Genomic DNA, 72089 nt, shown 5'->3' on the forward strand with positions numbered 1-72089 from the left:
AGAAGAATCTTCAGCCTGCTCGCTTGTTGCCTTGGCGACAGATAGTCTGGTCTGGCGCTTGGAGGAGGCAATAGAGATTGAGATATGGAGCTTGGCAGAACGAGATATGTCGACAATAAGATAGACAGAGACATCCTTTTCTATAGAATAGACTATAGAAATAGAATGGACATACCCATTCAAGTCAACATCATTCAACAGTCAACATCCTCATCATGTTTTCCTCACTCTTTCCTCCTGCCGTAATGATGTGGTTAGTGCTTTCCCAGAATCCTTGGGATGTCCATACACTAAACCCTAACCCTGACCTTAACCCCTACCCTTACCTTACCTAAACCGTTTTCAATTTGGGTGACATTTGGACACAAGGAATAAGAGGGGGTGTTGTCATCAGGGATCACGTGGTTCTTCTATCTACTGCACGTTTACAATTCTGTTTCACATCTCTTCTCTACTCAGACTGTCTTTAGATGTAACTCTAAAACCTCACAGTTCAAAACAGACTGCGAAAGCCATGTCTTAAATAACCCTACACTACAGTCAAATGAGAACGATCTCCAAAGCAATGTCTTAAATAACCCTACACTACAGTCAAATGAGAAAGATCTCCAAAGCAACCTGCCGCAAAAACAATCCAAAATCACAATAATACAAGAGACAACTGTGACATTATTAATAACAATATTATTAACAAAAAACAACATTAACAATTTGATATAATAAGCAAAAAAGCAACAGTAATTCGTTGGATATAAAAAGAACCTTTGTAAAATTGATTGTCGTTCATCCAAAGATTAAGTGTTAAAAACATCCAAGGCATCGACAGTGAGGAGAAACTTCCACATGATGACTATAAAACAAGTGATCAGGGTAGGGATCCAACTGAGAACAGCACTTGAAACTAAGATGAAACCAGTTCGGTGAACTGAGGACCGACGCATCTGTGCAAGCTTTTGACAGCCTTGAGTGAGTGAAAAAGTCCCAAACAGGAAAAATGTAGAAACTCGCACAACAATGTGTGTTCTGTTCTCTAAACGGTTCCTTCCTTCACATATAGGTAAGCCTCCACACAGGCAGTGTTACGAGAGACGGAAGAAGTGAGACATCCCACTTTTTCTGGTTCATGTACAGTCAATGAACGAAGCGGATCAGACCCAGCTACTAATGCATTGGTGCCTATGGGAGAGCCACCCCCTTAAGCAGACTGGAACTGACCATTTTTTTCAATGGTAAACTGCCTGAGTAGGAAATCTTCATTTATCCACCATCTTTGGTGTTACCACCACATCAGTCTATCTGGGCTTTTCATGACCTGGAAGTCCTTTCAACTTCAATATTGCATGGTCCCAATCACTCATATGGTGTCCTTCTATTCATAATAACATATCAAACTGAGGATCAGAGAGTAGAGAAAGCAGTGGCCAAGCCAGGTTGCATTGTGGTTCATGTAGTCTTGCATTGCCAGGCATCACAAACTATTCTAGTTTTTAAAGGCTGGGTTGAGGGCGTGGCTATATAGTTCCCACCTGATGAGTCTGTGTGCTGTGTTGTGATTGGCTGAAAGTGCTGACAGGAAGAGGAAGAAGCCAGGGGTGGATGGCAGACAGGAGAAAGAAAAGTATTGGTGTTAGAGAGAGAGATGGCATGGCTTTCTTTCCTACCCTACTGTGTGCCTGAGAGAGAGTTAACCCCTGAACACTTCACAAGCAGGTTAAAGGGAAGAGGGAGAAAACACGTGAGAGAACTTGTCCCTGAAAGTGTCAAGATAGGAGATCCTGTTCCATGAAACAATAAAAAAAGCAGTTTGTTTATAAAGACAGTTTTTTCCCAGAGAGAAACGCTGCTAAAGCAGGCGTAACAAGAGGGAGTAACAAGAGGGAGTAACAAGAGGGCGTAACTAGAGGGCGTAACAAGAGGGCGTAACAAGAGGGAGTAACAAGAGGGCGTAACTAGAGGGCGTAACAAGAGGGCGTAACAAGAGGGAGTAACAAGAGGGCGTAAAAGGGGGGCGTAACAAGAGGGCGTAAAAGGGGGGCGTAACAAGAGGGCGTAACTAGAGGGCGTAACAAGAGGGCGTAACAAGAGGGCGTAACAAGAGGGCGTAACTAGAGGGCGTAAAAGGGGGGCGTAACAAGAGGGCGTAACAAGAGGGCGTAAAATGTCCCTTGAGTGTTAGGAGCCGTAGCTGAACACTCGAGGGCGCTAGGGTTCTGAGGCCTCAGAGTTCTGCTCTGTTCTGTTTGTTACCGCTCACCCTGACCGTGGAGAGGGCTGTCTGTCTGTCTGTCTGTCTAAGCCAGATAGATTGAGCGTACACTTGCCATAATGGCAAAGACAGGTGGGGTGGGCTCGTTTTCTATCTCTATGGTCTTAGTGCCAGTCCTCATCTTCCTCTTCATCATCATCTTCCTCAGACGAGTCATCGTTTGTGCTGTCTCCTCCGGCTGTGTTCCCCTCCCGTTCCCCGTCCTGCCGGGCGGCCAGTAACGCTGCAGCCTCTGCTGCCGCCTGGGCCGCTGCCCTCTCCTCCGCCTCCTTCTGCCTCAGCGCTGCGGCCTTCTTCTCCTGCTCCGCGTGACTCTTCATGTGGGCACTGCGGCTCTTCACCTTGTAGAAGATCCTAAGGGGTGAAGGAGGAGGAGGAGGTTAGAGAGAAGACTGGGTTGGCTTCATTGTAAGCTTTCGTATCTGTGGACAAGCACTGTATGGTGTTGGTTTATTGTTTGGTGTAGAAAAATAGGGTCCGTACTTCAATTCGAGGAGTGTAGACATTGTCTTTACATAATCACTGTACTGTGTGTGAACCTTGGATCTGAAGGAAGGAGAACTGATGAAGTCCAGATGCCAGAAACATTTGTCCACGTGTAAATGAAATATCAGTTTTCCTCACTTCATAATCTAGGTTCACAAACCATACAGTGCTTGTGCAGAAGAGAAGGTCTGCTCTCGTGGTTTTTCTACGGTGAATCTAGAATTGTATGAAGTGCAACACCATGATAAGGCAGAATACTGCAGAGTAGTCTACAGTATATGGGCCAATGAGGACCCGGATAATGGGCGTGTTGATAATTAGTACACAGTTAGTCGCTGGGCAGAGCTGCATAGACTGGGGGCATGGCATGCCATATCACTGCTGTGTTTCAGTTGCTAGGAGACAGTTGATAATAACAGGACTGCGGTTGCTAAGGGTGAGCTCTTCTATCAAAATTGTCCAACTTTGCTTTATTCCTTCCTGCTCAAACAACCACCAAGGAGCACTTCTCACTATGTTATACACGCGCATGCACACACACAAACGCACTCACCCACACACACAATGTACTCGGAGCGCTTCTCACTATGTTACACACGCATGCACACACACAAACGCACTCACCCACACACACAATGTACTCGGAGTGCTTCTCACTATGTTATACACGCGCATGCACACACACAAACGCACTCACCCACACACACAATGTACTCGGAGTGCTTCTCACTATGTTATACACGCGCATGCACACACAGAAACGCACTCACCCACGCACACAAAGTGCTCGGAGTGCTTCTCAAATCAGTGTTTTTGCAACCAACAACATCTCCAAGATTTCAACATATCCCAACCAACCAGTAGAAGGCAGTTATCCTGCAGATGTTGTCGATATCTCAGTACCCTTTGATCAAGGTTTCTTCTCCAATTTACAATACACATCACTACTACTAGTCCATACGATTCACTCTCAGAGTAAACAACTTCTACTTGCAAAACAGCAGGTTGGTATTTTTGGCATGAATCTTGCCCTGGAGGCAGCTCTGCAGAGTGGTCACTAGCTGGCACAGACACAATGTCATAAAATCTGATTTTAAACCTAACATTTACCCTAAACTTAACCACACTGCTAACCCTAATGCCTAACCCTAACATTAAATTTAGACCAAAAAGCTATTTTTGTCATGATTTTATTTTTTATATATATATCCAATTTGGACTTTGCAGCTGGCCCAACAAGCAGAAATCGCTCAGTTCTGCCTCAAGGGCAAAATTAATGGTAATAAACATCAACCTGCTGCAAAATATAGACAGATGTTTTACACTTTGCAATTAATTAATTGGAATAGCTTTATCCAAATCAATCAATCAATTGGAATAGCTTTATCCAAATCAATCAATCAATTGGAATAGCTTTATCCAAATCAATCAATCAATTGGAATAGCTTTATCCAAATCAATCAATCAATTGGAATAGCTTTATCCAAATCAATCAATCAATTGGAATAGCTTTATCCAAATCAATCAATCAATTGGAATAGCTTTATCCAAATCAATCAATTAATTGGAATAGCTTTATCCAAATCAATCAATCAATTGGAATAGCTTTATCCAAATCAATCAATCAATTGGAATAGCTTTATCCAAATCAATCAATCAATTGGAATAGCTTTATCCAAATCAATCAATTAATTGGAATAGCTTTATCCAAATCAATCAATTAATTGGAATAGCGTTATCCAAATCAATCAATTAATTGGAATAGCGTTATCCAAATCAATCAATTAATTGGAATAGCTTTATCCAAATCAATCAATCAATTGGAATAGCTTTATCCAAATCAATCAATCAATTGGAATAGCTTTATCCAAATCAATCAATCAATTGGAATAGCTTTATCCAAATCAATCAATCAATTGGAATAGCTTTATCCAAATCAATCAATCAATTGGAATAGCTTTATCCAAATCAATCAATCAATTGGAATAGCTTTATCCAAATCAATCAATTAATTGGAATAGCTTTATCCAAATCAATCAATTAATTGGAATAGCTTTATCCAAATCAATCAATTCATTGGAATAGCTTTATCCAAATCAATCAATTAATTGGAATAGCTTTATCCAAATCAATCAATTAATTGGAATAGCTTTATCCAAATCAATCAATTCATTGGAATAGCTTTATCCAAATCAATCAATTAATTGGAATAGCTTTATCCAAATCAATCAATTAATTGGAATAGCTTTATCCAAATCAATCAATTCATTGTTGTTTCTTTGTTGTTTCTTTTATATGCAAGTACCTTTAACCAGAAACCAACTGAGCTTCCAAATACCTTTAACCAGAAACCAACTGAGCCTCCAAATACCTTTAACCAGAAACCAACTGAGCTTCCATGTACCTTTAACCAGAAACCAACTGAGCTTCCAAATACAGTACCTTTAACCAGAAACCAACTGAGCTTCCAAATACAGTACCTTTAACCAGAAACCAACTGAGCTTCCATGTACCTTTAACCAGAAACCAACTGAGCTTCCAAATACAGTACCTTTAACCAGAAACCAACTGAGCTTCCAAATACAGTACCTTTAACCAGAAACCAACTGAGCTTCCATGTACCTTTAACCAGAAACCAACTGAGCTTCCAAATACAGTACCTTTAACCAGAAACCAACTGAGCTTCCAAATACCTTTAACCAGAAACCAACTGAGCTTCCAAATACAGTACCTTTAACCAGAAACCAACTGAGCTTCCAAATACAGTACTTATAACCAGAAACCAACTGAGCTTCCAAATACAGTACCTTTAACCAGAAACCAACTGAGCTTCCAAATACAGTACCTTTAACCAGAAACCAACTGAGCTTCCAAATACAGTACCTTTAACCAGAAACCAACTGAGCTTCCAAATACAGCACCTTTAACCAGAAACCAACAGAGCTTCCAAATACAGTACCTTTAACCAGAAACCAACTGAGCTTCCAAATACAGTACCTTTAACCAGAAAGCAACTGAGCTTCCATGTACCTTTAACCAGAAATGAACTGAGCCTCCAAATACCTTTAACCAGAAACCAACTGAGCTTCCAAATACAGTACCTTTAATCAGAAACCAACTGAGCTTCCAAATACAGTACCTTTAACCAGAAACCAACTGAGCTTCCATGTACCTTTAGCCATAGAACCACATAGAGAGTTGGGCCATCTTTGACAGTTGATGGCACCATGTTGCTCTGCCTATAGCCATCTAAGACCTTCTATTCTAAGACATGTCTCAGACACTTACCTGCCACACTTCTTGCAGGGGAACTCTCCCTCTGGTCCGGCGGGGCCCTTGGTCCCTGATATGGTCCCGGTCTTGGGAGGCGGCCGTGGTTTCGAGGGGGCGCTGGGAGAGGGCTGAGGGGGGTGACTGACCCGGGAAGACATCTGGTCTCTCCTCACATCCTCCTGTGTCTTCAGCACCAGGACTGCTCCAGCCTGCACACACATTTACATACTTAATTTGCAACATTATTTAAGCATTCAAAAGATCATAGATCAGGCATGCATACAAAAAACACCTTCTCCTCCACATTGCCAAGCTGCGCATGACAGCTGATCACTGTCAGAGTAGATCTTGTCAACTGCTTTGCACACACACACCTCTGGTCAGCACACACACTCACACACCTCCCAGCTAGAGCCAAACTAACCTGAACATTGCGTACCTGGTTAGTACAAAATACACTCAATATAATCAATATAAGGCTTGTTTTTGACACATTTTTACATCAGACCATACAAAACATAACAAAGCTCAAGAGGCCACCTTTTAAAACCATAGCTTTCTGCCAGGTCACCCAACTAACTGCAGAAAATGGGGAATGGAGTCAGTTTTATGAGTCATCGTTTGCTGACAGAGTGAAATTACGCAACATGGGGAGAGAGGAAGCCAGCCAAGTCAGCTGTTCAGTGTTTAGCCACTAGAGAGCAACACACTTAACAACGCTGCAGCTTGGTTTCCCTATCCACTATCCTACTGTGAACTCAGGTAAGGCAAGTTCAAAAGTGCAAATGTTGTTTACTGCATGGGGGCATCAGTGTTGATTACACAAGAATAAACATAACACATACAGCCATGAAAATGCTCATTCATCTTCTAGTCAGCGTCTCCTCCGTTCCAACACACAGACACACACACTGTCCCCCTGAGTCTCCCACTCACGTTCTCTGTGGCCTGTAACGTCTGTGTCACCCTGCTTGGACTGGAGCCCCGGTGCTTCCTGTCAACTGACCCCTCCCAATTCCTGTTGTCTTCCTCTTCCTTCTGAAATTCTAATCTCTGAGAGCTCTGAGAGAGAGAGAGAGAGAGAGAGAGAGAGAGAAGGAGAAAGATAAGCAATGTTCCCTCGGGACTGCCGTGCAGAAGAAATATCAGACCGCACAGAGAAGCACGATATTGAACTTTACTGAACTTTCTAGAGTTTTCCCCGTCAGTTAACACTATAAATGTTTCCCTTTACTGTTGCAATTGTGATAGAATCAACACAATATTAGCCACTTTCAATGGAACATACCGAAACAAAACAAACCATGCAAAAGATTTTGTTGTAGGCAGAATGCATCGGAGTCGGATTCTATTGACAGGCACAAGTCAGGCCTGTACTCTACACAGACCGGTGTGCCATAACCAATCAGAGCTGCAGTAGGCCTATATGCAAATAGACCATTGCCATATATGGATCTGTGCCATTCACTTTGATCTGGACTGTGTTTACAGCATGAGCGGTCATCAGTAGATGTGCTTGTTTTGAGATCAAAGAGAGAGCTACATGTAGCAACATGTGCACATTTGTTCATCTGTTCATATCCTTTGCTAGTTAGTGAATTATTAGCCCGGTTATAGATCATTTGTAGTCAGCAATGGGGGAGTGATTGCTTCCTGCAAGAGCACAAAATGTGTACATTTCTACCCATCTTAGAAAAGTGAGCCAGTTCAGTTATAGTTTTTTGTGTGTCTTAAAGGGGCAGTGTTGCATTCTTGAGACAGGCTTGAATAAGCTAAGTAGCCAATAGGCAGAGGGTAGTATAATAAGTCTGATTCTCTGTAATAATGGTGTGGGAATAATAATGCATTTTATTTTGTAAAGTGGTTTCTGGTATCAAACAACGCAACAACATTTTCAGTCACCTCCTTATCTGAAGGACAAGTGGATAAACAGGTTCATGTCAAGCCCTGCATGTTTCTTTCAAAAGTCATATGGAATGTAGGCCTACATTGACACCACACATTGGCTGCTAATGTAGGCTAAATGATAGAACAGCCATGTTTCCATGTTAAAATGTTATGGCATTCATTTTCTCCATTGTTTTTGATGGTAGGCCACATTGGTAGGCCAACATTATGATAAAATATCCACAGTAGCCCACATGGCCACGTTTAAAACGGGTACAGCCTCAGTGTTCACATTAAACACGCGCCGGAAGTTGTACAGAATTTTCAAGTTTGCACTCAGCAGACCTACATTTTTTGGGAGGGAACATTGAAGACAATAATTATTGTACAAAGATTGCTTATGTAGTGTTGTATCTGTTGGTAAAGGGATGGATTGTTTATAGAATCTGTAAATGCTTATGTAGTGCTTGTGAATGTGTTATAACATCCTTTTGTAGGTAGTCAATCAACTCACCTTGTGGTCCAGCTCCTCCTCAGTGTTCCTGCTCTCAGGTGGGTCCATGTCTCCGTAGATTAGAGCTCCGTTCCGACCCGTCTTCACCTGCCTCTTATAGCTGTAGTAGAACTCCACACACTGAGCCACCGTCTTAGTGCTTACCTGAACCACCAGACACACACACATCAACAGACACTTCATATCTACGCCTAGTACATGTTTTAGCATACTGTACTGTGTTTTCCTGCTTATAGAGTCTCAAAACTCTATTTGAGTGGTCCACCATGTGGCTTTTAAATCTCTATTTTGTATTGTCAACTAATGTATCTGTAACGTCTGCTTCCAACTCACACTCTCAAACACATAGATCCCCTGAATGCAGCTCACCCTCCAGATCCCAATCACCTGAATTCTGATCACCTGTTCACACACCTGTATGTCATTATCACACACTATTTAGTTCAGTTCTTTGCACTCCATCACTGTGAGGTATTGTTTGTTTTGTGACACGTCTTTCGGAGCTCTGTTTTTCCAGTGATTTACTCCTGCTGTGTATGATAGTTTTTGCCTGGCTTACTAGCAAATCCTTTTGCCTATTCCCTGCCTGTACTTCAGCCTATTGGGTTTCCTGTTATCAACCTTTTTCCTGATCTCCCAGACGGCGATACTAGCCTTTTCCCTGCCTTTTCCCTGCCTTCTACTCAGGCCCAGAAGATAGGATATGCATATAATTGGTAGATTTAGATAGAAAACAGTCTAAAGTTTCCAAAACTGCTAAAAATAGTGTCTGTGAGTATAACAGAACTGATTTGGCAGGTGAACACCTGAGAAAAATCCATTTAGGAAGTAGTAGTTTGTTGTAGTTTTCTATTCAATGCCATTACAGTATCCATTGACTTAGGACTCAAATGTCAACAGTCTTTAGAAATTGTTTCAGGCTTGTATTCTGAAAAACGAGGGTGTAATGGCAGTCTGAATGAGTGGACCCTGCCGTGTCACAGAGATTTTTCATGCACGCGACCGAGAGAGTGTTTCTTGTTTACCTTTTATATTGACAACGTTATTGTCCGGTTGAAATATTATCGATTATTTAGGCTAAAAACAACCTGAGGATTGAATATAAACATCGTTTGACATGTTTCTATGAACTTTACGGATACAATTAGGATTTTTTTTGCCTGCCTGTTGTGACTGCATTTGAGCCTGTGGATTACTGAAGAAAATGCGCAAACAAAACGGAGATTTTTGGATATAAAGAGAGACTTTAACGAACAAAAGGAACATTTATTAAATAAATGAATGCCTTCTGAGTGCAACCATATGAAGATCATCAAAGGTAAGTGATTAATTTTATCTCTATTTCTGACTTGTGTAACTCTTCTACTTGGCTGGTTACTGTTTGTAATGATTTGTCTGCTGGGCGATGTTCTCGTAAGGTATGCTTTCGCCGTAAAGCAAATCTGACACCGTGGTTGGATTCACAAGAAGTTCATCTTTAAACCTATGTAAAATAGTTGTATATTTTCTGAATTTTTATAATGAGTATTTCTGTATTTGAATTTGGCGCTCTGCAATCTCACTGGATGTTGGCCAGGTGGGATGCTAGCGTCCCACATACCCTAGAGAGGATTTATTAAGTAACCTTTCATCATATTACAGTAATCACGTAGGAATTCTGAATGGGAAAATATTTATCAAAACCCTCAGTTGACTTGTGTATTCTCATTGTCACTCTTGCAGCCCATACCATCACACCTCCTCCTCCATGCTTCACGGTGGGAACCACACATGCGGAGATCATCCGTTCACATACTCTGCGTCTCACAAAGACACGATGGTTGGAACCAAAAAGGACAGATTTCCACTGGTTTAATGTCCATTTCTTGTGTTTCTTGGTTCAAGCAAGTCTCTTCTTCTTATTGGTGTCCTTTAGTAGTGGTTTCTTTGCAGCAATTCGATCATGAAGGCCTGATTCATGCAGTCTCCTCTGAACAGTTGATGTTGAGATGTGTCTGTTACTTGAACTCTGTGAAGCATTTATTTGGGCTGCAATTTCTGAGGCTGGTAACTCTAACGAACGTATCCTCTGCAGCAGAGGTAACTCTGGATCTTGCCATAATATGGACTTGGTCTTTTACCAAATAGGGCTGTCTTCTGTATACCAACCCTACCTTGTCACAACACAACTGATTGGCTCAAACAAATTCAATTAACTTTCAACAAGGCACACCTGTTAATTGAAATGCATTCCAGGTGACTACCTCATGAAGATGGTTGAGAGAATGCCAAAAGTGTGCAAAGCTGTCATCAAGGCAAACGGTAGCAACTTTGAAGAATCTCAAATATAAAATATTGTAATGAAATAGCAGGGAGCAGGTCTCGAACCCTCGACCTTCGAGCCCGAGGTCCGGCGCGCTATCGACTGTGCCGTAAAAGCATGCTCATGTGGAGTCGATTTCCGGGCTTATAAACCCAGGGTCGTTACAATATATTTAGATTTTTTTAACACTTTTTGGTTACTACATGATTCTATATCTGTTATTTCATCGTTGTAAATGTCTTCACTATTATTCTACAGTGTAGAAAATATAAAAACTAAAAACACTAGAATGAGTAGGTGTGTACAAACGTTTGACTGGTACTGTACATGGACTGGTACATACCAGTTTCTGGACCATGAAGAAGTCTTTCTTATAGGCAGCGATCCCTTTGTTAAAGCAACTTCTCTCTACTGGGGTCCAGCTGTCTGACCCTGAGAGAGAGCGAGAATGAGAGAAAACGAGAGAGAAAGAAAGAGAGAAAGAAAGAGAATAAACAGACAAAAGAGTGGTGGGGAATTAGACGGACAGACATTGACTGGTGACTGTGACTGTCTGCTTCTGTATGCACAGGGTGGACACACACACACTGGTTGGACAAACAATGGTTCTCTGTCCTCTGCTTGGGATTAACCAAACGCCACAAACCCAATACCCCCCTCCACCCTCTCCTCTCCCACTCTACCTCTCACTCCGCTCCCATCACCCCCAGCGACACTCTCAATCCTCCACAGTTTCCCTTCCACAGCCAATCCCCCCCTCTCTCCACGGACCCACACCCCTCCACCCACTCCATCAGCTGCCATTGTTAAAGGCTGAGGGGGGCTCTGGAGCTCATCCCTGTTACTAGAGGGGAGGAGAAAAGGACTCATACAAGTATTCAGACAGCACAGGCATGCCTGCAGGAATGCACTTTGACATAACCCAGTGAAGTTTGATTATTCTAATTTCGTAAAAGTACCCACAGAGATTTCTGCACCGAGGCTTGTCTGCAGGAAGAGTAGACAACCCACAGAGAGTTCTGCACCGAGGCTTGTCTGCAGGAAGAGTAGACTACCCACAGAGTGACTTAGAAACAAAGTAAGATCCAGAGGAGAGAGCGGCGCAGTAACCATAGACATAATACTGTACAGATATAAAGTCTTATATGTAGGGTTGTAGAACTTCTGTAACTTTTCAAAAAAGTCCCAGGTTTTCCTGAAATCATAGTTAGAGGTTTAGGGATTTTCTGCTTTTCCCTCCTGATTCCTGGAATTTTACAACCAGGATTTCTGGAAAACCTGGGACTTTCAGAAAAGTGATCAGTATTTTGCAACCCTAGTTCTCTGTCTTGACCAACCGGAGTAGTGGTAGTATCCTAGACGGTGGTTCTTTGGGAAGATGGGGTTTTTCAATAGCAGGAGGGCCAACGCTTCCTGAAAACCAAAAACAACAAATCAAATTAACTCTGAAGAGTAATACATGACAAATGTCCTGTTTGTTTCTTTTTTACAACAGCTTATGGGTCTCCGAGCAATACTTCAAATCCAGGTTTACTTGGCTGGAGCACACACAGGACACTGAGTTCTATTGGATATTGAGAGGCTGATCTTGTCCCTAATAATGAGGGGATGAACTGGGAGATATACTGTAAGAGAGCAACATGCCTCCTGCTGCTGAGACAGAGAGGGAGAGAGCACTTCACACACTGACAGCCACTCTCTGTCTCCTTGACAACAACATGGCCAAATGATGCAAGCTGAAGCCACTAGTATAGGCCATCTTCCTCTATCTTTCTCTTTATCTCACCCCCTCTAGCTCACTGTCTCTCTCTCTATATCTCTCTCATTGAACACATTGCTGTATTTCTGCCCAAGGCCCCATACATGTCCTTTACTCCAGTGTGTCAGCATGTGTGTGTCTACTGTATCAGTGTAAGTGTTTTCTACATTGGGAAGATGGAGCACTGAGCATATCTGATAACAAAACAACACATAGATTCAAGGAGAAGATGGCTACTAGCAGGAATAGTGAACTCACTTGCCACTGTGCTGCACCACATCTGTTACATGTTATATACACAGTAGTTAACTTTGCTGAGTGACAAAACTAACAATTCCTCCACCCCTAATACCTTTACCATACCATACACCCTAATACCCTTTACCATACCATACACCCTAATACCTTTACCATACCATACACCCTAATACCTTTACCATACCATACACCCTAATACCCTTTACCATATCATACACCCTAATACCTTTACCATACACCCTAATACCCTTTACCATATCATACACCCCAATACCCTTTACCATATCATACACCCTAATACCTTTACCATATTGTCATGACGTTGCCCTCTTTGGGTACAGCAAGCCCCATCCCCCTCTCTCTGCCTCCTACACACAGGCTGCTGTGGTCAGAGAGAGGTCGTAAATTCCAGGAGGAGATGATCTCCTCATGGCCACAGTATAGAGACAGAGTGAATTTTCATAGAGAACAAAGGAATTTCTTCCACCTCACAGAACTTGAGGTCCGAACAACGTTTACGTTCCGGAGAAGGTATAAAAGATCGGTTAAGAATCCAGCTACGAACTGGTCCGTTTGTTACAATTTGGTGAGGCTCATGGGAGACGGTGCCACATTACCATAATTATGTTTATATTAATAGCCTCAGATATGAGGTTTACATCTAATTGTTGTATAAGATGAATGAGTGAGGATGATACTGTTTGTACAATTGTGTAATGTGATTTTGGACAGTTTAATGAAGGAAACTCCAACTCCCTTTGGAGTTAAACTAAATCAGAGGACCGCCCATGAGCCCAGTTAGGGTCGGGCATCCTGGCACAGGCCATTTTCTGCAACTCCCGAATAAAACCCCAACTTTGAGAAGTTCTCAACAGACCATGTTTTCTCTCAATCACGAGAGGACAAAGGTTGCAGCCCAGCTTACCTCGATAACAAGAGGGCCAAGGTTTGAGACCAAATGGCTGAATCTTTTAACCATCCCACGTGGTTAAACTCTTAGACTATCGATACCGACAGAATAAGAACAAGTCATTGATATTAATTACTAGTCTGCAGCTAGGAATCAGACCCCGACCACACTGAGCGTAAATATATATATTGATTGCAATTGTTCCCGAATGAGTGAGCGTTTAGCATTTCAATTGTTATAATTATCAACTGTGTGTTGTCTTATCTCAGTCGATCCCCACTTCCCTTTTGTACACCAAGCCGCCATGCCAGTTTAGCCCACTAGGGAAACTCGTTATAATTTCCTTGTAACTATCAACTGTTTGTTTATGCATTTCTGGGAATTACTTAGTTAGTAAATAAATGATATAAGACAATTGATGTATGGATGACTCATAGTGAAGACTGGGTTCGTGCAGATAACCAACCATTTTTGACGTTTGGAATGAGACTAACGTGAGGTAAAGTAAATAATTAATTAATTCGAAGACAAATTGATCAGATATAAAATATCTGAAAAATTATAACTTTGTAATCTGAATATTTTCCTTGGTGCCCCGACTTCCTAGTTAATTACAGTTACATGATTAATCAGTTTAATCGCGTAATACTAATTACAGAGAATCTTTGATAAAAACTAAGTCTTCATTTAATGATAAAGACACGACAATACCATACACCATAATACCCTTACCATACACCCTAATACCTTTACCATACACTGTAAAACCCTTACCATACACCATAATACCTTACCATACCATACACCGTAATACCTTTACCATACCATACACCCTAATACCTTTACCATATCATACACCCTTACCAAAACATACACCCTAATACCCTTACCAAACCATACACACTAATACCCTTACGATACCATGCACCCCAATACCATATCATACACCCTAATACCATATCATACACCCTAATACCTTTACCATACCATACACCCTTACCAAACCATACACCTTAATACCCCTACCAAACCATACACCCTAATATCCTTACGATACCATGCACCCCAATACCATATCATACACCCTAATACCATATCATACACCCTAATACCATATCATACACCCTAATACCTTTACCATACACCCTTACCAAACCATACACCTTAATACCCCTACCAAACCATACACCCTGATACCCTTACGATACGATGCACCCTAATACTATATCATACACCCTAATACCTTTACCATACCATACACCCTTACCAAACCATACACCTTAATACCCCTACCAAACCATACACCCTAATACCCTTACGATACCATGCACCCTAATACCCTTACCAAACCATACACCCCAATAGCCTTACGATACCATGCACCCTAATACCATATCATACACCCTAATACCTTTAGCATACCATACACCCTTACCAAACCATACACCTTAATACCCCTACCAAACCATACACCCTAATACCCTTACGATACCATGCACCCTAATACCCTTACCAAACCATACACCCCAATAGCCTTACGATGCCATGCACCCTAATACCTTATAATACACCCTAATACCCTTACCAAACCATACACCCTAATACCCTTACCATAGCATACACCCTAATACTCTTACCATAGCATACACCCTAATACTCTTACCAAACCATACACCCTAATACCCTTACCATACCATACACCCTAATACTCTTACCAAACCATACACCCTAATACCTCACCATACTATTATATTTATTTTTATTTCACCTTTATTTAACCAGGTAGGTTTATTTGTAGGTGTATTTGAACAATTAGAGACAGAATAACAACAACAAAATCCAGAAAAACACATGTCAAAAATGTTATAAATTGATTTGCATTTTAATGAGGGAAATAAGTATTTGAGCCCCTCTGCAAAACATTACTTAGTACTTGGTGGCAAAACCCTTGTTGGCAATCAGAGGTCAGATGTTTCTTGTAGTTGGCCACCAGGTTTGCACACATCTCAGGAGGGATTTTCAGTCCCACTCCTCTTTGCAGATCTTCTCCAAGTCATTAAGGTTTCGAGGCTGACGTTTGGCAACTCGAACCTTCAGCTCCCTCCACAGATTTTCTATGGGATTTGAGTTGATGCCAAAGAGCTCAATTTTGGTCTCATCTGACCACAACACTTTCACCCAGTTGTCCTCTGATTCATTCAGATGTTCATTGGCAAACTTCAGACTGGCCTGTATATGTGCTTTCTTGAGCAGGGGGAACTTGCAGGCGCTGCAGGATTACAGTCCTTCACGGCCTAGTGTGTTACCAATTGTTTTCTTGGTGACTATGGTCCCAGCTGCCTTGAGATCATTGACAAGATCCTCCCATGGAGTTCTGGGCTGATTCCTCACCGTTCTCATGATCATTTCAACTCCACGAGGTGAGATCTTGCATGGAGCCCCAGGCCGAGGGAGATTGCCAGTTCTTTTGTGTTTCTTCCATTTGCAATAATCGCACCAACTGTTGTCACCTTCTCACCAAGCTGCTTGGCGATGGTCTTGTAGCCCATTCCAGCCTTGTGTAGGTACAATCTTGTCCCTGACATCCTTGGAGAGCTCTTTGGTCTTGGCCATGGTGGAGAGTTTGGAATCTGATTGATTGATTGCTTCTGTGGACAGGTATCTTTTATACAGGTAACAAACTGAGATTAGGAGCTCTCCCTTTAAGAGTGTGCTCCTAATCTCAGCTCGTTACCTGTATAAAAGACACCTGGGAGCCAGAAATCTTTCTGATTGAGAGGGGGTCAAATACTTATATCCCTCACTGTCTCTCACTGTTCAAATAAACCTACCATTAAAAAATAGACTGGTCATTTCTTTGTCAGTGGGCAAACGGGATCAAATACTTTTTTCCCTCACTATAAATAATTTCAAATTCCTTATTAATCATTATAAATTCCTATTAAGCAAACCAGATGGCACCATTTTCTTGTTTTTGGAATTTACGGATAGCCAGGGGCACACTCTAACATTCAGACATTATTTACCAACTAAGCCTGTGTGTTTAGTGAGGCCACCAGATCAGAGGCAGTAGGGACGACCAGGGATGTTCTGTTGAAACGTGCGTGAATTGGACCATTTTCCTGTCCTGCTAGGCATTCTTAATGTAACGAGTACTTTTGGGTGTCAAGGTAAATGTATGGAGTAAAAAGATAAATATTTTCTTCAAGAATGTAGTGAACTAAAAGTAGTCAAAAATCTAAATAGTAAAGTACTGTCACGTTCTGACCTTAGTTCTTTTGTTATGTCTTTGTTTTAGTATGGTCAGGGTGTGAGTTGGGTGGGTTGTCTATGTTTTAGTATGGTCAGGGTGTGAGTTGGGTGGGTTGTCTATGTTTTAGTATGGTCAGGGTGTGAGTTGGGTGGGTTGTCTATGTTTTAGTATGGTCAGGGTGTGAGTTGGGTGGGTTGTCTATGTTTTAGTATGGTCAGGGTGTGAGTTGGGTGGGTTGTCTATATTTTAGTATGGTCAGGGTGTGAGTTGGGTGGGTTGTCTTTGTTTTAGTATGGTCAGGGTGTGAATTGGGTGGGTTGTCTATGTTTTAGTATGGTCAGGGTGTGAGTTGGGTGGGTTGTCTATGTTTTAGTATGGTCAGGGTGTGAGTTGGGTGGGTTGTCTATGTTTTAGTATGGTCAGGGTGTGAGTTGGGTGGGTTGTCTATGTTTTAGTATGGTCAGGGTGTGAGTTGGGTGGGTTGTCTATGTTTTAGTATGGTCAGGGTGTGAGTTGGGTGGGTTGTCTATGTTTTAGTATGGTCAGGGTGTGAGTTGGGTGGGTTGTCTTTGTTTTAGTATGGTCAGGGTGTGAGTTGGGTGGGTTGTCTATGTTTTAGTATGGTCAGGGTGTGAGTTGGGTGGGTTGTCTATGTTTTAGTATGGTCAGGGTGTGAGTTAGGTGGGTTGTCTATGTTTTAGTATGGTCAGGGTGTGAGTTGGGTGGGTTGTCTATGTTTTAGTATGGTCAGGGTGTGAGTTGGGTGGGTTGTCTATGTTTTAGTATGGTCAGGGTGTGAGTTGGGTGGGTTGTCTATGTTTTAGTATGGTCAGGGTGTGAGTTGGGTGGGTTGTCATTGTTTTAGTATGGTCAGGGCGTGACCCATACATACGGGTTTTTGTTATTTCACATTGTTATTTTGTATTTTTCTGTGTTCTATTAAAAGTAACACGTACCACGCTGAGCATTGGTCCTCCGACCCTTCCTACTACTCCTCCTCAGAGGAGGAAGAAGACCGTTACAAGTAACCCCAAAAATGACTTAAGTAGTACTTTAAATTATTTGTACTTATGTACTTTACACCACTGCATACACCCTAATAGCCTTACCATACCATACCATACACCCTAATAGCCTTACCATACCATACCATACACCCTAATACCCTTATCATACCATACCCTACACCCTAATACCCTTACTATACCATACACCCTAATACCCTTATCATACCATACCCTACACCCTAATACCCTTACCATATCATACACCCTAATACCCTTACTATACCATACACCCTAATACCCTTACTATACCATACACCCTAATACCCTTATCATACCATACACCCTAATACCCTTATCATACCATACCATACACCCTAATACCCTTATCATACCATACCATACACCCTAATACCCTTATCATACCATACCATACACCCTAATACCCTTACCATACCATACCATACACCCTGATACCCTTACCATAGCATACTATACAACCTAATACCCTTACCATAGCATACCATACACCCTAATACCTGTACCATAGCATACCATACACCCTAAAACCCTTACCATACCACACACCCTTATAGCATTACCATAGCATACACCCTAATATCCTTACCATAGCATACCATACACCCTAATACCCTTACAATAGCATACCATACACCCTTATAGCATTACCATAGCATACACCCTAATACCCTAACCATAGCATCCCATACACCCTAATACCCTTACAATAGCACACTATACACCCTAATACCCTTACAATAGCACACTATACACCCTAATACCTTTACCATACCATACACCCTAATAGCATTACCATATCATACACCCTAATACCCTTACCATACCATACACCCTTATAGCATGACCATAGCATACACCCGAATACCCTTACCATAGCATACACCCTAATACGCTTACCATAGCATACACCCTAATACCCTTACCATACCATACACCCTAATACCCTTACCATAGCATACACCATTTGTGTTTGCTGGTGGTAGAGAGTGCTGTGCTAAATGGCTCAAATTAAAACATAAAAAATTGAATGCATTGTGTATGCATTCGGTGGTGGTATAGCAAGAAATGCTGGTGTGGATATTGGAACACAGCCGGGGTCCAGTTAAATCCCACCCACCAAAGCCAAGATTGTACTCTGTTCAGTACACGCAAGATGGAAGAAAACCCTCACAAAGGTACAATCTGTCAACACCTAAACACTCTTTTTCATTTTCAGTTTCAAACCATTTTGCTACAATGTGTTCTAATGAATGCGTCCCAGCTCTCACCCCTCCCTGTCATCCCTCTTCAGTCATCATGACCCATCATGCATTGCTCACCATGATGTCACCCTTGCACTCGTACAGGCAGTGCAGAGCCAGCTCCTGATTGGTCCCTCCGCCATGCAGAGCGCTTGAGCACGCCAGGTTCATGAGGTCATCCACTGAAGAGAGAGGGGGTGGGGGGAAGGGGGAGAGAGAGGGGGGAGGGAGAGAGAGAAAGAAAGAGAGGTTGTGATTGAGATACTGTAGCATGATCAGCAAATGTTTTCCACTGGGTTCTTCAAATCACTACTGAATGCTTGATTTTCTGACTAATTTCTATTGGATAATACCAACCTGGTTAATGACAGTATTATTGGTGGGACAGTTAGCTGATACTTTTGTTAGTGTATTACCTCTCTCCTGGTCTTCAGGTTTAGCCTCCAGGTTGTGGAGAGGAGCCCAGACCAGCTCAGCCTTGGGATGGTCTTGTTGGGCCGCTGAACGCTGCCTCAGCTCTGGTACCTCTGCCTGGTACCTCACACCGATGTTTATACGCCTGAGATGACAGAATGTATAGCCAGTGGTCAGTTGGAGAGACGGGAGACACTTTCAGAAATGCGCATGCTATGCAGTCTCTCTGTCCTGCTATAGCATAGCCTCCATTATTACAATTCTAGATCATATTGTTGTGATTGACAGGGAAGCTTTCATAACTTAGGTACATTTTTTATTTAAAGAAAAATCATGTGAATAAGTGTTCTTATCCAGACATGTAGTTAACTAGTGGAATGTTTACATATCTCATATTACTCATCTCATATGTATATACTGTATACTGTATCCATCACTATCTATTCTTTACTATCTATTGCATCTTAGCAACTCTGTCGCTGCTCATCCATATATTTTATACTTATATATTCTCATCCCATTCCTTTACTAGATTGTGTGTATTAGGTTTTGTTGTGAAATTAGATATTACCTGTTAGATACTGCTGCACTGTCGGATTTAGAAGCACAAACATTTCGCTGGACTCACAATAACATCTGCTAACCAGGTGTATGTGACCAATAACATTTGATTTGAATTGATTTGGTCGGCTGGTTTACAGAAATAAGCCACAGCTAATAATTTAAAAAACTGCTGCACTGAAGCAACCGGACGGTGATAAAGTGGTCGATCAGGTTACCCCCAGGATACCCCTCCAATGATGGCTAACGGCAGCTTTGAAAACAGCCTGGAACGCAGACACTATTCAGCCTTCTCCCTCCCTGTGTACTAATTGCACCTGGCTGCAGCCTGCTAGCTCAGTTCAGGTCTCCTCCCAGAATGAGCTAGCTGGAGTGTGTTCAGCAGGGCACAACGTTGTAGAACGTTCAGATAAAAATATATTAGGCCTCTGTGGTAAAACAAACAAGCATCTGTGGATGTAGAATAAAGAATCACTTCAGCTCTATTCATTTGATTTCTATCAGCAACGTTCACAAAGTTTGCCTCCTAAACTGACCCTGCTGTAAGCTGATCTGGCTCACGACTACATGGACTTTTCCAATAAGAAACAATCGTGTTTGTTTCCCCGCTGCAAAACATTTTGTTACATTGTACACTAATCAACAGGCCCCTGCTGTAAGCTGATCTAGCTCAGGGGTTTGAGGGGGGGGGGTGTTTAAGGAGGAAGAAGAGGAAGCAGAGGAGGCTGGTTGCTCTAGACTCAGCTGAAAGACCTGATTTATCACCACTGGAGGTTACCCCTGCCTGGCCCGCCCGGCCGGCCTGATTACTAGCCAGCTGCTACCAGTCAGAGAGAGGAAGAAAGGGAAGACAATCCACAATGCACCCTGTTTTTCTCTCACCAAGCAATCGCCACTCCCCCACCTCCCACACACACACACACACACACTCCTCTGTCTTTGTGAATAAAATCAGGACCGTGATACAGGCTAACTGGGTCAGATCCAAAGCACCCAATCTATCCTTTCATAGCTAACACAAAAACAGTCCTCCTCTACTGCAGCACATATCAATAGACTCAGCACCATCACTGAGAAAGACACACAGTGTACCATTTGACTAGTTGTTTGGCCTTGGATGAATATCTTCTCTGACTCTAACTTTGATTTAAAAGTACTTTGATTTAAGAGTACTTTGATTTAAAAGTACTTTAGCCTCTCATGCTCGAATCTTAAACTTGAGATCCATACACGTAACTGATAATGGGATGAAAGAAGTATGGAGGGTGTTGTGTGTTCGTGTGTGTGTGTGTGTGTGTGTGTGTCTGTGTGCGTGTGTGTGTGTGTGCGTGTGTGTGTGTGTACTCACGGTTCTATGCTGACTGGAGTGGCCTCACCGATCGTTGAGAGCAGAGGTGGGGTTATGTCAACGCTGTCTGAAAAACACAACACCAAAAAAATTGTCCGTTAAATGTACTATTCTTATCTCTTTTTACAACAGAAAATATTTAGTACAGCAGATTTTGAGGAAGTGAGCTTACTTCATGCGTATTACTCAAGAAATGTTTATATGAGGGAATAAAGTTATGGTCCAACTCACACAGCTACAGTTCATTCTGATGACAGCTTGTTCAAATCCTAATGGCCAGTTTCACGTTCCCAGATTAAGTTAAGCCCTGGACTAAAAAGCATGCTCAATAGATAATCTTAGCTTTATCTGGATCTGGGGAAACCAGTGCAAAGGCATCTGCAAACCCCAGTAGCACTCCGGTAGGCTATGTTTGAACTACAACCCCCAGAAGCACCCAGCTAGGTAGAGTATGTTTGGACTACAACCCCAGTAGGACACAGGTTGAGCAGGTTTGGACTAAAACCCCCAAAAGAAACAGGTTGAGCAGGTTTGGACTAAAACCCCCAAAAGAAACAGGTTAAGTAGGTTTGGACTACAACCCACAGAAGAAACAGGTTAAGTAGGTTTGGACTAAAACCCCCAAAAGAAACAGGTTAAGTAGGTTTGGACTACAACCCCCAAAAGAAACAGGTTAAGTAGGTTTGGACTACAACCCCCAGAAGAAACAGGTTAAGTAGGTTTGGACTACAACCCCCAGAAGAAACAGGTTAAGTAGGTTTGGACTACAACCCCCAGAAGAAACAGGTTAAGTAGGTTTGGACTACAACCCCCAGAAGAAACAGGTTAAGTAGGTTTGGACTACAACCCCCAGAAGAAACAGGTTAAGTAGGTTTGGACTACAACCCCCAGAAGAAACAGGTTAAGTATGTTTGGACTACAACCCCCAGAAGCACAGGGGGTTGAGTAGGTTTGGACTACAACCCCAGTAGGCCCCAGATAGTGGTACTCACTGGATCGCAGCAGGCTGCGTGTGGCTGATTTGGGCGTGATGGGTGGAGGCAGACCCTGGGTGGAGGCAGACCCTGGCTGGAGGCAGACCCTGGCTGGAGGCAGACCCTGGCTGGATGCAGCAGATGAGAGGAAGGTAGAAAAGTAGAGACCTGATCCCTCTCTCACCGGGCTGAGGATGGGCGGGGGGGTGTAGGGCGGCATGGTCAGGGGGTTGTCTATTAGCCGGACAGGGGAGCGGAGGTGGCTCTGGTAGGGAGTGATGCAGGAGTAGACAGGAGGGGCGATGAAGGTGCCAGGCTTGGGAGGCGGGATGAAGAGGGGTTCGGGCCGGGGACGGCGTTTGGGCTTCTTGCCGTCGTTGTCGTTCCCTGCCTCCATTCCACCGTTCTAAAGAAGGAGGTAGAACATCAGTACAAACACAGAAATACATGACTGCTACTGTCCACCCTGTTCTCCTGTCCACCCTGTTCTCCTGTTCACCCTGTTCTCCTGTCCACCCTGTTCTCCTGTCCACCCTGTTCTCCTGTTCACCCTGTTCTCCTGTCCACCCTGTTCTCCTGTTCACCCTGTTCTCCTGTTCACCCTGTTCTCCTGTTCACCCTGTTCTCCTGTTCACCCTGTCCACCCTGTTCTCCTGTCAACCATGTTCTCCTGTCCACCCTGTTCTCCTGTCCACCCTGTTCACCCTGTTCTCCTGTCCACCCTGTTCTCCTGTCAACCATGTTCTCCTGTCCACCCTGTTCTCCTGTTCACCCTGTTCTCCTGTCCACCCTGTCCACCCTGTTCTCCTGTCAACCCTGTTCTCCTGTCCACCCTGTTCTCCTGTCCACCATGTTCTCCTGTTCACCCTGTTCTCCTGTCCACCCTGTTCTCCTGTCCACCCTGTTCTCCTGTCTACCATGTTCTCCTGTCCACCCTGTTCTCCTGTCCACCATGTTCTCCTGTTCACCCTGTTCTCCTGTCCACCCTGTTCTCCTGTCCACCCTGTTCTCCTGTCTACCATGTTCTCCTGTCCACCCTGTTCTCCTGTCCACCCTGTCTCCCTGTCCACCATGTCTCCCTGTCCACCATGTCTCCCTGTCCACCATGTCTCCCTGTCCACCATGTCTCCCTGTCCACTATGTCTCCCTGTCCACCATGTCTCCCTGTCCACCATGTCTCCCTGTCCACTATGTCTCCCTGTCCACCATGTCTCCCTGTCCACTATGTCTCCCTGTCCACCATGTCTCCATGTCCACCCTGTCCACTATGTCTCCCTGTCCACTCTGTTTCCCTGTCCATTCTGTTTCCCTGTCCACCCTGTTCTCCTGTCCACCATGTCCACACTGTCCACCATGTCTCCATGTCTCCCTGTCCACCATGTCTCCCTGTCCACCATGTCTCCATGTCCACCATGTCTCCATGTCCACCCTGTCCACTATGTCTCCCTGTCCACCCTGTTTCCCTGTCCACCCTGTCCATTCTGTTTCCCTGTCCACCCTGTCCACCATGTCTCCCTGTCCACCCTGTTTCCCTGTCCATTCTGTTTCCCTGTCCACCATGTCTCCCTGTCCACCATGTCTCCCTGTCCACCCTGTCCATTCTGTTTCCCTGTCCACCCTGTCCACCATGTCTCCCTGTCCACCCTGTTTCCCTGTCCATTCTGTTTCCCTGTCCACCATGTCTCCCTGTCCACCATGTCTCCCTGTCCACCCTGTCCATTCTGTTTCCCTGTCCACCATGTCTCCCTGTCCACCATGTCTCCCTGTCCACCATGTCTCCATGTCCACCCTGTCCACCATGTCTCCCTGTCCACCATGTCTCCCTGTCCATCATGTCCACCCTGTCCACCATGTCTCCCTGTCCACCATGTCTCCATGTCCACCATGTCCACCCTGTCCACTATGTCTCCCTGTCCACCATGTCTCCCTGTCCACCATGTCTCCATGTCCACCATGTCTCCCTGTCCACTATGTCTCCCTGTCCACCATGTCTCCCTGTCCACCATGTCTCCCTGTCCACCATGTCTCCCTGTCCACTATGTCTCCCTGTCCACCATGTCTCCCTGTCCACTATGTCTCCCTGTCCACCATGTCTCCATGTCCACCCTGTCCACTATGTCTCCCTGTCCACTCTGTTTCCCTGTCCATTCTGTTTCCCTGTCCACCCTGTTCTCCTGTCCACCATGTCCACACTGTCCACCATGTCTCCCTGTCCACCATGTCTCCCTGTCCACCATGTCTCCCTGTCTCCATGTCCACCATGTCTCCATGTCCACCCTGTCCACTATGTCTCCCTGTCCACCCTGTTTCCCTGTCCACCCTGTCCATTCTGTTTCCCTGTCCACCCTGTCCACCATGTCTCCCTGTCCACCCTGTTTCCCTGTCCATTCTGTTTCCCTGTCCACCATGTCTCCCTGTCCACCATGTCTCCCTGTCCACCCTGTCCATTCTGTTTCCCTGTCCACCATGTCTCCCTGTCCACCATGTCTCCCTGTCCACCATGTCTCCATGTCCACCCTGTCCACCATGTCTCCCTGTCCACCATGTCTCCCTGTCCACCATGTCTCCCTGTCCATCATGTCCACCCTGTCCACCATGTCTCCCTGTCCACCATGTCTCCATGTCCACCATGTCTCCCTGTCCACCATGTCTCCCTGTCCACCATGTCTCCCTGTCCATCATGTCCACCCTGTCCACCATGTCTCCCTGTCCACCATGTCTCCATGTCCACCATGTCCACCCTGTCCACTATGTCTCCCTGTCCACCATGTCCACCATGTCTCCCTGTCCACCATGTCTCCATGTCCACCATGTCTCCCTGTCCACTATGTCTCCCTGTCCACCATGTCTCCATGTCCACCATGTCTCCCTGTCCACTATGTCTCCCTGTCCACCATGTCCACCATGTCTCCATGTCCACCATGTCTCCCTGTCCACTATGTCTCCCTGTCCACCATGTCTCCATGTCCACCATGTCTCCCTGTCCACCATGTCTCCCTGTCCACCCTGTCCACCATGTCTCCCTGTCCACCATGTCCACCATGTCTCCCTGTCCACCATGTCTCCCTGTCCACCATGTCTCCATGTCCACCATGTCTCCCTGTCCACCATGTCTCCATGTCCACCCTGTCCACTATGTCTCCCTGTCCACCATGTCTCCATGTCCACCCTGTTCACTATGTCTCCATGTCCACCATGTCCACCCTGTCCACTATGTCTCCATGTCCACCCTGTCCACCATGTCTTCCTGTCCACCATGTCTCCCTGCCCACCATGTCTTCCTGTCCACCATGTCTCCCTGCCCACCATGTCTCCCTGTCCACCATGTCTCCCTGCCCACCATGTCTCCTTGTCCACCATGTCCACCCTGTCCACTATGTCTCTCTGTCCACCCTGTTTCCCTGTCCACCAGGTCTCCCTGTCTACTCTGTCCCCCTGTCCACACCCCTATACACCAGTTAGTATGAAGCACTGTTTACAGCATGCAGTGACTTGTTCATCTGGTCAGACACTAGAGAGGATACATTCTACATCAGGGGTCTCCAGCAGGTCGATCGCAGCCCAGAGATGAGTGGCTCGCCAAACAATTCTCAAAGTACATGCAATTTTCACGTGTTCTATCGCAAACTGTCATAAACAAATCTCACAAGTAACAGACATTGCAAGCTCCCAGCTACTATCTAATCAAAGCAACATTGACATTATCCCACCCCTGGTTAGCCACTATTGGATTAAAAAGCCAAACCTAACACAATATCTGGCAATTCATTTCCAGCAATATTGCCCGTCTGTCTGTCTGGCACGTGTGTTTGTCTGTCACTGTGTGTAGCCAGTTGATGTGATACCCGTCTTGTGTGTTGACAGAAATACTTTACCCAAAACCTGCTCAATTAAATGTTAACTGTATATTAGGCTTACCTGGCAGAAGTATACTATGAGAAAGTATATCATTTGTATATATTATTTGCAAACTTTGCCACGAAATGAGCAGAAGCAGTACAGAACAATCACTAGACCGGCACATAAAAACGTCACTTTCCTCACCAGGGGAATTAAAGGAGAAATGTGGAAATGTGTTCATTTTCTATTTTGTACATTATCCCCATACACATAACATGTCCAGTACACCACCACCCTGGTTATTGTACAGTACAGTACAGTAGTAGGCTATACCTCCGTCTATAGTGTGGATAGCCACTGCTAATCTCCTTGACCTGATCTGGAGCAGCAGGGAGGGAAGGGGAGGGGCAGGGTTGGAATGAGGGCAGAGGGGAGAGAGAGACATGGGTGCTAGAGTATGGTGGCAGGATATGTAGGATTGTAATAGATTATATGGAAACAGAGATATGAACCAAGCCTCTACTTATGGTACTTGAGGAGACGTTAGTAAGGTGTGTGTGTGTGTGTGGGGGCACTAGCACCTACCTGTCCTGAGCTCTCTGACAGAGAGTTCCTGAGAGATCGCCTGCGGGTGACAATGACAGAGGGTTTGCCATCCATACTGGTCACGTCCTGGAGGGTGAAGGGTCTCTGTGGCCAGCCTGTCCCCAGGGTAGAGTGCTCCCCATCTGGGGAGGATGAGGACGAGGACGGGTCTGGCCTTCGTACGGGGACTGACACAGGGATGACCAGGGGCATCATGCTCTCATCACGGGGCCGCTTGGCACTGTGGCCCCCTGAATCCTTGTCCATGGTCCCTCGCCCTGGCGCTGGTCTCTGGGGGCTCCAGGGCCTGTGGTGCTGTGCCTGACGACGAGACAGACAGATACACACATCATCAAATACCTGACTGGAGAGGCTACCTGAACAGGCTTCCTTTACAGATCAAATGAGCAAACAAACAACTTACGACTTCATGTGTTGTCGTACTGAAGTGAACCTATATTATAATACGACCAGGAAGGAAAAACTAGCATTATGCTGTGAATTGACTTTCAATTCCCTAAACAAACATCATACAATTAAGTGAAGATGTAGAGTATTTCATCAGCTGAAGCCCATAGGAGTGAGTGTGGCAAGACACCTATAGGAGTGAGTGAGTGAGTGAGTGTGGCAGACACCTATAGGAGTCAGTGAGTGAGTGTGGCAGACACCTATAGGAGTCAGTGAGTGAATGTGGCAGACACCTATAGGAGTGAGTGAGTGAATGTGGCAGACACCTATAGGAGTGAGTGAGTGCAGCAGACACCTATAGGAGTGAGTGAGTGCAGCAGACACCTATAGGAGTGAGTGAGTGCAGCAGACACCTATAGGAGTGAGTGAGTGCAGCAGACACCTATAGGAGTGAGTGAGTGTTGCAGACACCTATAGGAGTGAGTGAGTGTCGCAGACACCTATAGGAGTGAGTGAGTGTCGCAGACACCTATAGGAGTGAGTGAGTGAATGTGGCAGACACCTATAGGAGTGAGTGAGGCAGACACCTATAGGAGTGAGTGAATGAGGCAGACACCTATAGGAGTGAGTGAATGAGGCAGACACCTATAGGAGTGAGTGAGTGAGGCAGACACCTATAGGAGTGAGTGAGTGCAGCAGACACCTATAGGAGTGAGTGAGTGCAGCAGACACCTATAGGAGTGAGTGAGGCAGACACCTATAGGAGTGAGTGAGTCCAGCAGACACCTATAGGAGTGAGTGAGTCCAGCAGACACCTATAGGAGTGAGTGAGTGCAGCAGACACCTATAGGAGTGAGTGAGTGTTGCAGACACCTATAGGAGTGAGTGAGTGAATGTGGCAGACACCTATAGGAGTGAGTGAGTGCAGCAGACACCTATAGGAGTGAGTGAGTGTTGCAGACACCTATAGGAGTGAGTGAGTGCAGCAGACACCTATAGGAGTGAGTGAGTGAGGCAGACACCTATAGGAGTGAGTGAGTGCAGCAGACACCTATAGGAGTGAGTGAGTGCAGCAGACACCTATAGGAGTGAGTGAGTGCAGCAGACACCTATAGGAGTGAGTGAGTGAGGCAGACACCTATAGGAGTGAGTGAGTGAGTGAGTGCACCAGACACCTATAGGAGTGAGTGAGTGCAGCAGACACCTATAGGAGTGAGTGAGTGCAGCAGACACCTATAGGAGTGAGTGAGTGAGGCAGACACCTATAGGAGTGAGTGAGTGCAGCAGACACCTATAGGAGTGAGTGAGTGCAGCAGACACCTATGTGAGTGAGTGAGTGAGGCAGACACCTATAGGAGTGAGTGAGTGCAGCAGACACCTATAGGAGTGAGTGAGTGTTGCAGACACCTATAGGAGTGAGTGAGTGAATGTGGCAGACACCTATAGGAGTGAGTGAGTGCAGCAGACACCTATAGGAGTGAGTGAGTGTTGCAGACACCTATAGGAGTGAGTGAGTGCAGCAGACACCTATAGGAGTGAGTGAGTGAGGCAGACACCTATAGGAGTGAGTGAGTGCAGCAGACACCTATAGGAGTGAGTGAGTGCAGCAGACACCTATAGGAGTGAGTGAGTGAGGCAGACACCTATAGGAGTGAGTGAGTGAGTGAGTGAGTGAGTGCACCAGACACCTATAGGAGTGAGTGAGTGCAGCAGACACCTATAGGAGTGAGTGAGTGAGGCAGACACCTATAGGAGTGAGTGAATGCAGCAGACACCTATAGGAGTGAGTGAGTGAGGCAGACACCTATAGGAGTGAGTGAGTGAGTGAGTGAGGCAGACACCTATAGGAGTGAGTGAGTGCAGTAGACACCTATAGGAGTGAGTGAGTGTTGCAGACACCTATAGGAGTGAGTGAGTGAGGCAGACACCTATAGGAGTGAGTGAGTGAGGCAGACACCTATAGGAGTGACTGAGTGAGTGCAGCAGACATCTATAGGAGTGAGTGAGGGCAGCAGACACCTATAGGAGTGAGTGAGTGAGGCAGACACCTATAGGAGTGAGTGAGTGTGGCAGACACCTATAGGAGTGAGTGAGTGTGGCAGACACCTATAGGAGTGAGTGAGTGCAGCAGACACCTATAGGAGTGAGTGAGTGAGTGAGTGCAGCAGAGACCTATAGGAGTGAGTGAGTGAATGTGGCAGACACCTATAGGAGTGAGTGAGTGAGGCAGACACCTATAGGAGTGAGTGAGTGTGGCAGACACCTATAGGAGTGAGTGAGTGCAGCAGACACCTATAGGAGTGAGTATGACCTGATGCTGGAGGCCTATACACTGTTAATTCCCAGTGGAAAACTCCAGCCCCAACACCAGGACAGGAGAAAGAGAGGCATACATTTAGCTGAGCACTGCACAAGTACACCCCCCCTATAGGAGTTTCAGCCCTATGATGGAATGAATGGGGGAGGGGTTTCAGCCCTATGATGGAATGAATGGGGGAGGGGTTTCAGCCCTATGTTGGAATGAATGGGGGAGGGGTTTTAGCCCTATGATGGAATGAATGGGGGAGGGGTTTCAGCCCTATGATGGAATGAATGGGGGAGGGGTTTCAGCCCTATGATGGAATGAATGGGGGAGGGGTTTCAGCCCTATGTTGGAATGAATGGGGGAGGGGTTTTAGCCCTATGATGGAATGAATGGGGGAGGGGTTTCAGCCCTATGATGGAATGAATGGGGGAGGGGTTTCAGCCCTATGATGGAATGAATGGGGGAGGATGGAGGAGTGCTGAGTGAAACGGGACCAGTTACCCATAGATAGACAACCCTGTTACCCGTAGATAAAACAACCCTGTTACCCGTAGATAGACAACCCTGTTACCCGTAGATAGACAACCCTGTTACCAGTAGATAGACAAAGCTAGAAATGTTTTAACAACAACAACAAAATTGTGAAGCTTGCATTCAATTGCCCCTCCCTGTTACACACAACACACTTCCATTTCCTGTCACAAGGGGATTAATGGCTAATTTAAGATGAAATCATCAACCCTGTTACGGTCAACCCTGTTACGGTCAACCCTGTTCCTTTATTTGGCACTTACTATAGTCATTCTTTTATTATCCTCTTGAGATTCTCTTTTATGAAGTTGAACATTTGCTCTTTATGACACAATGTTAAAATGAGGTGAAATCAAACTTTTTTTTCAATCAAGTTACACCTCTCAAAAGGCACTGAATTGGTTGAACGACATTTAGGGCACTAGGTTGCACTGAGGACAAAATATCCACATGTGGTTTGCATTTCTTGCTGTTTGTTGCACACACAAAATAGGAGTATTGCTTATCATTTTTAGAATTTGCGTTATAACATGAGTAATTATGCATCTGTAACCTAACAATAAACCCCTTCCATGAAGACAGACCGTGCTAAATCATTCAGATACTGCTGTGTTAATATTGGGATGATGATTGCTTATTCTGCTCAGTGCTAATCATTCATAAACAACATCATTTCAGGCTCGATTGGCCTTGGCAGGTGCATTAAGATTTTTGTTTCTGATCTACTTCTAGATAAGGGAGCCAGAATCCCTCTGACATTATACAAAGGTAAACAAAGACGAAATTGATTGTTTTAACAACATTCATCAAAGAGGACTGTTATAGCAGCTCCTCAAGCCCAACAGTACTAGCAGAAACAGTTACCAGGGTAGCAGAAACAGTTACCTTGACGATGTGTGGCGGTAGGGACTCCATCTCTGATGCTTTCTGGGCCAGCGTCTCCAGGTTAACCTCCTGGGAGACCCTCCGTTTTCTGCGTGTGCTCTGGATGACCCCTGTAGGGGCCATCTGGGCAACGTGGACTTCATCCACCTTCGGTGCTCCACCTGGCTCCTCAGAGGCCCCATTCTGGGCCCCATCAGATGGTATGAGGAAGGGGTTGTCAACTGGTGGTGGTCCACCTTCCTTGGAGAGTCTCCTGGACCTTCGAGGCTGCAGCTGGATATGGGGAGGTTGGAGCTGGGTCTCCGTGGGGGGGAGCTGGGAGTCTGTTTGGGGGGGGATGTTTGGAGGGTCTGGGGACATCTCCTGGAGGTCTGGGGAGGATACTGCCTGAGCACAGGGCTCTTGGGAGGGCACTAACACGGGCGGCTGGGAGTGAGGGTGTTGGTGGGTAGGTGGGTTCTGGCTGCTGGGGTAGTATTCTAGAACATGTTGGGGTTGTTGCTGCTGCAATTGCTGTTGTTGTATTTGTTGTTGCTGCTGCTGTAATTGTTGCTGTATTTGCTGTTGATGTTGTATTTGTTGTTGCTGTTCTAACTGTTGCTCTTGTTGTATGTGTAGTTGTTGTTGCTGTTGTTGTAGTTGCTGTTGATGCTGAAGCATTTGCTGCTGTTGCATCTTATGATGTTGTTGTTGCATTTGTTGTTGATGCTGTAAGATTTGTTTCTGTTGCTGTTGTCGTTGTTGCAGCTGCTGCTGGAGCTGTTGGGTCTGTTGTAGCTGCTGCTGGAGCTGTGGATGCTGTTGGGTCTGTTGCAGCTGCTGCTGGAGCTGTGGATGCTGTTGGGTCTGTTGCAGCTGCTGCTGGAGCTGTGGATGCTGTTGGGTCTGTTGCAGCTGCTGCTGGAGCTGTGGATGCTGTTGGGTCTGTTGCAGCTGCTGCTGGAGCTGTGGATGCTGTTGGGTCTGTTGCAGCTTCTGCTGGAGCTGTGGATGCTGTTGGGTCTGTGGTTGTGGTTGGGGTTTGGGTTGTTGGGTATTGTAGTTCAGATTAGGTAAAGTCCTATTGCCCCCCTGAAACACCTGGTAGTAGCCAGCCGTTAGGTGTTGCTTAGGCTGGCCGAAGGCTAGCTGGAAGGGCTGAAGCACGGAGCTGCTCCCAGGGTTGGATGTGCTGTGCTGCTGGGCATTTAGAGCCCCAGGCTTAAGGGTCTGTGGGAATGCCTGAGTCTGGGACTGCTGTTGCTGTTGGGAAGCCTGATGCTGCTGCTCCCACTCTAGGCTGTGAGGCTTGGCCACGTCTCTAACGTCTCTGTAGGCCTCTCCTCCAGCAGGCAGGGGGTTAACCACCTGCTGCGGCTGGGGAGGCTGCTTCTCTGCAGCCCTACTAGGAGACTGTGGCTGCTGTGGCTGCAGGGGTGGAGGCCCCTCAAGGATCTGCTGCTTGGAAAAGGCAGTCTGGGTCTGGGACCGTGAGTCACTGACGTTGACGCCCCCTAGGTACGGAGCAAAGTTCTGACCCCAGTTAGCCATAGTGACACCCTGTGTCCAGTTCCCAGTCTCAGTCCCAGTTCTCTGTTGAGGCTGTGGTTGAGCTTCTGGGTCCTGGTGTGCCCACTTCATGGGTACAGTCTGTTGGTAATGTCCCCGACTCTGGTCTCCTTTCTCTGGACTGAAGATCACTGAGTTGAGGTACATACCAGTATGTGGAGCCTCTGGGTTGGAGGTTGTGGAGGTGACGGTGCCTACAGCCTTACTCTGGCCAGGACCAGGATCTGACGCTGGGGCACCAAGGCCGTAGCAAGAACCTTCTGGATTCTGCTGAGAAGACGTCTCCTTCATCGCCACTCCTTGGTCGTTAAAAAAAGAGATGCGCTTGCCTGTTCTCTTACTGTTGGGTAAACTCATGGTTGGCATGAATAACGGGGCGAGGTGGGGGGACTATGGGGTACTAGGTGCATAACAGTCCCCCAACCACACAGACCACCAATCAACGTATGTCCCAAAGTGGCCCTCTTCCACTGGCCTTATCTGAAGATACAGGGAATAGAAAGTTCACAGCACACACCCTAGGAGAGGGGGGTGCATATTTTAACGGAAATCACCAAACCACATATGCAACCAAAAACCAAGGAGTTGGATTGGACGTAGACAAAACCCAATCTTCTCCTTCTCCCCTTGAACTTCTCTTCCTGCTGTATTGAGAGGTTGCCGTTGCTGATAGAGATGTCTGGATGTCCACTGGCCTCGTTCATTCATGGGAGACACCCTGTGAAGAGACCAGAGGGGTCAAGTTACAGGACACTCCAGAGAGGTCCCCATAGGGTTCCTAATGGACCTATTGTTAAAGCTGCCTGCTGCCATGTAAAAACCCTTTCCAACACAATGCAGTACCAGTGAAAGGTAACGGGTTGGGTGGGAAAGACAGAAAGATAGGAATGAAAGTGGGTGTGTGTGTGTGTTGAAAGTGGGCCTGCATGGCTCCATGCATGCAGTGTGTCCTTACCCCTGTCATGTGAGCTGAGCTAGTAATGACACAGCCTAGCACACACACATAGTCACACACACACACAGTCACACACACGCACATAGTCGCCCAGTTACACGCACAGTCACACACACACACAAACACTGAAGCTGGACTCCCTTGCAGAAGAAATGTTGTTATAAAGGTTAAATACTTGCTGATCACATGGTAACTAACTGGTTGCAACAGTCAAATGACTGCTTCAAGCCACCATCACTTCACATTACGTTCTGAGAGTGACACAGCAGGATGCACTACAGCCATCACACACACAGACACACAAACGCACACACATACACACACAGACCCTGGCCCGAGACCCCACTCTCCGAGGGTGTCTCAGGAAGAGTTGGGATACGCAAAAAAACACACATTTCCAATTCACACATGCATATTAATACACACTTGTACATGTGTGAAATAGGGCAAATATAAGCACCCATGTATTATTATTACACACAGCACACAGTGTGAGAATAAGTGTGATTTGACCAATATTCACCGCTGAGGCCCGTTTGCTCATTTCTACTGTCATATTGAAGCTTCCTCTTGAATGTAATTGACTTGCTGTAACAAGGGCTTTATAAATAAACTTTATTGATGGGTTGACTTGTCTGTCTGGGTAGGCACAGTGAGAGCTGCTTTCCTTTCTGACGAATGAATGCACCAAAAAGAGATTCTGAGGCTAAATGCTACTTGTTAGTGCCCCAAATTGCACCCTATTCCATATGGGTCCGTCCTGGTCTAAAGCGGTGCACTATTTAGGGAATGTTGTGCCATTTGGGATGCATCCTACTTTGCCGTTTTGCACTGGGGCTCTGACTCAATGGTTTCTGAGTCATTCAGGACAAAGTGGGAACCTGTCACCTCTTGACCCCGCTTCTCCATCCTCAAAAGTGGAACCTGTCACCCGTTGACTTGTTCCTGCTTCCTCAAAAGGGGAACCTGTCACCCCTTGACCTTGTTCCTGCTTCCTCAAAAGGGGAACCTGTCACCTCTTGACCTTGTTCCTGCTTCCTCAAAAGGGGAACCTGTCACCCCTTGACCTTGTTCCTACTTCCTCAAAAGGGGAACCTGTCACCCGATGACTTGGTCCTGCTTCCTCAAAAGGGGAACCTGTTACCCCATGACCTTGTTCCTGCTTCCTCAAAAGGGGAACCTGTCACCCCTTGACCTTGTTCCTGCTTCCTCAAAAGGGGAACCTGTCACCTCTTGACCTTGTTCCTGCTTCCTCAAAAGGGGAACCTGTCACATCTTGACCTTGTTCCTGCTTCCTCAAAAGGGGAACCTGTCACCCCTTGACCTTGTTCCTGCTTCCTCAAAGGGGGAACCTGTCACCCCTTGACCCTGTTCCTGCTTCCTCAAAAGGGGAACATGTCACCCCTTGACCCTGTTCCTGCTTCCTCAAAAGGGGAAAATGTCACCCCTTGACCCTGTTCCTGCTTCCTCAAAAGGGGAACTTGTCACCCCTTGACCTTGTTCCTGCTTCCTCAAAAGGGGAACATGTCACCCCTTGACCTTGTTCCTGCTTCCTCAAAAGGGGAACCTGTCACCCCTTGACCTTGTTCCTGCTTCCTCAAAAGGGGAACCTATCACCTCTTGACATTGTTCCTGCTTCCTCAAAAAGGGGAACCTGTCACCCCTTGACCCTGTTCCTGCTTCCTCAAAAGGGGGACCTGTCACCCCATGACCTTGTTCCTGCTTCCTCAAAAGGGGAACCTGTCACCCCTTGACCCTGTTCCTGCTTCCTCAAAAGGGGAACCTGTCACCCCTTGACCCTGTTCCTGCTTCCTCAAAAGGGGAACCTGTCACCCCTTGACCCTGTTCCTGCTTCCTCAAAAGGGGAACCTGTCACCCCTTGACCATGTTCCTGCTTCCTCAAAAGGGGAACATGTCACCCCTTGACCCTGTTCCTGCTTCCTCAAAAGGGGAACCTGTCACCCCTTGACCCTGTTCCTGCTTCCTCAAAAGGGGAACCTGTCACCCCTTGACCATGTTCCTGCTTCCTCAAAAGGGGAACATGTCACCCCTTGACCCTGTTCCTGCATGTTCAATAGGAAAAGGCAAGAGACGGGACAATGAGTGAACAAACATGACTCACAATGACCTTTATAATAACATAAAAAAGGCACATTTATTGTAGTCCAAATCTGTCTGGGCATCACTTCCTTTGCCATGACAACACGTTATGATAATCACAATCTGGATACACAGAGATACAGAACCCCTCCACAATTTAATTGCAATTTAAATATTTTACAGCTGGCACTGATAGCATGCACTACAATCTCCAAATGAACTGTATGGCCTAGGCAGCAACCATCTAGTAAACACACACACGCCGTAAAGCTAGAGTCCTTAATTGAAACAATAACAATTTTGTTTAGGTAAAAAGCCAAAGGATGGGCTTGGAGAAATCTAACCACTCTCAAATTTATAGACAGAGCTATGGATGCAAGGACAGACCATCCACAATATCAAAATTATCATTTTAACCATGTTTTGAGGCTATACAGTGTCTGTTTACATTTACTTTATTTAGAAACATTGTATTCGGGAGGGAGACAAGTTTTTTAATACTATAAAATAGTCATGGCCTCTAAAACTTCAAGCTGCATACTGGACCCTAGTCCAACTAAACTACTGAAAGAGCTGCTTCTTGTGCTTGGCCCTCCTATGTTGAACATGATAAACGGCTCCCTATCCACCGGATGTGTACCAAACTCACTAAAAGTGGCAGTAATAAAGCCTCTCTTGAAAAAGCCCAACCTTGACCCAGAAAATATAAAAACTATCGGCCTATATCGGATCACACATTCCTCTTAAAATGTTTAGAAAAAGCTGTTGCGCAGCAACTTACTGCCTTCCTGAAGACAAACAATGTATACGAAACAATGGTTTTAGTCTGGTTTTAGACCCCATCATAGCACTGAGACTGCACTTGTGAAGGTGGTAAATTACCTTTTAATGGCGCAGACCAAGGCTCTGCATCTGTCCTCATGCTCCTAGACCTGCTTTTTATACCACATTCTTCTGGAGAGATTGGAAACCCAAATTGGTCTATACGGACAAGTTCTGGCCTGGTTTAGATCTTATCTGTCGGAAAGACATCAGTTTGTCTCTGTGGATCGTTTGTCCTCTGACAAATCAACTGTAAATGTTGGTGTTCCTCAAGGATCCCTTTTAGGACCACTATTGTTTTCACTAAATATTTTACCTCTTGTTGATGTCATTCAGAAACATAAATGTTAACTTTCACTGCTATGCGGACGATACACAGCTGGTGAAGCCCCAAAATTGCCCTCCCTGGAAGCCTGTGTCTCAGACGTAAGAAAGTGGATGGCGGCAATTTTTTTAACTTTTAAAACAGATGCCAGTTCCAGGTCCCAAAAAACAAAGAGAGATCTGACAATTAATCTTGATGGTTGTACAGTCGTCTCAAATAAAACTGTGAAGGACCTCGGCGTTACTCTGGACCCAGATCTCTCTTTTGGCAAAGCTTTTTCCATCTACGTAACATTGCAAAAATCAGAAACGTTCTGTCCAAAAATGATGCAGAAAAATGTATCCATGCTTTTGCCACTTAGACTACTGCAATGCTCTACTTTCCGGCTACCCAGATAAAGCATTAAATAAACTTCAGTTAGTGCTAAACACGGCTGCTAGAATCTTTACTAGAACCAAAAAAACGTTATCATATTACTCCTGTGCAAGCCTCTCTATACTGGCTTCCTGTTAAGGCTAGGGCTGATTTCAAGGTTTTACTGCTAACCTACATAGCATTTACCTATCGTTCCGATTTGGTCCTGCCATACATACCTACATGTATGCTACAGTCACAAGATGCAGGACTCCTTATTGTCCCTAGACTTTCTAAGCAAACAGCTGGAGGCAGGGACTTCTCTTATAGAGCTCCATTTTTATGGAATGGTCTGCCTAACCATGTGAGAGACGCAGACTCAGTCTCAACCTTTAAGGCTTTATTGAAGACTCATCTCTTCAGTAGGTCCTATGATTGAGTGTAGTCTGGCCCAGGGGTGTGACGGTGAACAGAAAGGCACTGGAGCGACGAACCGCCCTTGCTGTCTCTGCCTGGCTGGTTCCCTTCTCTCCTCTGGGATTCTCTGCTTCTAACCCTATTACAGGGGCTGAGTCACTGGCTTACTGGTGCTCTTCCATGCCGTCCCTAGGAGGGGTGCGTCACTTGAGTTGGCTGAGTCACTGACGTGATCTTCCTGTCTGGGTTAGAGCCCCCTCGGGTTCATGCCGTGGGGGAGATCTTCATGGGCTATACACGGCCTTGTCTCAGGGTAGTAAGTTGGTGGTTTGAAGATATCCCTCTAGTGGTGTGCGGGCTGTGCTTTGGCAAAGTGGGTGGGGTTATATCCTGCCTGGTTAGCCCTGTCAGGGGGTATCATCGAACCGGGCCAGTGTCTCCCGACCCCTCGTGTCTCAGCCTCCAGTATTTATGCTGCAATAGTTTGCGTTGGGGGTCAGTGTGTTATATCTGGAGTATTTCTCCTGTCTTATCCGGTGTCCTTTGTGAATTTCAGTATGCTCTCTCTAATTCTCTCTCTTTCTCTCGGAGGACCTGAGTCCTAGGACCATGCCTCAAGACTACCTGGCCTAATGACTCCTTGCTGTCCCCAGTCCACCTGGTTGTGCTGCTGCTCCAGTTTCAACTGTTCTGCCTGTGGCTATGGAACCCTGACCTTTTCACCGGACGTGCTACCTTCTACCGCACTTGTTGTCTCTAACTCTGAATGATCGGCAATGAAACGTCAACTGACATTTACTTCTGAGGTGCTGACCTGTTGGACCCTCTACAACCACATCTTGGCCACGTACTGTTATAATCTCCACCCGGCACAGCCAGAAGAGGACTGGCCAACCCTCAGGTTTCTTACAAGGTTCCTGCCTTTCTAGGGTGTTTTTCATAGCCACCGTTCTTCTACATCTGCATTGCATTCTGTTTGGGGTTTTTACGCTGGATTTCTGTACAGCACTTTGTGACATCAGCGGATGTAAAAAGGGCTTTATAAATACATTTGATTTAATATTTCAAAATATATAATATTTTGGGCTGATGAGGTAGGACAGTTGCACTAAGCTCATGAGGCATTTATAAGTCATATTTTTCCAGAATCAATGGTTAGGCCTATATATATTTAATTTCTAAGTCCAAAAATGGATGTAGCAACTTTCAAATAGACAGATGCATCAGTTCATATCCTGCACTGGGGCAACATTGTAACTTGACTGTCTGACCGACCACACTTCACAGTAAGGTAGTGCTGAGTGATTAGCCGAAATGTATGTTATGTTTTTAAACAACTAACTGAGTGACATCAGTTCATTCAATAGTTTTTTTTCTTCTGTGAGTTCAATGCGCACATTGCACATTTTCTCTAGAGATAAATCAGATCAAGCCTGAACTGTGCAATGTAGAAGGGAGTTGTAGTTTACAACAGCTCATTATTCTAGATAGTTTAGCACAGAGAATATGGTAATTTACTACAATGACCCTAATCCATTGCGCACCTACTTATCCCTCTCGTCTGTTTTACGTTGCAGGCTAAAAAGAAACAGGCAGAAAAATACATGAGAGGGATAGAGAGAAGTTGACTCAGGAGGTATCTCGAAGTGAAAATACATGAGAGGGATAGAGAGAAGTTGACTCACGAGGTATCTCGAAGTGAAAATACATGATGCAAGTGATTGATAGTTGTTATTCAGCAGTCATAAAAGTATGCTTATTCATTTTGAAGAACTACTCAAATAGTGATTCATTTTTAATTATTAAACAGAAACGACTTCAAAAAGCACTAATCACTCAGCACCATGGTGAGGACCTGACACCCTGGTGCACTGGCGAGGATAATTATACCATGTTATATTTTTGCATGTTCTTAATTAGGAACATTTATGTAGATGCTGTTCCAATATAGGCTATAGAAAACAATGTGGATGCATCACCGTGTTTATGAAGAAATACCTATGATCAATTTCAGGGAATTGGAGAGAAGTGTGAGCACCCTATGTCAAGAACGTGCAAGACGCATTGCCTTTGCCTATTTTGCTGAACAACAGAAATCATATGGAGTGTGTTTTGCAGTGTTGTTTTTCAAGAAGGGTTTATACAATATGAAACATGTGAACAGTAACACGATGTCCACCTAACCTTTCTGTAGGCTATCGAGTGTAGGCTAGAAGGATAATGACACAGTAAATACCCCCGGTAGGTTTTAACCAATGTAACGCCGTTAATATATAGCCTAGGTTTGACCCTCAACCGTAATTACCTAATCCCTGAGCGTTTCTTAATTTAAACAGCGAATATGCACCGCGGTGAAAGCGAACGCACAGTCGTTGTATTTGACATGGGGGAGTGAGAAGAATTGCCCACAGACATCAAAAAAAGGAAAATAAAAAACATGTTGCGTCCTACATCAGAACGACCCTTGCTGGACCCCCCACCTCTGCACCGCGTCCCCACCGCCAGCTAGCTCAGCGCTATTTACGAGAAGGCAGTCCTTTGTTGCAGAACACGGATTATCCAGTCACTAATTCCGTGGCACGTTGCAACAAAGTGAAGCAACAATGTAAGCTATATAGGCTATACCAGCACGAGCTCCAACATAAAAGAAAGATAGGATATAGACCACGCGCAGCGGATCTAGGACTGCTCAACATGTCAATATGGTTAATAGCCTACGTCATATGAACGGCAATGTCTTCCTTTTCTAAAGAAACACTCCATATTAACCAATAAACACAGACAGAGATGTCTAAACCGCTGATCATTAGGTTTAATATGCATGAAAGCCTATTTATTGTTATGGTGAACTTTGTTTACAACAACCATTCACTTGCATGCTTCTCATATTCTGATCAACACGCCCAGATATACAAATCCCAGTTTCTATCCGAGAACTCACTGTGATTGCCATGTTTCTGCGGTGACCACCAGTGCAGCAACTGTCCCCGGGTCCACGCGACCCACAGTGTGCAATCGAACGGAGATATGACTGCATGCATCTCTAGCGTTGAGTCATTCTATGCTGACCTCACTATTATTTTTCAAATCAAAGAATGAGGTAGATCGATGTCATTAAAACAAACGTGCTATCCGGTCCAAAATGGAGCAACGATCTGCAGGAATATGGACAAATGTCGCACAATAAGTGTTGCACATTATTGCGTTACTATTGCACAAATAGCCTACATGTACACAACACATCCGCTGTCCTATGCGGCCTTGTTTCTCCCGCTGTAGAACGCTCTCTCAATCGAGCAACACATTCTTTCGGCTCATCCTTGTGATCCTCTCCAGTCTGCTCGCCACACCTACTTCCACGACCATATATGGTTTTCCTCTTGCATGAGGGGCGATGTAATTTACGCGTCAAAAGTACTACTCAGATCCATGCGGTGAAATACCGAAAATCAATGGGTCACTGATGCAGAAACCGCGGTGCCATTTCCTGGTTGCTAAAATGCTAATAGTTCGCCTAATTTAATTTTGTGACAAAACAAGCAGCCATTGTGTTGAGTATCTTTTGTAACATGTAAACCACCATTAAATCTATTTTCCATAACCAAAAGTATAGTATTTTCAGCTGTTTGAAGCTGGTGTAGTTTTAGTATTACAAATGTCAGAGGCCCTTGCATAGTTTTAAAGGTCCAGTGGAGTCAAAAACCTGATTTCCCTGTGTTATCTATATGTCCACACTATGAGTTTGGAAAGATGCAGTTGTAACAGTATAACTTTAGACAGTCCCCTGGCCCATACCCGGGCGCGAACCAGGGACCCTCTGCACACATCAACAACAGTCACCCACAAAGCATCGTTACCCAAGGGGAACCACTACTTCAAGGTCTCAGAGCAAGTGATGTCACCGATTGAAACGCTATTTAGCGCGCACCACCGATAACTAGCTAGCTATTTCACATCTGTTACACAGTGAAATTGATGATAATGCCATTTAGTGTAAGAGCTGTTTGAAAAGGCCACCTGAAATTTCAATAGACCAATTAGAATGATTGTTCCAAACCTCTCTGCCAATAACAGCACATTTTCAGTTTTCCCCTCCCCACTCAGTTCCCTCCCAGACAGTCCTAGCAAAATGATTGCTTGAGAAATTGCCCTTTGCTATGAAGTATTTTTGTTTATTTTTGAACATTTTAGTTGAAAACAATCACAGTAAGTTACTTAATCTTTACCCAGAAATGATTTGATATTGAGATAAAAACAGGTGCATTGGACCTTTAAGATAGACAAATAGACCTCTCTCTACGCCGTTCTATAATAGAATTGCTCTTCATGGCACTATTACAACAGTATTACAATATTATTATACTGTCTCGAACATTGCATTTACATTTTGGTCATTTAGCAGCAGGCACTCTTATCCAGAGCAATTTATAGTCAGTGAGTTGCATAGCAAATAGCATGTGTCTGCTGGCAGAAAGGAGATACTGCCAGCCCCACTGTGTCAGACTATACTCTCTGCTGTACCTTAAAATAACCACACATGCTATTCACTGCATAAGGAATATGCCAACCAAGTTCTGCGAGACTGAGTGAGATGTGAGATTGTGTGTGTGTGTGTATGTGTGTTTTATTAGGCCTGTAGTTTTGTGTCTAGGTGATGTCCATATAATATGCACACTTTTACTCTTCCATTGGGAGAAAGGCCTAAATGACATTTACAATCTACCTTCTAAAGAGAAAGTGTTTGGCACAGGTCATATCCATTAGCCTATCCAAATAATATATGAATCCATTGGGAGAAAGGCCTAAATGACATTTACAATCTACCTTCTAAAGAGAAAGTGTTTGGCACAGGTCATATCCATTAGCCTATCCAAATAATATATGAATCCATTGACTCAGTTACCATTTTCTGTCACAGCAACTGGCATTAAACTGGTAATGAACGGTTAATACAACTAAAACTACAGTCTATAATCAAAAAATCCACTCCACTCTTCAATGCAGGACCTGTGCAGGACACGTGCAGGACAAATTTCCACTTTCTTTCATCATACAATTGATGCTAGCCTGCAATAGACCAGGAAGACGAGTTGGCAGAAGGCCTGCAACTGTTGCATTCCAAATAATCGTATTGTATACCGATTGATAAACGCGACTCGTGATCTATTGTACCCGGGATACACAATGTAACTTTCGATCGTGACGTGGAACTCTACCCCCCTCCCTCCCCCACTGCAGGGACCAGGGGGGTTGCACCGGAGATAGGCTATCGTGCAGCAATTGTATGTCTGCCTCCACCCTTGGCATCCGAGCTATCGAACGACGCGATTCTGCCTCTAGTCTAAACTATACTACTGCACAGAAGTTCTAGATCAATATGCAGGGTTTCCATGGAGATTAATTGATATGTGTTTTTAAATGCAGCCATTCTAGATGAAATATGCTACAGGGAGGGGACAATTAATTATGCATATCGGACCCATATCCTGAATCCTATATTGATACCTTTCTTTCACCGTAGAGAAGTTTAGATACATTGACAAGTTGTCACTTTAACATTGACAAGTTTTGACATTATTATACACGAATAAATGCAATTTCTACTTTAGCCTACCTTGTAGCTTATAGCCGGTAGGCTACAATGTTCTGCTCGGCATTTTCTCTCAGTCTCTTCTGAAACAGAAAACTTTTTTCTGCTTTTCGGAGCGTCACTTCCTAGTTCCTACTCTTGCGGCTGAAATCATTGCATGGTGATTGTGAATGTATAGCGTATGCTTTATTATGAGTTGTTGCAATGAAACTAAACTAGTCACGTCTCTTAATTCATTGTTGTGTAAGTATTGCGACACTCGACAGAGTAAACATTTATGAGAGCCATACAGAGTACACATATCATAGTGGGTGAGGGCACATGCCATTTTTAATACGTAGCATACAAAAATACTCTAGCCTACTCCCTACTATAGGTGGCGCATTTGCTTAATCACAAAGAGGAGAGGACAACAAAGTGTCAACCACCACCACCAATCCATCCAATCACAGCATAAACACGAGAATGAAAACAACGTTTACTTAAGCTATTTTGACGAGAGAAGATTCTGCATGTGCAAAGAGTGCTGCTAATCTTCCGACCTGGTATGTGTAGCCTTCTCCCAAGCCAATGCAATAAGGTCTGACCACAGATGGAACAATGAGCAAAAACGTTTGGTCTGGCTGTGACCCGTGTTCAGGAAAACTCCAGGGAAACCAAGCCCCCTCGTTGTCGCCACGATTGGTTTGTTTACACAGGATCATTAACGCAGGTTAGGATAACTAACGTAGCAGGTTAAGATACTATGCTTCTCGGAGACATGGCTGAACAAGGACATGGATAATATAAACCTAGGTGTTTTTTCTATGCATCGGCAGGACAGAACTGCAGAGTCCGGTAAGATCAGGAGTGGTGGTGTGTCTCCTTTATAGACAACAGTTGTTGCGCGATCTCTACAATTAAGAAAGTGTCGAGGTTCTGACTGAGTTAGAATACCTCATGATAAACTGTGACCATACTATTTACCAATATACTTTTCATCTGTATATTTCGTAGCTGTCTATTTACGACCACAAACCGATGCTGGCTCTAATGCCGCGTTCAAAACTGTGAACTCGGAAAAATACGAGATCATATCATGACGTCAGTGATCTTTAGGTCGGAAAGTCAGAGCTCTAGAATGATGCCCGTTCAAAACGATTTTCCCAGTTGGAGCTGCAGTTGTTTTGAAGCACTGAAGTCGGTGATTTCCGAGTTCACAGTTATTTGGAATGCTGCATAAGACCACACTCAACGAGCTGTACATAGCCCCACAGTGGAGGTGTCATAATGCCCATTAACCCTAGCGGTCAAATAAGGAAACGGTTCCAATCGTTTTCCCACCATTCATTTTTCCCATAGGGGATTTTAGAAACACTTAAAATAAGGGCTGTGTTTCGTGTAGGCTTACCCTGGCGTGACGTTTTGATAACCATGTAAATCTCTCTCGGACAAGGTGACTTTTATCAATATATTTGGCTCAAAGGAAGGCCCTAAAAATGGTCAAAGACTCCAGCCATCCAAGTTATAGACTGTTCTCTCTGCTACCACACGGCAAGCAGTAACGGAGCATCAAGGTTGTGACCAAAAGGCTCCTGAACAGCTTCTATCCCTAAGCCATAAGACTGCTGAACAGCTTCTGCCCTCAAGCCATAAGACTGCTGAACAGCTTCTACCCCCAAGCCATAAGACTGCTGAACAGCTTCTACCCCCAAGCCATAAGACTGCTGAACAGCTTCTACCCCCAAGCCATAAGACTGCTGAACAGCTTCTACCCCCAAGCCATAAGACTGCTGAACAGCTTCTACCCCCAAGCCATAACACTACTGAACAGTTAATTAAATGTCTACCCAGACAATTTACATTAACCCCTTTTATTATGTATCTTAATTGTTTTGCATTGACTCCATGCACACTCACTAGACTCTACCAACACATACTACACTGACACGCCCACACACACTCTTATCCAGAGCAATTAGGGCTAAGTGCCTTGCTCAAGGGCACATCAACAGACTTTTCACCTAGTCAGCTCGGAATTTGAACCAGCAACCTTTTGGTTACTGGCCCAATGCTCTTAACCACTAGGCTACCACACACACACACACACACACACACACACACACACACACACACACACACACACACACACACACACACACACACACACACACACACACACACACACACACACACACACACACACACACACACACACACACACACACACACACACACACACACACACACACACACACACACACACACACAGTTTTGGGAAGTCGGTTAGGACATCTACTTTGTGCATGACACAAGTCATTTTTCCAACAATTGTTTACAGACAGATTATTTCACTTATTATTCACTGTATCACAATTCCAGTGGGTCAGAGGTTCACATACACTAAGTTGACTGTCAGCTCGGAATTTGAACCAGCAACCTTTTGGTTACTGGCCCAATGCTCTTAACCACTAGGCTACCACACACACACACACACACACACACACACACACACACACACACACACACACACACACACACACACACACACACACACACACACACACACACACACACACACACACACACACACACACACACACACACACACACACACACACACACACACACACACACACACACACACTATGAGACTGGAAATTGAGCTCAGGTGCATCCTGTTTCCATTGATCATCCTTGACATGTTTCTACAACTTGATTGGAGTCCACCTGTGGTCTATTCAATTGGTTGGACATGATTTGGATAGGCACACACATGTCTATATATAAGGTCCCACAGTGCATGTCAGAGCAAAAACCAAGCCATGATGTCGAATGAATTGTCTGTAGAGCTCCGAGACAGGATTGTGTCGAGGCACAGCTCCGGGGAAGGGTACCAAAAAATGTCTGCAGCATTGAAGGTCCCCAAGAACACAGTGGCCACCATCATTCTTAAATGGAAGAAGTTTGGAACCACCAAGACTATTCATAGAAACTGAAACCTGTCAAACGGTGAAACCTGAACTAAGACCTCGGTATAAAAGTTGACATGTTTTTAAAGTGGTATAAACTGCCTTCATTTTACTGGAGGAAGAGTAGCTGCTGCTTTGGCAGCAGCTAATGGGGATCCATAATAAATACAAATACAAATAGAGATGGTCACCCGGCCAAACTGAGCAATCGGGGGAGAGGAGGCTGCTAAGGGGAGGACGTCTCATAATAATGGCCCGATTGGAATGGTACCATTCCTAACACTCCATTACATCCATTATTATGAGCCGTCCTCCCCCCAGCAGCCTACACGGATATGTACAGTGTATTCGGAAAGTATTCAGACCCCTTGACTTTTTCCACATTTTGTTAAGTTACAGCCTTATTCTAAAATTGATTAAACAGTTTTTTTTTCTCATCAATCTACACACAATACCCCATAAGGACACAGCAAAAACAGGTTTTGCTAATTTATATATAAACAACTGAAATATCACATTTGCAAAATATAAAAGATGTAACATACAGTTGAAGTTGGAAGTTTACATACACTTAGGATGGAGTCATGAAAACCTGTTTTTCAACCACTCCACAAATTTCTTGTTAACAAACTATAGTTTTGGGAAGTCGGTTAGGACATCTACTTTGTGCATGACACAAGTCATTTTTCCAACAATTGTTTACAGACAGATTATTTCACTTATTATTCACTGTATCACAATTCCAGTGGGTCAGAGGTTCACATACACTAAGTTGACTGTGCCTTTAAACAGCTTGGAAATTTCCAGAAAATGATGTCATGGCTTTAGAAGCTTCTGATAGGCTGATTTGACATCCTTTGAGTCAATTGGAGGTGAACCTGTGGATGTATTTCAAGGCCTACCTTCAAACTTAGTGCCTCTTTGCTTGACATTATGGGAAAATCTAAAGAAATCAGCCAAGACCTAACTGAAGTGGCGATCCTAACTGACCCAAGACAGGGAAATTGAGTTTAATGTATTTGGCTAAGATGTATGTAAACTTCCGACTTCAACTGTATGTTAGCAGGTGATGTTATTCTTCAATAACACAAACCCCAAGGCAAATCAGGGGGGGGGGGAATAGGTTTATTCAAATAGGACAAATCATGCTTGGAAGTAGATGGTCATTCTCCCCTGTCCTCTGTGATTCTCTCCAGAGATTCTCTCCAGTGGTTCTCCACAGAACAAAGGGACAGCATATAGTTTTATAACCCAGCCCTAGCCTGTGGTTGACCAATTAGAATTCCTTGCAATAAAACTAGCCAATGGCCAAATAACAAGTATCCTATTTCAGAAGACATATTCCTCACGTCTCTGATCCATTGATCAATAATTCCCTATTACAGAAAAAACACTTTCCATTGATCGTTAGTTCTTGTCCTCTTGACCTCTCATACTCTGTCTCTGCGTTGTGTATTTATCTTCGACATATTCTTACACATATCACATGAAATGGATGACATTGTACACCATTTTTGGGGACCCATTTTGGCTCGTGAGCTCTACTTTCAAAACTATTGGCTAAAATTATACAAAACCTTTATACCGCATCTTTAAGAATTAAAACAACAAGTAGAAAAAAGTAATGTTATCGACAACAAATTGCCTATAACAGACAATACATGTATTTATCAACATGAGGTTATGTAGAATACTATTAGATGTAAAATCCCTAGAGTTGACATTTTCACTGTATAGGATGGTTGGGAACAATCCTTTTCACACAGGTAACAACCAGCTTGATATTATCAAGGTTTATGTGACAGGAGTGTCTGGCAGATCTCACCTCTGACAGAGGGCACAGGCATGAACCTGGACGCCACCAGCACTCCAATATTCAGTAGCATCACTACCAGAAAGGCTACCCGGGCCTGTAGACAGACAGTACAAATGGTACTGTTACAGTATATGAGTTTAAAACCCCTGGAGCACAGCTAGTCAGTCCTGGTAAAGACATGGTGGGTTAATGTTAGAGGACCTCATGGTATGAGACCTACGACAATGCCTCAGGACTAGCTGGCCTGATGACTCCTTGCTGTCATGCTGCTGCTCCAGTTTCAACTGTTCTGCCTGCAGCTATGGAACCCTGATCTGTTCACCGGAGGTGCCACCTTGTCCCAGACCTGCTGTTTTCAACTCTCTCTCTCTACCACACCTGCTATTTCGACCTCTGAATGCCTGGCTATGAAAAGCCAAGTGACATTTACTCCTCATGTACTGACCGGTTGCACCCTCTACAACCACTGTGATTATTATTATTACATCTATGAACGTTTGAACATCTTGGAGAACTATCTGGCCTTAATGGCCATGTACTGTTTGTAACGGCTCTCTTCTATCTCCTCCTCTGACGAAGAGGTAGAACAAGGATCGGACCAAAATGCAGCGTGATGATGATTCATAATATATTTTAATGAAGGAAAACCTATACATACAGAAACTACAAAACTAACGAAATGAAATAATGAAAACCGAAACAGCCCTATCTGGTGCAAACACAAGACAGGAACAATCACCCACGAAAACACTCACAGAATATGGCTGCCTAAATATGGTTCCCAATCAGAGACAACAATAATCACCTGACTCTGATTGAGAACCACCTCAGGCAGCCATAGACTACGTAGACACCCCACAAAACCCCTAAGACAAAAACACACCACAATAACCCATGTCACACCCTGGCCTGACCAAATAATTAAAGAAAACACAAAATACTAAGACCAAGGCGTGACACTGTTAGAATCTCCACCCGGCACAGCCAGAAGGGGACTGGCCACCCCTCAGAGCCTGGTTCCTCTTGTCGTGTCTTTGGCTATGCCAGATTAAGTGATATGACATGCTATTCTATAAAATAATTTATCCGTAATTAATATCACCTGATTGAGCTAATCATGTACATGTAATTACAATAACTAGAGAGTCTGGCACCACAAAATAATATTTATAGAGCTGTTATCTTCCGAATAAACTCTTAAAGACCTATTAATACCGTATTTTACATCAATAGCAGTCAATATCAACCGTCACCTTAATTCCGTCTCATCTGAAAGTTGTAAATTCTGCACGAACCCTGGCTAACAATTTGAATCAGCAGTACAAAATTGGGTTTAAATATTTATTTACTAAATACCTAACTAATCACGCAGAATTACACATACACATAATTAAATCATAACTTGATTACAAATGACATCATAAAGGAAAACGTCCCTAGCGGGCGAAACAGATATGACAGCTTGTTACACAAAAGAAAAGGGGCTGGGTTTGAGTGAAAGAGCGGGAAGACTGAGGAACAAAGGCGAAGCTGTGCTATCGTAAATACAGTATCTTATGCATTCTAAATTACCGCCCATTTGGAAAAGGAAAATGCAATAAATATTTACTTGGTAGGTTGGTGGTAGATGGAAGGCCTTGTTGCCCAACCGAGTCCTTTGAAGAATGTCTCTGGTGGTCAATTGGATACGTTGTAGTAACGTCGTTGAGTGGTAGACGGGATACTCTGTCTGTTCCTCCCTAACCTGCGTTTTCAGCTGCGGTTGCTAACTCAACGGCTAGGACGTATCACTTCTGTAGTGAATAAGAGTTCAAAGTTCATACCATTCGCAACCAAAGCTCACACTGATGTTGGCTTTGTTCTGTAGTTATTATCGGAACCATTCTGACATAGGACCGTCGTCCTACATCCCCGGAACAGGAAGTTCTATTGTCGTCATGGCTTATATAGGAAGGGAGAAAAGGGGTGTGTTTCATAGTTTACAACCTCTGTCTCTTCACGTGGTTGGGCCACTGAGTGTGCAGCCCTGTCTTATGAAAAACCACATCTCACATTTTAGAAGCTAAAATCACATTTCATCCCATCACAAATCATTTCATATTCAAACATTTATATTGAACAACAATTCCGTGTGAATCCGATAACTCTGATGTGTAGACTTTCCACTGTAGAGTTTATGTCATCTTATCATTGATGAGAATGTCTCAGATGACAACCGAACTGACATCATATTCATTAAGCATATGTTCCATTGGTCGGATTACCAGAATATAGTTCAATATAGTTCACTTCATTCACCTTCTGACGTACCCAGAATCTCTATGTTAACCAAGGGTTTTGCAAATGTAAAAAGGAGGGAAGAGGTATTTATGACTTTCATAAACCTATCCCCAGGCCAACGTCATGACACTCTCTCTAGGTTTCTTCCTAGGTTCATGCCTTTCTAGGGAGTTTTTTCTTGCCACCGTGCTTCTACATCTGCATTGCTTGCTGTTTGGGGTTTTAGTCTGGGTTTCTGTACAGCACTTTGGGACATCTGCTGATGTAAATACATTTGATTGATTGATTAGGAAAGCGGGTCAACAACTGGAAGGTCAGCGCTTCGAATCTCAAGTCTGACTGGAAAATCAAGTATTCTTCCTTGTGTTCTTACCAGGAAGTAGTGGTCAGTGAGCAGGATACAGGACTAGAAGAAACCAAAGCTGGGGGACAGGTCCTCTTGCAGAGTGAAGAGCTGTTCTCGAACTGCCGACCACCCTGCCACGTCCTGACACACACACAGGTGAACATGCACACAGGTGCACACACAGGTGCACACACACGCACACACACACAAAATAAGAGGCTGCATATTATCACCTGAACACCGACAGAACTAGTATTCCAAAGATCTCAGTAAATCATTTCTACAGTGTGCTAAATCAGGGTCACACAGAGTGTTTCTACTTTGAAACTAAAGTATAACCTCACACACACGAACCCAGTCTTCACTATGAGTTATCCATACATCAATTGTCTTAAATAATTTATTTACTAAGTAATTCACAGAAATGCATAAACAAACAGTAGATACAGTGCCTTGCGAAAGTATTCGGCCCCCTTGAACTTTGCGACCTTTTGCCACATTTCAGGCTTCAAACATAAAGATATAAAACTGTATTTTTTTGTGAAGAATCAACAAGTGGGACACAATCATGAAGTGGAATGACATTTATTGGATATTTCAAACTTTTTTAACAAATCAAAAACTGAAAACTTGGGCGTGCAAAATTATTCAGCCCCTTTACTTTCAGTGCAGCAAACTCTCTCCAGATGTTCAGTGAGGATCTCTGAATGATCCAATGTTGACCTAAATGACTAATGATGATAAATACAATCCACCTGTGTGTAATCAAGTCTCCGTATAAATGCACCTGCACTGTGATAGTCTCAGAGGGCCGTTAAAAGCGCAGAGAGCATCATGAAGAACAAGGAACACACCAGGCAGGTCCGAGATACTGTTGTGAAGAAGTTTAAAGCCGGATTTGGAAACAAAAAGATTTCCCAAGCTTTAAACATCCCAAGGAGCACTGTGCAAGCGATAATATTGATATGGAAGGAGTATCAGACCACTGCAAATCTACCAAGACCTGGCCGTCCCTCTAAACTTTCAGCTCATACAAGGAGAAGACTGATCAGAGATGCAGCCAAGAGGCCCATGATCACTCTGGATGAACTGCAGAGATCTACAGCTGAGGTGGGAGACTCTGTCCATAGGACAACAATCAGTCGTATATTGCACAAATCTGGCCTTTATGGAAGAGTGGCAAGAAGAAAGCCATTTCTTAAAGATATCCATAAAAAGTGTTGTTTAAAGTTTGCCACAAGCCACCTGGGAGACACAAAATTGAACTTTTTGGCAACAATGCAAAACGTTATGTTTGGCATAAAAGCAACACAGCTCATCACTCTGAACACACCATCCCCACTGTCAAACATGGTGGTGGCAGCATCATGGTTTGGGCCTGCTTTTCTTCAGCAGGGACAGGGAAGATGGTTAAAATTGATGGGAAGATGGATGGAGCCAAATACAGGACCATTCTGGAAGAAAACCTGATGGAGTCTGCAAAAGCCCTGAGACTGGGACGGAGATTTGTCTTCCAACAAGACAATGATCCAAAACATAAAGCAAAATCTACAATGGAATGGTTCAAAAATAAACATATCCAGGTGTTAGAATGGCCAAGTCAAAGTCCAGACCTGAATCCAATCGAGAATCTGTGGAAAGAACTGAAAACTGCTGTTCACAAATGCTCTCCATCCAACCTCACTGAGCTCGAGCTGTTTGGGAATGGGAAAAAATGTCAGTCTCTCGATGTGCAAAACTGATAGAGACATACCCCAAGCGACTTACAGCTGTAATCGCAGCAAAAGGTGGCACTACAAAGTATTAACTTAAGGGGGCTGAATAATTTTGCACGCCCAATTTTTCTGTTTTTGATTTGTTAAAAAAGTTTGAAATATCCAATAAATGTTGTTCCTCTTCATGATTGTGTCCCACTTGTTGTTGATTCTTCACAAAAAAATACAGTTTTATATCTTTATGTTTGAAGCCTGAAATATGGCAAAAGGTCGCAAAGTTCAAGGGGGCCGAATACTTTCGCAAGGCACTGTAGATACACGGAAATTATAACGGAGTTTCCCTAGTGGGATAAACCGGCATCACGGCTTGGTGTACAAAAGGGAAGTGGGGATCGACTGAGATAAGACAACACACAGTTGATAATTATAACAATTGAAATACTAATCCTTTGCACATGAACGTTCACCCATTCAGGAACAATTGCAATCAATTAATATATTTACGCTCAGTGTGTCGTCTGTGTATTCGTTGAAAATTTTGTTTCTGTTGGAGAGTTTGTCCGCCCTCTCTGTCAGAGTGACATTCATTCATGTCATTATGGATAGATGTTTTGGCAGTTGTCGGTCTTCGCGTTCAATGATACTGAATTCCTAGCTGCAGACTAGTAATTAATATCAAAGACTTGTTCTTATTCTGTCGGTATCGATAGTCTAATCAATAGTCTAATAGTTTAACCACGTGGGATGGTTAAAAGATTCAGCCATCTGGTCTCAAACCATGGCCCTCTCGTTATTGAGGTAAGCTGGTCTGCAACCTTAGTCCTCTCGTAATTGAGAGCAACATGTTCTGTTGAGAAATTCTCAAAGTGGGTTTTTTATTTAGGAGTTGCAGAAAAAGGCTGTCTCATGACACCAGGTCCGAACTGGGCTCATGGGCAGTCCTCTGATTTAGTTCAACTCCAAAGGGAATTGGAGTTTCCTTCATTAAACAGTCCAAAATCACATTACACAATTTTACAAACAGTATCATCTTCACTCATAAATCTTATACAACAATTAGATGTAAACCTCATATCTGAGGCTATTATATAAACAGCATTATGGTAATGTGACTGTATTGTCTCCCATGAGTTTCACAAAATTGTACTAAACGGACCAGTTCGTAGCTGGATTCTTCACCGATCTTTTATACCTTCTCCAAAACATAAATGTTGTTCGGACCTCAAGTTCTGTGAGGTAGAAGAAATTCATTTGTTCTCTATGAAAATTCACTCTGTATCTATACTGTGGCCATGAGGAGATAATCTCCTCCAGGAATTTACGACCTCTCTCTGACCACAGCAGCCTGGGTGTAGGAGACAGGGAGAGGGGGATGGGGCTTGCTGTACCCAAAGAGGGCAACGTCATGACACCAGTGAGGTAGCGCGAGGGGTCACATGGCACAACATACAGGGGCCCCCAGCCGACCGGTCTTTACCCAACTCCACTCTGTTAACAGTAACTTGAATCGCTGTGACTGGGGCATCTCTCTGACTGGGGCCAGAGAGACCATGGTTATGATCCTAATGGGACCAGAGACACTAGGCTTATGGTCCTGAGGGGACCAGAGAGACCAGAGTTATGGTCCTGAGTGGACCAGAGAGACCAGGGTTAGAATACAGTACAACATAGGGAAAGGTCATCAAACACATCTGCAGAGACAGGGGAGCCAACATGAAAAATGTCTGTCCACCTAACAGGTGACCTGACAGATGTGAAATGGAGAGCAAGGTGGACTCCCTGTAGCATGAGGTATAGTGGCAGGTCTATCACAACATCCTGAAGAGGTCTCAGGTGCTGGAACGCACCAAATGGAATGACATCTGCTGAAACCATGGTGACTAATAGAAGCTTCCTCTCATATCCTCTTATTCATTTCTATAAAGAGGAAACCAAGAAGGTTTTCCTATTAACAGGGTTGAGGGATTGTGTATTTATCTTCGACATATTCTTACACATATCACATGAAATGGATGACATTGTACACACACACAGGCAAAAATGACAAGGTTGTTATAACAACCATGACACTTCCATAGTTACCAGATAGTAACTTGTTTCATGAGGTATTCTAACTTTTAGAAGTTGTTCTTTGTCCTAAACATATCCATATGGGATGAAATTGAAATGCTGTGCTGTATTGGGTGTTGGCATTAGAGATACAGTAACCAGGAGAGCAGGGAAACCAGATTGACTCAATAGAAACTTAACCCACAAACATTCTTCTGTTACCTAATCACCCCTCACAACCACACACACACACACACACACACACACACACACACACACACACACACATACACTATTGCTACCTCATCACCCCTTTCACCCCTGGAGGAGGGGAGATAACAGTTGAAGTGGTATAGTGGCCAAACCAGATGGACTGGTTCCAGCTGTGGCTCTCAGTCCTGAAGGATGCCAACAGATCCATCTGGTACTGTCATGTATGGAGTTATATAAAGACATACTGTAGTTATTATGCAAATAGGCTGTACGCAGGGGTGGGCAACTCCAGTCCTCGAGGGCCTGATTGGTGTCACAATTTTTCCACAGCCCCAGCTAACATACATGACTCCAATAATCACCCAGTCACGAATTTCATTAATCAGCTTTGTTTGCTAGGGAAGGAAATAAAGTGTGACATCAATCAGGACCTCAAGGACTGGAGTTACCCACCCCTGTGTAATGTCTGTCTTATGTTTAAATGAATGACATGGAGTAGGAATAGATTAGAGTGGAGTTTAAATATTATTCAGATGTGTTGAGCTAGCCTGGTCCCAGATCTTTACAGCCAACTTCTATGGTTGTTGTCATGCCGCTTGGGTCCAGGGGTGATGGAAACATCAGCACAGATCAAGGAGTAGTTACCTGAGGGGGTCTAGACCAATCACTTTAGATCTTTTCACATCATATCTTGTTCAGAGCTGATCTGATTGGTCAAAAGACCCATTAGTAAAGAAATCAATATGAATTGAGCTGCCTGTGTGAACACAGCTGTAGAGAGCTGGTTGGTAGAAAGCTAGACATATGAATGTTGTATTGTTTGCAATTCAATACCAGTGGGGGGGCATTAAGCAGTGAAGTGACTGACTGCTCAGCTTTGAGGTGAAATTCACAAAGAATGCACATATCTGTAGGTCTGCGGTTTCTTTACCTCATTGTAGAATCTACTCCAGTCAACAGATTGGCCATGTACAAATATAGACATTTATTGCCCAATTCGGTGTAGACAGCCTGACACTGCGTTGGGGGTGTCATAGCTCTCCAGCACCCAGGAAGCTAAGCACGCCAGAGCCAGTCCGATAAGAACTAGCGCTCCGAAGCGCTTGGGCATCCTGTAGTGACGAGAGGGCGGTGGGAATCTACTGGACAGAATACTGCCAGGACTGGCGAGAGCAACATGAACGCACGGTAGGCTAGCCACGTTAGCTACACATTAGCTACTAGTTGGCGTTCAGACCGTTTGATTTCCATTGGCGATCATAGCGAGATCGAGCTAACTGTTACACACGAAACGACTCCTCTCAAATTATGCTTTGATGTAGCTAAAAGGAAATACAACAGAGTTGCATACTGTACTGTCTTGTGCATGGATACGTAATCGATTAGTGAAATCCGGGATCCTTGGGACGTCTTTCACTTCTGAAAATGTATGCACAAATAGATAGGTGTAAGCACCGTGAGAAAACCTAGCACATGCTCATATAACAGGTCAGCAATAATAAAGTGGCAAGAATTTGAGGTAGATGTAGTTGTTTGGGATTGGCTCCAAAAACTTTTTTTGAACATTCTTATCAAGCTCCTTTGAAGTATTTACCCCTAAAAATATATATTTCTTAGCTGTCAGCAAATGTTCAGTGAATAGTGGTTGTTAATGCAATAACTCTTAAAATTGTGGTAGACAATACCAAAGCACACACGATATTGGCATGTTGCACCAAAATCTACAACGCTGTTGTATCTGGATCTTCATTGATGAAAACAATTACATTAAAATACACCAGAATAGAATAGAGGAGGTGACATTGTAATATGAGGTTTGCAAGACCTAGTAACAGTAACTAAAGTCCGGGAACTTCCTATGGAATATTGGGCGCGGCCATGCTCATGAAACATAATTACACTTGCACTAGCGCTTTAAATCACGAATGCGTTTACATAGCGAGCTTGTTGCGAGGGGGATATGATCGTGAACGAGCGCGCAGTCAGGCTGGCTGATACCGTTAGTCACGTCTGGGATCTGCAGCGATAGAGAGAGAGAGATGCTGAGGTGACAGGGAGAGAGAAGTAGAAAAGGGACGATTAAATCAAACTCATTATGTCACTGCTGAATTCACATGTCTGTATGTAAACCTCAGCTGCAGAATCAACGTTGCATGCATAATAACGCGCCCGCTGTGGAATTCCACTCAATGTCTCAACATTCCGTCAAGACAAACATAGAGGATTATTTGTAACCACGCCCGGCTCCTTTCGGATCAAGGATCGGAGCGGTCAAGGTATGGACACCGCAGCTATGCAAACGGATCCTGATAGCTAAGCTAGCTAACATTGGCTGACGTCAACATGCACGAATGCAGTAGGCCACATTAGCTACATTTTAAAAGGACTGACGCAATGTATCATCGCTGCCAAGGTCGTCCCATAACTAGATGCATCGAGATGATATTTTAGAACGCAGTTTCCCCATAGCCTTAGTAGGTTGATTATCTTTATGCTAACCAATAGCTAAATGCAAAGAGGCACTCTAGTATGGCCCGTGTGTGCAATCAATGTGCGTGTACGCGCAATCGTAAATCTGCTGTAGCAACGCTAGGCTAGCTACGCAGCTTCGTAAAGCAACAACACAGGCGAAGTGGTTACACATTGTAACACACCAATTACTTACTTATGTGGTTATTACTTTGTAACAGCTGACTGTTACTAGAGCGAATTTATATCGTGCATTGTCGTCATAACATTTTTATTCTGGTAATGCTAGTGGATATATTTGTCTCGAGCTTGTTCGTTTGCGGTATAGCAGCCCCAGTATGACAGACAGCCATTTCTGCCAACAGACATTATTTTTGACAGTAACTCCATAGCTTTGTTTCTAATCAATCACTCACGTCATATTATGGTTATGTTAAACTGACGTGTGTGTGTGTGTGTGTGTGTGTGAGAGAGAGAGAGGGAGGGAGTAGTCTAGCTGCATAGTCATGTGTGGTACAGACAATACTTAATTCATAGCTTGTGATTCAAGATCCAGAGCAACTCATTAGTTGAGAAGAATAGCTTATCAACAGGCAAATTTTACAGTACAGAATCTCACATACAATCAATACATTCTTTATACAGCAATTGAGCAATACAGTAGTCTGCAAGTACTTTAGTGAGGTTCAGATATTGAGAGACAACCCCAACATCATTCACTACTATCATGCCTACTCACTTCTGACTGTATCACCATGCTCTCAGGGGAGGCTCCAGGGCTAGGCTGCACATCTACCATTCCAGTGTTTAATTGCTATATTGTAATTACTTCGCCACCATGGCCTATTTATTGCCTTACCTCCCTTTTCTTACATCATATGCACACACCGTATATAGTCTTGTTCTACTATATTATTGACTGTATGTTTGTTTTATTCCATGTGTAACTCTGTGCTGTTGTATGTGTCAAACTGCTTTGCTTTATCTTGGCCAGGTCGCAGTTGTAAATGAATGAGAACTTGTTCTTAACTAGCCTACCTGGTTAAATAAAGGTGAAATAAAAAATAAATAAAATAGGCTTCGTGGCTAGGCTCCAGAGCTAGGCTCCAGTGCTAGGCTCCAGGGCTAGGCTCCATGGCTAGGCTTCATGGCTAGGCTCTAGGGCTAGGCTTCATGGCTAGGCTCTAGGGCTAGGCTCCAGTGCTAGGCTCCAGAGCTAGGCTCCATGGCTAGGCTCCATGGCTAGGCTCCATGGCTAGGCTCCAGTGCTAGGCTCTAGGGCTAGGCTCCATGGCTAGGCTCCATGGCTAGGCTCCAGTGCTAGGCTCCAGGGCTAGGCTCCAGAGCTAGGCTCCATGGCTAGGCTTCATGGCTAGGCTCTAGGGCTTTAAACAGAGAGATGACTGAACAGCCAGGCTCAGGCAGCAGCAGTTAGGGAATCAGACACTCCTTTAATCTCCAGAGGTCAGCATCCCAAATGGCACCCTATTCCCTACATAGTAGAGGTTGACCGATTTATGATTTGTCAACGCAAATACCGATACCGATTATTGGGAAGACCAAAAAAAAAACAGATACCGATTTATCTGGCATTTTTTAATATTATTTTTTACATATATTTTTGTAATAATGGCAAATACAACAATACTGAATGAACACTTTAATTTTAACTTAATATAATACATAAATAAAATCTATTTAGTCTCAAATAAATAATGAAACATGTTCAATTTGGTTTAAATAATGCAAAAACACAGTGTTGGAGAAGAAAGTAAAAGTGCAATATGTGCCATGTAAAAAATATATTGTTTAAGTTTCTTGCTCAGAACATGAGAACATATGAAAGCTGGTAGTTCCTTTTAACATGAGTCTTCAATATTCCCAGGTAAGAAGTTTTAGGTTGTAGTTAATGTCGTATTTATAGGGCTATTTCTCTCTATGCGATTTGTATTTCATATACCTTTGACTATTGGATGTTCTTATAGGGACTATAGTATTGCCAGCCTAATCTTCAATGTTCTGTCATAATTATGTAAAATTCTGGCAAATTCATTACGGTCTTATTTAGGAAGGAATGGTCTTCACACAGTTTGCTTCGAGCCAGGCGGCCCAAACTGCTGCATATACCCTGATGCGAATACGCTTTTGTTAAATCATCACTCGTTTGACGAAGTAGGCTGTGATTCGATGATAAATTAACAGGCACCACATTGATTATATGCAACGCAGGACAAGCTAGTTAAACTAGTAATATCATCAACCATGTGTAGTTAACTAGTGATTATGTTAAGATTGATTGTTTTTTATAAGGTAAGTTTAATGTTAGCTGGCAACTTACCTTGGCTCCTTGCTGCACTCGCGTAACAGCCTGCCACACAGTCTCCTCGTGGATTGAAATGTAATCGATTGTTATAAAAACTTGAATCGTCCATGCCGATTAATCGGTCGACCTCTACTACATAGTGCACTACTTTTGTCCAGGGCTCATAGGGAATAGGGCATCATTTGAGTCACCCATAGAGGAGGACGTCTCTGCTCCAGTAGACCAGGCTGAGGCTGCTCTAACCCACTAATGAATTAGATTAGCAAACATTGGAGGTGTTTCCCCTAGTTTAATGACTCCTATTTACCGTGTTGACTTGACACGTGTGTGTGGATGTGTGTGTGTGTGGATGTGTGTGTGTGTGTGGATGTGTGTGTGTGGATGTGTGACTGCTCAGACTAATAGGAATGGAAGTAGGCCTATCATCGCATCATGACTGCTTTATTACTGTGACATGCAGCCTAGTCTTCCAGCACATTTAAATATTCCCTTTATAGTGCACTACTTTTAACTGGGGCACATAGGGCTCTGGTCAAAATTAGTGCACTCAATAGGGAATATGGTGCCATTTGGGTCTCAACTACAACAGTGTGGACCAGCCACCTGCTGGCTGAGTGGGGTGGTTCTGGGCTGGCTCTGAGGCAGCAGGCAGCCTTCTGTACCTGTATTCATAAATTATCTCAAAGTAGGAGTGCTATTCTAGGATCAGGTCTTCCCTGTCCATACACAGGGGCGGCAGGTCGCCTAATGGTTAGAGCTTTGGACTTGTAACCGAAAGGTTGCAAGATTGGATCCCCGAGCTGACAAGGTAAAAATCTGCCGTTCTGCCCATCAACCAGGCAGTTAACCCACTGTTCCTAGGCCGTCATTGAAAATAAGAATTTGTTCTTAACTGACTTGCTTAGTTAAATAAAGGTAAAATAAATAAACACTGTAATATTATTCATTGTGATCTGAAAGTCAAAACGGATCCTACTCAGAAACTTCTACTCAGAAATGCTTTATGAATTGCCCAGATGGAGAGATTGAAGAAAATATACTACTCCCGCTGTACAAAAAAAGTGCTCATTTTCTAACAGGAATGTATCTGACTCCAGAGAGGCAGCGGATTGGAATAGAGCCTCTGTGACCTTGAAACTTAGGCTACTGCAGAGTGTGTTTTATTGGTGGCTTCTCACACAGAGAGATGACGGTTGGGGTTCCCTGACTGTATGTTCCCTGACTGTACGACAACACACTAAATGCATGCTGCTCTGCTAGTCTTATCTAGGAAGAGCGAGAGAGATGCAGCACTAGGGCCACTGTGTGTGTGTGTGGGACTCCAACAACGTGTCAACGACATTGTATCAAATTTCACTGTCTTCTTGATTTCACTGTTATCTAACTGTCTGCATCTGTGCTGTAATTGACGTTTCCCACCCCTGTCCCGTTGCATCATGGGATTGCTCCTGTGCTGGTGATACACTGTGACATTGTGATGTCATGTCATGTAAGCAAAGAGTGTTCTGAGGCCTCTTTGCATAATGCTAAGAGTAGCCTACTTCCTCACACAGAATGTTAGAGTAGCCTACTTCCTCACACAGAATGCTAGAGTAGCCTACTTCCTCATACAGAATGCTAAGAGTAGCCTACTTCCTCATACAGAATGCTAAGAGTAGCCTACTTCCTCACACAGAATGCTAGAGTAGCCTACTTCCTCACACAGAATGCTAGAGTAGCCTACTTCCTCACACAGAATGCTAGAGTAGCCTACTTCCTCACACAGAATGCTAAGAGTAGCCTACTTCCTCACACAGAATGCTAGAGTAGCCTACTTCCTCACACAGAATGCTAGAGTAGCCTACTTCCTCACACAGAATGCTAGAGTAGCCTACTTCCTCACACAGAATGCTAGAGTAGCCTCACACAGAATGCTAAAAATAAGTTCTCATCACTTTTGAGAGTTTGCTAATAAAGTAGGCTATAACTCGTAAAAATTCCTTATGTGAGAATATCAAAGAGGTCGAATGTGTTTTACGACAGGAAAGAGTCTTGGAAGCATTTAAATGATCAAACACTACGAGTCTGTTACACGTCAGTGACTGGTCTAGTCAACACTGAAATAGGCCTGTCTTGGTTTGTTGTTACATGTCAGTGACTGGTCTAGTCAACACTGAAATAGGCCGGTCTTGGTTTGTTGTTACATGTCAGTGACTGATCTAGTCAACACTGAAATAGGCCTGTCTTGGTTTGTTGTCACATGTCAGTGACTGGTCTAATCAATACTGAAATAGACCTGTCTTGGTTTGTTGTTACATGTCAGTGACTGGTCTAATCAACACTGAAATAGGCCTGTCTTGGTTTGTTGTTACACGTCAGTGACTGGTCTAGTCAATTCTGAAATAGGCCTGTCTTGGTTTGTTGTTACATGTCAGTGACTGGTCTAGTCAACACTGAAATAGGCCTGTCTTGGTTTGTTGTTACATGTCAGTGACTGGTCTAATCAATACTGAAATAGGCCTGCCTTGGTTTGTTGTTACATGTCAGTGACTGGTCTAGTCATCACTGAAATAGGCCTGTCTTGGTTTGTTGTTACATGTCAGTGACTGGTCTAGTCAACACTGAAATAGGCCGGTCTTGGTTTGTTGTTACACGTCAGTGACTGGTCTAGTCAATTCTGAAATAGGCCTGTCTTGGTTTGTTGTTACATGTCAGTGACTGGTCTAGTCAACACTGAAATAGGCCTGTCTTGGTTTGTTGTTACATGTCAGTGACTGGTCTAATCAATACTGAAATAGGCCTGTCTTGGTTTGTTGTTACATGTCAGTGACTGGTCTAGTCAACACTGAAATAGGCCTGTCTTGGTTTGTTGTTACATGTCAGTGACTGGTCTAGTCAACACTGAAATAGGCCTGTCTTGGTTTGTTGTTACATGTCAGTGACTGGTCTAATCAATACTGAAATAGGCCTGTCTTGGTTTGTTGTTACATGTCAGTGACTGGTCTAGTCATCACTGAAATAGGCCTGTCTTGGTTTGTTGTTACATGTCAGTGACTGGTCTAGTCAACACTGAAATAGGCCTGTCTTGGTTTGTTGTTACATGTCAGTGACTGGTCTAGTCAACACTGAAATAGGCCGGTCTTGGTTTGTTGTTACATGTCAGTGACTGGTCTAATCAACACTGAAATAGGCCGGTCTTGGTTTGTTGTTACATGTCAGTGACTGGTCTAATCAACACTGAAATAGGCCTGTCTTGGTTTGTTGTTACATGTCAGTGACTGGTCTAATCAACACTGAAATAGGCCTGTCTTGGTTTGTTGTTACATGTCAGTGACTGGTCTAATCAATACTGAAATAGGCCTGTCTTGGTTTGTTGTTACATGTCAGTGACTGGTCTAGTCATCACTGAAATAGGCCTGTCTTGGTTTGTTGTTACATGTCAGTGACTGGTCTAGTCAACACTGAAATAGGCCTGTCTTGGTTTGTTGTTACATGTCAGTGACTGGTCTAGTCAACACTGAAATAGGCCGGTCTTGGTTTGTTGTTACATGTCAGTGACTGGTCTAATCAACACTGAAATAGGCCTGTCTTGGTTTGTTGTTACATGTCAGTGACTGGTCTAGTCAACACTGAAATAGGCCTGTCTTGGTTTGTTGTTACATGTCAGTGACTGGTCTAATCAACACTGAAATAGGCCTGTCTTGGTTTGTTGTTACATGTCAGTGACTGGTCTAATCAACACTGAAATAGGCCTGTCTTGGTTTGTTGTTACATGTCAGTGACTGGTCTAATCAACACTGAAATAGGCCTGTCTTGGTTTGTTGTTACATGTCAGTGACTGGTCTAATCAACACTGAAATAGGCCTGTCTTGGTTTGTTGTTACATGTCAGTGACTGGTCTAATCAACACTGAAATAGGCCTGTCTTGGTTTGTTGTTACACAAATGTCTCGTCTCTTGGTTCTGTTATAGATACGTTATATATAGAGCGTATAGATATGTTATAGATATAGATATAGATATAGATATGTCATCTCCACAGGCCTAGGCCTCAACTGTCATTAGCTATCATCTCCACAGGCTACTTGACATTCCTTCTGCACACCCAGTGGTTAATGTTCTCCGTCACTGGGAAGGATTTCCATCGTATGGATTCTGAAGAGGTCTTTTTTGAGATCAGTGTCGATCCGCAACACGGGTTTGGATATGACATAGGCTAATCTAGACAGAAGCATGTCTGTTCTACAAAATATATTCCCAAATATTATTTTTTCTCTGTTACGATGTGGGCACTGAACTGACATACATGATTGTTGATGACACTCCGATGTTCAGATGAAGGGAATGAAATCGTCTATAATGCGTACCACAACAGCGCTCAACTCAGACAGCGGTGAGGAGCTTATTGTTGCCGCTGGCAAAGTCATTCAAAGGCTGTGATTTATCACTCAGGATAGAACTGTCCAGTGGTACTATTTCTGCCATGTAATATTGTTATTAAAACTATAGTAGAATAGTTGACCTATTTACCTAGTCGGCTTGTTGTTGTGTGTCCTATGCAAGATGAATGTTCCTCTCGGGGCGCATTCAAGTTGCGAGAACCATAGGAGGGAAACATGTATTTTGACAAGCACAACAATTCTTCATACAATTGCTGGAAAACAATTTAGAAAGCAGTTTTGGCCTTTGAATCCAAGTGTTCCATTGCTACCATGTTTATTTCCCTGATCCTTCAATTGCGCGTGTGGCATCCATTTACAAATGCAGTTTTACAACAGGAGTTTCAAGCATGGTTTTACGCCTCTATCAGACCGACAGCCTTATTGCGTTTTGGTACACAAGAAGTACATTCATTTCCAATGAAAAGTGGATGTAGAACCATTAGACGGGTGATTGACATAGCAGTGGGGGGTGAAGACCTTGGCCGTTCGGGGGCGCTTGCTGGGGAGGGGTGGCTCCCAAACATCATCAAAATCCTCTGCATCCTCGACTCTGAGAATAAAATAAAGGGATACATTGTTATAAAGACACACAGAATTACAGTTGACTACATTTACAAAACGACATTACTGTAAAGTAAAAACACCAAGCTTCAACTTTATCTGTACAGTGAACATAGAAGGTGTGAAGTACACACACAATGCAAACAGTAACACTTTGGAGACAAAGGCAGAGGTGAAGACCACAAATAAACAATGACCATGAGAGTTTAGTGGCCTCTCCAATGACCATGCGAGTTTAGTGGCCTCTCCAATGACCATGCGAGTTTAGTGGCCTCTCCAATGACCATGCGAGTTTAGTGGCCTCTCCAATGACCATGCGAGTTTAGTGGCCTCTCCAATGACCATGAGAGTTTAGTGGCCTCTCCAATGACCATGAGAATTTAGTGGCCTCTCCAATGACCATGCGAGTTTAGTGGCCTCTCCAATGACCATGCGAGTTTAGTGGCCTCTCCAATGACCATGAGAGTTTAGTGGCCTCTCCAATGACCATGAGAGTTTAGTGGCCTCTCCAATGAACATGAGAGTTTAGTGGCCTCTCCAATGACCATGAGAGTTTAGTGGCCTCTCCAATGACCATGATAGTTTAGTGGCCTCTCCAATGACCATGATAGTTTAGTGGCCTCTCCAATGGCCATGAGAGTTTTGTGGCCTCTCCAATGACCATGCGAGTTTAGTGGCCTCTCCAATGACCATGAGAGTTTAGTGGCCTCTCCAATGGCCATGAGAGTTTAGTGGCCTCTCCAATGGCCATGAGAGTTTAGTGGCCTCTCCAATGACCATGAGAGTTTAGTGGCCTTTCTAAAGTTACAAGGATGAAACTTAGAACTAATATGAAACAGACAACATTGAAATCCCCTGTGTAATGGATGCCTACGGCGCGTAAGCAGGCAACGTCATATTTGTGATGGGCAAAGATATAGTCACTCCGTGGACATTCGATGTTGCCATTAAGTCATACATCATCAGATAACATGGCAATAGGCTAGATTTGTTCCTACCAACCTAACGATTCATTTGATACCCCCCCAGTTGAAGTCGGAAGTTTACATACACCATAGCCAAATACATTTAAACTCAGTTTTACACCATTTCTGACATTTAGTCAGAGTAAAAATTCCCTGTCTTAGGTCAGTTAGGTTCACCACTTTATTTAAAAAATGTGAAATGTCAGAATAATAGTAGAGAGAATGATTTATTTCAGCCTTTATTTCTTCTATTCCCAGTGGGTCAGAAGTTTTCATACACTCAATTAGTATTTGGTAGCATTGCCTTTAAATTGTTTGACTTGGGTCAAACGTTTCGGGTAGCCTTCCACGAGCTTCAAACAATATGTTGGGTGAATTTTGGCCCATTCCTCCTGACAGAGCTGTTGTAACTGAGTCAGGTTTGTAGGCCTCCTTGCTTGCACGTGCTTTTTCAGTTCAGCCCACACATTTTCTATAGGATTGAGGTTAGGGCTTTGTGATGGCCACTCCAATACCTTGACTTTGTTGTCCTTAAGCCATTTTGCCACAACTTTGGAAGTATGCTTAGGACCATTGTCCACTTGGAAGACCCATTTGCGACCAAGTTTGAACTTCCTGACTGATGTCTTGAGATGTTGTTTCAATATATCCACACATTTTCCGTCCCTCATGATGCCATCTATTTTGTGAAGTGCACCAGTCCCTCCTGCAGCAAAGCACCCCACAACATGATGCTGCCACCCCTGTGCTTCACGGTTGGGATGGTGTTCTTCGGCTTGCAAGCTTCCCCCTTTTTCCTCCAAACATAACGATGGTCATTATGGCCAAACAGTTCTATTTTTGTTTCATTAGACCAGAGGACATTTCTCCAAAAAGTACAATCTTTGTCCCCATGTGCAGTTGCAAACCGTAGTCTGGCTTTTTTATGGTGGTTTTGCTCCCAAGGATAAACCAGACTTGTGGAGGTCTACATTTTGGATTCTGAGGTCTTGGCTAATTTCCTTAGATTTTCCCATGATGTCACAGACACAGACCAATAGCCAAGATACTCAGCTTTCCGCAGATACCCTGCTTTTGCAGATATGGGCTACCGTTCTCATACCAGACTGAATTGAATAAAAAAATCTAATCGGGTCCCCAATTATGGGGACTTTATATTTTAAGAGGTTAAATTGAGCATTTCAGTTTTTCTACATAAAAATGATCCTGGGGAGGACACCGTACCCTCTAAGCAAGGAGACTGGAATCAAACTCACAGTTTAATACATGTACAATATAATCCTATTTCCCTAAAAGCATGATGGTCAGGACTTTCTGACATGAAAGAGGAGGTTAACTTGGCCCCAGACAATCAATCAGGTCGACTTAAGTTTCAGTCATGGGATTATTTTAGCTTTAACCCCTGTGAATATAGTACTTTACATCAACAACAGATGTACACCTGTTGTATTCGGCCCATGTGACAAATACATTTGATTTGATGTTAGTCCTGTGTTGAGGGAGCCTCAGTCAAAGCTATGTCTAAAGGTTTGGAACTTTCCATACAGTTTATTTTTACATTTGAATCATATTCTCGTATACAGAGATACTTACAGATACTTCATTAACTAGAGTTCATTATATAAATTATTATATTCAACAGACCACAGTATATTGTGGTGGCAGTGGTGGTCTTACGTGTGTTCTGCCTCTCTCCCGGGCCTGTTGTTTAGGTCTCTACAGGAACCTGATGCCCGACCCAATCTAATACGGCTGGTGGTAGTTAGCAGGAGTGGTAGCAGAGGAAGAACCACCGTGAGCAGCAGTCCACCGCAGGCGGGATGAGTGCTGCAGCGATGGACCAAGCTGACATCCTCACTGTGCTTGTCCTGGTCAAGGAACGATGGAAAGTGGTACGTGTGTGTGTGTGTGTGTGTGTGTGTGTGTGTGTGTGTGTACTTAACCCTATAATTTTGCACGCCCAATTTTTCAGTTTTTGATTTGTTAAAAAAGTTTGAAATATACAATAAATGTCGTACCACTTCATGATTGTGTCCCACTTGTTGTTGATTCTTCACAAAAAATACAGTTTTATATCTTTATGTTTGAAGCCTGAAATGTGGCAAAAGGTAGCAAAGTTCAAGGGGGCCGAATACTTTCGCAAGGCACTGTATATGTCTCATCAGGCTCAGGTAGCATCATGTTTGAATTGTCATGCTGGTCAAAGCTCCAATCAAATCCAGGCCCATTTATATGCTTTATAATGCTTCTGAATGACACTTCCAGTTTTGGCGGGAAATACTGGGTTACCCGGGTGAAAAGTGATACCAGGAAATGATTCAACCCTAGCACTGACGGAGGAGCTGATGTTATGTGCATCTGCCACTGCTAATCCCTTTGAGTTGAGCTGCTTGTGTCACACAAAGGTGTGTGTACTTGTGTGTGTGTGTGTGTGTGTTTCGTGTTCGTGTGTGGATACTGATTAGAGATGAAGAAACGTAAATAGGAATGGGGGAGGAAGGTTGGATGGTGGGAAGATTGAAAAAGAAAAGAATCTACTAACCTATGTTTTCCACATTATGACATTACGCTTTGCTTTGGGATGTGTGTATAGACAAAGAAGATCGGCGGCGGTGGCTTTGGGGAGATCTACGAGGCGTTGGACCTGCTGACCAGGGTCAGTGTTGCTCTGAAGGTGGAGTCGGCACAGCAGCCTAAACAGGTCCTCAAGATGGAGGTGGCTGTCCTCAAGAAACTCCAGGGTAAACCCCAATTACATGTACTTAACCTTCCCTCTGACTTCTGCTCCCTAAACTCAACCATCAACCACCTGCCCTAAACTAAACTATTAACCACCTGCCCTAAACTCAACCACAACCCATCTACCCTAAACTCAACCACAACCCTCCTACCCGAAACTAAACCACAAGCCACCTACCCTAAACTCAACCACAACCCACCTACCCTAAACTCAACCCAAACCCTCCTACGCTTCCCTACCCTAAACTAAACCACAACCCTCCTACCCTAAACTAAATGTAAGGGGTAGAGGGCAGAGTGGGACTATGTCGGGGTAGAGTGCAGAGTGGGACTATGTCGGGGTAGAGGGCAGAGTGGGACTATGTCGGGGTAGAGGGCAGAGTGGGGCTATGTCGGGGTAGAGGGCAGAGGGGTTATGTCGGGGTAGAGGGCAGAGTGGGGCTATTTCGGGGTAGAGGGCAGAGTGGGGCTATGTCGGGGTAGAGGGCAGAGTGGGGCTATGTCTGGATAGAGGGCAGAGGCGTAATTACTAGGTTGTTAGGCGGAAATAAAAGTTTTGACTTTGATACCTGCAATACCTCCTCCCATCCCCCAATGTGTCTCCTCCCATCCCCCAATGTGTCTCCTCCCATCCCCCAACATGTCTCCTCCCATCCCCCAATGTGTCTCCTCCCATCCCCCAACGTGTATCCTCCCATCCCCCAATGTGTCTCCTCCCATCCCCCACTGTGTCTCCTCCCATCCCCCAACGTGTCTCCTCCCATCCCCCAACGTGTCTCCTCCCATCCCCCAATGTGTCTCCTCCCATTCCCCAATGTGTCTCCTCCCATCCCCCAATGTGTCTCCTCCCATCCCCCAACGTGTCTCCTCCCATCCCCCAACGTGTCGCCTCCCATCCCCCAATGTGTCTCCTCCCATCCCCCAACGTGTCTCCTCCCATCCCCCAATGTGTCTCCTCCCATCCCCCAATGTGTCTCCTCCCATCCCCCAACGTGTCTCCTCCCATCACCCAACGTGTCTCCTCCCATCCCCCAATGTGTCTCCTCCCATCCCCCAACGTGTCTCCTCCCATCCCCCAACGTGTCTCCTCCCATCCCCCAACGTGTCTCCTCCCATCCCCCAACGTGTCTCCTCCCATCCCCCAACGTGTCTCTTCCCATCCCCCAACATGCCTCAACATTTAAAATGGCCAAAAATAAACAAAAATAGCTTCTTAGCAAAGAGACATTTCTCTGGGTAGAGGGCAGAGTGGGACTATGTCTGGGTAGAGGGCAGAGTGGGGCTATGTTTGGGTAGAGGGCAGAGTGGGGCTATGTTTGGGTAGAGGGCAGAGTGGGGCTATGTCGGGGTAGAGGGCAGAGTGGGGCTATGTCGGGGTAGAGGGCAGAGTGGGGCTATGTCGGGGTAGAGGGCAGAGTGGGGCTATGTCGGGGTAGAGGGCAGAGTGGGGCTATTTCGGGGTAGAGGGCAGAGTGGGGCTATGTCGGGGTAGAGGGCAGAGTGGGGCTATGTCTGGATAGAGGGCAGAGTGGGGCTATGTCGGGGTAGAGGGCAGAGTGGGACTATGTCTGGATAGAGGGCAGAGTGGGACTATGTCTGGATAGAGGGCAGAGGCGTAATTACTAGGTTGTTAGGCGGAAATAAAAGTTTTGACTTTGATACCTGCAATACCTCCTCCCATCCCCCAATGTGTCTCCTCCCATCCCCCAATGTGTCTCCTCCCATCCCCCAACGTGTCTCCTCCCATCCCCCAACGTGTCTCCTCCCATCCCCCAACGTGTCTCCTCCCATCCCCCAATGTGTCTCCTCGCATCCCCCAATGTGTCTCCTCCCATCCCCCAACGTGTCTCCTCCCATCCCCCAACGTGTCTCCTCCCATCCCCCAACGTGTCTCCTCCCATCCCCCAATGTGTCTCCTCCCATCCCCCACTGTGTCTCCTCCCATCCCCCAACGTGTCTCCTCCCATCCCCCAACGTGTCTCCTCCCATCCCCCAATGTGTCTCCTCCCATTCCCCAATGTGTCTCCTCCCATCCCCCAATGTGTCTCCTCCCATCCCCCAAAGTGTCTCCTCCCATCCCCCAACGTGTCTCCTCCCATCCCCCAATGTGTCTCCTCCCATCCCCCAACATGTCTCCTCCCATCCCCCAACGTGTCTCCTCCCATCCCCCAACGTGTCTCCTCCCATCCCCCAACATGTCTCCTCCCATCCCCCAACGTGTCTCTTCCCATCCCCCAACATGCCTCAACATTTAAAATGGCCAAAAATAAACAAAAATAGCTTCTTAGCAAAGAGACATTTCTCTGGGTAGAGGGCAGAGTGGGACTATGTCTGGGTAGAGGGCAGAGTGGGGCTATGTCTGGGTAGAGGGCAGAGTGGGACTATGTCTGGGTAGAGGGCAGAGTGGGGCTATGTTTGGGTAGAGGGCAGAGTGGGGCTATGTCTGGGTAGAGGGCAGAGTGGGGCTATGTTTGGGTAGAGGGCAGAGTGGGGCTATGTCGGGGTAGAGGGCAGAGTGGGGCTATGTCGGGGTAGAGGGCAGAGTGGGGCTATGTCGGGGTAGAGGGCAGAGTGGGGCTATGTCGGGGTAGAGGGCAGAGTGGGGCTATGTCGGGGTAGAGGGCAGAGTGGGGCTATGTCGGGGTAGAGGGCAGAGTGGGGCTATGTCGGGGTAGAGGGCAGAGTGGGACTATGTCGGGGTAGAGGGCAGAGTGGGACTATGTCTGGGTAGAGGGCAGAGTGGAACTATGTCTGGGTAGAGGGCAGAGTGGAGTTATGTCGGGGTAGAGGGCAGAGTGGGGTTATGTCGGGGTAGAGGGCAGAGTGGGGTTATGTCGGGGTAGAGGACAGAGTGGGGTTATGTCGGGGTAGAGGGCAGAGTGGGGTTATGTCGGGGTAGAGGGCAGAGTGGGGTTATGTCGGGGTAGAGGGCAGAGTGGGGTTATGTCGGGGTAGAGGGCAGAGTGGGACTATGTCTGGATAGAGGGCAGAGGCGTAATTACTAGGTTGTTAGGCGGAAATAAAAGTTTTGACTTTGATACCTGCAAAACCTCCTCCCATCCCCCAACATGACTCCTCCCATCCCCCAACATGACTCCTCCCATCCCCCAACATGTCTCCTCCCATCCCCCAACATGTATCCTCCCATCCCCCAACATGTATCCTCCCATCCCCCAACATGACTCCTCCCATCCCCCAACATGACTCCTCCCATCACCCAACATGACTCCTCCCATCCCCCAACATGTATCCTCCCATCCCCCAACATGTCTCCTCCCATCCCCTAACATGTCTCCTCCCGTTTCCCAACATGTCTCCTCCCATCCCCCAACATGTCTCCTCCCGTCCCCCAACATGTCTCCTCCCGTCCCCCAACATGTCTCCTCCCGTCCCCCAACATGACTCCTCCCATCCCCCAACATGTAATCTCCCGTCCCCCAACATGTATCCTCCCATCCCCCAACATGACTCCTCCCATCACCCAACATGACTCCTCCCATCCCCCAACATGTATCCTCCCATCCCCCAACATGTCTCCTCCCATCCCCTAACATGTCTCCTCCCGTTTCCCAACATGTCTCCTCCCATCCCCCAACATGTCTCCTCCCGTCCCCCAACATGTCTCCTCCCGTCCCCCAACATGTCTCCTCCCGTCCCCCAACATGACTCCTCCCATCCCCCAACATGTAATCTCCCGTCCCCCAACATGTGTCCTCCCATCCCCCAACATGTCTCCTCTCATCCCCCAACATGTCTCCTCCCATCCCCCAACATGTCTCCTCCCATCCCCCAACATGTCTCCTCCCATCCCCCAACATGTCTCCTCCCGTCCCCCAACATGTCTCCTCCCGTCCCCCAACATGTCTCCTCCCGTCCCCCAACATGTCTCCTCCCGTCCCCCAACATGTATCCTCCCATCCCCCAACATGTCTCCTCCCGTCCCCCAACATGTCTCCTCCCGTCCCCCAACATGTATCCTCCCGTCCCCCAACATGTCTCCTCCCGTCCCCCAACATGTCTCCTCCCATCCCCCAACATGTCTCCTCCCATCCCCCAACATGTCTCCTCCCGTCCCCCAACATGTC

The 72089-nt window shown here is 44.8% G+C and overlaps 2 protein-coding genes across 3 annotated transcripts in view; one reads left to right on the forward strand and one right to left on the reverse strand.

Annotated features, from left to right (window-relative positions):
* Window positions 1–860: 860 nt before the first annotated feature.
* LOC109904279 (ELM2 and SANT domain-containing protein 1) lies at window positions 861–43364 on the reverse strand. 2 transcript variants are annotated; one of them, XM_020501520.2, is made up of 13 exons: window positions 43182–43364; window positions 31047–33312; window positions 26918–27238; window positions 22511–22898; window positions 21519–21585; window positions 19612–19754; window positions 19274–19377; window positions 12066–12141; window positions 11072–11160; window positions 8427–8570; window positions 6962–7087; window positions 6041–6234; window positions 861–2620 (listed from the first exon to the last, which is right to left on the reverse strand). In XM_020501520.2, exons 2-13 carry the CDS (start codon window positions 32958–32960, stop codon window positions 2371–2373), a joined length of 3816 nt encoding a protein of 1271 aa, XP_020357109.2. In that variant the 5' UTR covers window positions 32961–33312; window positions 43182–43364; the 3' UTR covers window positions 861–2370. The 2 variants fall into 2 exon arrangements, with proteins under 2 accessions (XP_020357109.2, XP_031643724.1); XM_031787864.1 differs by lacking the exon at window positions 43182–43364 and adding an exon at window positions 40509–40899.
* Window positions 43365–56468: 13104 nt separating this feature from the next.
* The window catches only part of LOC109904595 (tau-tubulin kinase 2-like), a 39776-nt gene continuing 24155 nt past the window's right edge, over window positions 56469–72089 (forward strand). The window contains exons 1-3 of the mRNA XM_031787600.1: window positions 56469–56803; window positions 66978–67157; window positions 67859–68006. Coding sequence (XP_031643460.1) covers window positions 67086–67157; window positions 67859–68006 — 220 coding nt within the window. The 5' untranslated portion in view covers window positions 56469–56803; window positions 66978–67085. The remainder of the gene's footprint in view (window positions 56804–66977; window positions 67158–67858; window positions 68007–72089) is intronic.

This window comes from Oncorhynchus kisutch, linkage group LG14 (assembly GCF_002021735.2).
Source record: "Oncorhynchus kisutch isolate 150728-3 linkage group LG14, Okis_V2, whole genome shotgun sequence".
Classification (NCBI taxonomy): domain Eukaryota; kingdom Metazoa; phylum Chordata; class Actinopteri; order Salmoniformes; family Salmonidae; genus Oncorhynchus; species Oncorhynchus kisutch.

Excerpts from the sequence above, each read along its gene's own strand:
- LOC109904279 (XM_020501520.2), bottom strand. The coding sequence starts at position 32,960 with ATGCCAACCATGAGTTTACCCAACAGTAAGAGAACAGGCAAGCGCATC. Across the intron at positions 19,378-19,611 it reads ACCTGAAGACCAGGAGAGAG|TGGATGACCTCATGAACCTG; the intron begins GTAATACACTAA and ends CTCTCTCTTCAG. Across the intron at positions 7,088-8,426 it reads AGGAGGAGCTGGACCACAAG|AGCTCTCAGAGATTAGAATT; the intron begins GTGAGTTGATTG and ends TCTCTCTCTCAG.